Here is a 72,089-nt window from a genome sequence, read left to right on the forward strand (position 1 = left end):
TAAGGGTAGGCCATCTGTGCAAATCATGTTGAGGGGGATGATGATGAGGAGAAGGATGAAGAAGTTTGGGGTGAGATTTTGAGGGAGTGAGAAATGAAGATGGTGAAGTTGGGTTGGGATTACACATGACTATGGTATAAAGTGTTATGTGGATACAAAAGAAGAGTGTGTTTGTGTAAGAAAGGTAGGAAAATATGTGCTATGTGTGTTCCCCTGTTACCACTCTTGCTTCTTCTTCTGCCTTACAAGAGTGAGCGTGCGGTTTGTTTGATTCAGAGTAGCAAGGTTTGTATGTGGGGAGAATGAACCAAGGGGAGGCCCTTTTATGCATGAAAGATGGCAACTTTCCAAATTCAATCAAATCACTCAAATTTTAGAAAAAATATACAACGACTATCATCTTTTTATTTTCTGATGGTTTAATATGAATCATTGATTAATATACTATTATTTTTTTCTTTAAAAGAATCAATGATCTACAATTAATCACATCAGAGAGAAAATGATGAAACTAAAAAATAAGAGTCATAGTAAAATTTTAATATAAAATATAAATATGATGGCAAAAAAATGAGATATCTTAGTAAAAAATACTGTTATTTCAAATTTAATCAAATCACTAAAATTTTAGGACAAATGAATCTCGCTTTTTTATTCTTTATTTTTTGAAGTGATCTAGTGTGAGTCATTGATAAATGTATTTCTATTTTTTATCTGAAAAAAATTAATGATCCACACTAAACTACGTTAGAAAATAAAAGATAAATATTAAAAAATGAAAATCATAGTATAATTTTTCAAAATTTTAATATAAAATATAAATATGAGGACAAAAAGGTGAGAGATCTCAGTCAAAAATTACTCTTTAATCTACAATCAACTAAACTCAAGCTCAGTTTTTAAACCAAAAATTATTTTATTATAGCATTGAGTGTGGAGAGAAAATAAGTTCAAAGCTATCATCTTTAGGACGGTGAAAATGAAGAGAAAACAAAAAAGAGAACAAAATGCCTTTATTCGCTTTGATGATTTTTTTTTCAGCCGTCTAAAAACGACAACTATGGTTCGATAATGATGCACTCAATAGTGGTTTTAAGTAATGTTATTGGAAATGGATAACCTTTTCAATTAAAAAGGAAAAAAAAAAAAAACACCATGTTTGGGGTTCTCGTGAAGGAAAATAAAGATTTTTATACTGAAATTTGGTAAAGTGGGGGGGGTGTTTATGAGAAGTCAATTCTTGCATGTGAAATTAAACCATTATGGTAGAAATATTTCATTCTTTATTAAGTCCAACTAATTTTTTTAATAGTATTTCATCTCTTGATTAAAGAAAAGGCTTAATTTTTTAGTAGTTGCTAACTTATTTGTTATCATATCCATGCTTTTCAAACGAGATGATAAGTTAATTAATTAAATATACTATTTTATCTGTGAGTCTATTACATATTATTACTCTATTATGAGTTTAAAAAATTTATGTTGTAAACTAGTTAAATATCATAGTTATAAATTTAACGTAGTTATTATAAAAATAACAAACTTAATTTATATATATAATTGAATAATTGTATAAAAATTTTGCAATATCTATATTATAATTATTTGTGTTCTTGGCTTCTATTTTATTTTTATTTATTTATTTGAGGACTTCACTTGAAGTTGTTTATTTCATCTTATCTTTTAGTTTTCCTACACATCTAAACCAATTAAAATAAGATTCTGCCACTTATGGTTTTTTTCAATAGGTTTCCAACATTTTTATGCATTGTTTTTAATCATCTTGTTTAAAATAACACAACACTCATAGTTTTTAAATTGAGGTTATTTGTCGTTGCCTTTTTACCGTCCAAATTATGCATACTTTTATACAACATCTCAATATGATTGTGTTGTAAAATATTTTTTAAATAATTTTAGTACTATTTTGTCACATATAAGATTCTATACACATCCATTCTATACCAATCTTGTGGTTAATATCTTTCTCCTTTTTCTTCCTTTTTTTTTATAATAGTGCTATCAAGATATCTAGTCCATGCTTAGCATGTGATAATAAGCCATGGTCTTCAAAATTTTCTTCTAAGCATTTTGAATGTGAACTAAACTTACATTTTATAAATTCTCTCATTTCTACTTATATAAAAGTTATAAGTTATATGTTTGTCTTCAAAACTTGTCATTTATTTGCTCTCAACTTCAATAAGTAAAACTATGATATTCATAAAAGGCATGCATAGTATTGGATGTGTTATAAACAAATTCAATTAATATTAAGGTTTAATATCTCTTTTGAACCTAATATTTAATTATTATTATTTTTTATTTAATTTGATCCTACTATTTATTAATATTGTTAGTGAGTGATAACTTGATAAAGTGATACATTTATATTTCTACAAAAAGAAAAATATTCATATAATTAAACAATTATTACAAATACTATAAATAAAAAAGTATTAAACCTTAATACTAATTGTGGTAAAAATAAAACTTCGAAAAATATTTATTAAAAATGAGAACTTACCTCTTTTCCTTTAATTTTGCTCCAAACTTTCACTCCCCTTACTATACTATTAGTGTAGATTTATAGTCATAAGAAAACCTGAGGACTAGATTTATTGTTGTCAACTTCTCACACATATCATTGCCCAATTATGAATGAAAGCAAAAGGCTCTTTTTTTTATATATATTAAATGTAGGGTTTTCTGCAAAACCTCTCTCGACACTTATTTGTATGCCTTTTTTCAATCATATGTAAACAAATTTTATTGTATGCCTTTATAGCCTTAGATAACATCTTAATCAGAAACATTTCTATCGTTTTTAAGTTGTGAAATTATTTATTAAAGTTTATCATCAAGTAATTTTAAGATTTCATCTTTACCAAAAACATAGTGCTAACCCACTTAATCTTTGTTGTAACATCATTAATTTAAGAAAAAATATAAACAATTTTAATTTTCGAAAGTTTCATTCAACAATGCAAAAATCAATTTGATTTAATTTAATATCTTTATGGAAACGTTGAATTTTGTTTTTTATTAACATTCTTCAACCCTTTCAATTTAAAATAAATTAATTAAAAGCATTTAAATACCAAAATATTCATTTAATCTTATATTTATTTTCTACTATGTATATGTATATTCATCTAATTACTTATCATGCTTGTTTGCTTCAATATATTAGTGAATGTACTAATATTTCAATGAATGGATAAAAAGAGCCTTAAACTGGTTATTGCATTCACAACCTTAAATAGAACACTTTATCATCACAACTAATGTACCTATTATTAGCCTAAAACAAATTGATTATCACTGACACGTACATGCATGAAAATGACTAGAAGTTACGTAGGGACCCACATGAAATTTATAAGAAAAAATAAATAACTCTAAAAATAGTGTCAAAGAGCAATGATATAATTAGCATTGTTCTTGTCCTATATTAAAATTTCTCATGTATACTGCAAATGCAACATGGTTTGTTTTGTTTTGAACAATAGCTTCTGATTTGGAAGGCAAAATGTTTTGCTTTTGCATGTTCTTTGAGGCATCCAAGTGTTGCATGTTCCATTCTTTCCCAACCAATGTCATAAAACCCCATTCCTAACACAACTCCTGCTGTCTAGTGTGGATAGAAATAGAACCATATCTGAAACCCCAAAACACCAAAACATTCCATTCCATTGATCACTACTTTCCCAAATTCTAAAGATAGCAACTTTTCACTACATATCTAAGTTTTGGCCCCACACTTTCTACTCTTCTCCCTCTATTTCCCTTCATATTATTGCTCTTCATATTATTGCCCTTTGAATGTTCAATCACAAGCAGGCAAATTGATTGAGGGCAATGAATGAGTGCACTATAGTGACATATGCAGATACCAAGTTAGGTAACATCGGTAATGTGAGTAGTTTGTGTTAACCAATAGAGGAGAAATGAAATGTCTGAATTAAGATTGCTATTAACAGATGGTCTTTTAGAAGACAGTAGTACCAATGACAAGTTGCTAATTGCTTTTGTGGCTTAGAGGGTTTTATAGTGCACCCTTCTTCCTAGTTTCCATTTTGTAAAGGTTTTCTTCATCTGTATGATTATATATGTATGTTTATAGCAGTAAGTGAAAATATGGAATGGATTGGGCCACTAGTGGCCATACGGAGGAGAGACAGATGGGAAATTGGAAACATTAGAGAGAGAATTTGAGTGCTCCAATCACAACATCCATTTAATCTGAATCACAAAGGTCACAAGTCATGTGTATAGGATAGCATTACCATTGTCCTCAGTGATCAACCTAATTGGATATAGTTCAACAGAGTATTATTTCTTTCAATTAGTAACTTAAGCACTTAGAAATCCAAGATTGAGTTTGAAGTACCACATTGAGTAGTAGAAATGAAAAAGTTGAATAGTATTTAAGAAAAAAAAGACTCACAAACATTAAATCCTCTAGCTGGGAATACAGCGAATACAAGTGAGTCTAAATATCACATTGAGTAAAAATGAGAAAGATGAACAAATAAGGAAGAAGACCTATAAATCTATTATCTTAAGGATTTGGGTTGAAGGTGATGTAATTCTCTTATGTGTGGATTGAACTCATGTCTTATTATTGTTGTGTCTTTTTTGTGATCCTCTCTCAAAATATCCATTAGCAATATCAAAACCGATGTACATCGAAAATCTTCTTGAGAGGATCAGCCAAATGTGTCCTGTTAGGATGAAAGGTACTACAAGTAAAAGGGTACTTATGGTTAAGGTTTTATGTTGAAAGTGATGTCAGATGTCTTGTATAGACAACTCATACTTCAAAGGTGGTCAATATCACCCGTCTTTCCTAATAAACAATTTCATAATTAATTTCTATTTAGACAATAAAAAGGTTTAAACATGGTTGGTAAACACAATACATCAAAAATGTACATGATTGAATCAATTTTGTTTAGAATGATTACTTAGGTTGACAGAGAAATATCACAACAAATATTTAGTTTTTGTGGTATATATTTGAGTATGAAAAAGAAAATCTTTCTGAGGAAGTAATATCTGGCATAGTTTTTGAGTTAGACCAACCTGTCATAAAGTTAGAAGTCAAGAATTTTAATCCATTGAATGAATTAATCTCTTTCAAGACATTTTTTTTCCATTATAAAGCTTTTGATATCATGTTTAAAAGGTAAGATTTTTTACCAACCATGTTGGTAGGAAATAGTTATCTGTAATACTACAGAATTTGTACAAGCAAATTAGACATTTTTGGAGAAAGTGGCTACTTAATAGTTATCTTGCTTGGTAAACTTAAAAGACAACAAAAGTGAATGATTAGCATAGAAAGAACACAAGGAGGTTCAACTTCTTCTTGTAGGGTGTCATGACGAGCAAGTACTGAAGTACTAGCTAGTGATAGTAGGTTACTCTACATTTGGTGCTTAGTTTCTGAGAAATGGTAACATTGCTGATTAGCACATGCTAGCCCCTATTTGGGAAATAGTGTGGACCTGTTTTTCACAACAGATAGCAGTGTCCCCATTTAGATTCTAGGCAACGCAATACATAGTAAAAGGGTTTGGCATTGCTGGTAGGGGACGTGACACTCACCACCAAGCAGATTATTCATCTTGTTTTGAATAACTAAAAATCAATTATCTCCAACATGCACATTCTTAATATTTCTGCTTCTATTATGTAGCCTAATTAGGTGCTTCCTTAGGTCAACCTCACCATAATTAATGCTTCATCTCTCACAGGTCAAGTACTATGCACATGCACCAAGTTGGTGTTAGTTTCACATGCTTCCACCATTACTTAAATATGAGTTAGATGAACAAACAATTAGGCATTCTCCCAAACTGCATTACCTTTCCCTCCTTTGCAATTATTTTTAATTGGCAAAGTATCGGAGGACATGGGATGCCCCAACCCTTATACAAAAAGATATCTACATTGTTTCCTACTTTAGATTTCTATAAACATGATTAAAACCCATACATTTGAGGTCAAAACATCCATATCCTATATCCATCTAGTCTAGTCTTGATACATACACGAAAACAGAGATGAAAATACAAAATATTGAATTGCATCTTTGATGTGTATCATCAGCCTTCAAGGTGTTGCTATCAGTGTTGGCAAACACCTTCAGATTGTGCATATTAACATATTAAAAACTGGCTAGCTTCATAAAAGAGTGTGACGGCTTTAGACTATGTGAATCCCATTACACTCCAACAACCTATTGTTATTTGCAAAATCTTTAGCAGGAGGAACTTGGAAATAATATATAGTAGTAGTTAATGGTTGGAAAAACTGTTTTTTTCTTTGCTAAACTTTCCTTTTATATATGCTTTCAAATTGATAAGCATTAAATTTGTATGTAAAATGGCATAGGTTGAAATTATGATTCCTGTATTTGAAGTAAAGTAAATGTTTCCACAAATATTCTTTTGGGGGAATCTTTTGCTAAGAAAATTTATGGTTGAAATAAAGTGATATCTTATTTTAGCTGGTTTTTAGTTGGAGTCACAGGCATAGCATCCAAAGAATCAGTACTGAAGATGGGAAGATAGAAAAACGTTGTCATCCAAAGAGTGAACATGAGTTGGAAATTTGGAATCCAAATTCGAATTTGGCATTTTAATTGGGCAACTAATTCTCCTTCCCACCTGAGAGGGGTTTAATTGATAGATACCCAATACTAGGATCACGTGGTTGTGGCAAACAAAAGTTCTCTCATCAATTTAAAACACATCTTAGTACAAGTTCAATAGATAGATTAGACAGTTTTTTTTCTTTTGGGAAATTCTCTTGCAGTTATCTGCATAATTAAAATATATCAGAGAGAGAGAGAGAGAGATACAAAATAAATTTTAGTAATATAATAGACAGACATAAAAAATGGCTTATAGAAAGTAAAGCAGATGAGAATAATATACCTCAAGCTGATTAGAAAAGTAGATGAGTTGAGGAATATAGCTCAAATTTTATGGATATGACAGTGAAAACTACAACGCTAGCTGAGGCAAAAAGAGTGACAAGACAAATGAAATATTAATTTTGACAATGTTATGCTTCTCTAGAAGATGGAACAGATTCCACACTTGTATTGTATCAATCTAGCGAAACCTTTTTCCCATGAATGTATTATCAAGGGGTCAAATATTCTACCATACAACCACCAAATTCATCCACAAATCAAATTACATCCTTTTGTTTTGGTTTATCTTTAGTAATCATTTACTACTTGGACATACTTTGTCCATTTTCTTGACCAGATGTAATAAGCATAAGCATCTTTTTGTCTATCAGGATGAATGAACATTAAGTTTTGATGGGCCAAACTGTGAAAAGGTGAAAATCTCCCTTTTCACAATAATAAACCTTATCAAAACCAATTTATGCAGTTATTTGCTCATGGTTCATCAATCCATTGAAGAGATTTGATGGCCAATCAAAATGTGTGGTGTGTGTGAGAAAAAGATATTATGCGAAAGATGATTGAAAGCAAATCAGGGTGAAGTATATCAAACACGAATCTATTCCATCATACAAAAGCAGCAAAACGATTGGAGGAATTTGTCCCTAAGCATTCATTATGAATTGAAAAGAAAATATCTAGAAAAAAATTTGGCAGCCTTCAAGGAGAGAGTAAGAAAATCAACAAATATAATTTTTTTCATAAAAAATAATCTAATAATAACATTAAATATTCCGTTCAATATTTAATTAAAATATTTCAATTTAATTCATTAACCATTACCCATTGATAGAAAAATCGTGAATGAAAAGTAAAAACATTAAATTTAATTAAAATAAGTACTTTATTCTTTTAGTGATTATGATAAATTAAGAGAAGGACACGTACTCCTTAAAGCATGTCTTTAAGGCACCACACAAGCAAGACCTACAAACCAAATATAAGAGCATTAAACGAACACGATAAATGAGACCAGTTGTTGAAGAATTTTATTCTTTTTGAAAGAAAAATACTTATACCAAAATAAGGAGAGCATTATAGGGATGTCTCCATCAAGGTTTTCCATCAGAAAAATTCACATACTCAGTGTTGGCCACTAAACACGTTCATCCCACTAATACAAACAAGTCACACAAATGTAGAAGATTCCAACACTTCAATATAGAAGCACTAATACACAACCAGAATTGCCTAAAAATAAAAGAATTTTTCATCTCGAATAATTCCAAATCAGCAGCAACTCGTGTTGGTGGGAAAGAATGTTGCCCGAGATGAACTTTAGAACCCATGGAAGATGCCGTAACTACTTTGCAATTAGCCACGAAAGGAACATCTAGCACGGGAATAACTAATTTACAATGAGGAAGGTCTCCACTGATTGCACAATGTGTCAACCAGAATTTGGTGACAGCTTATATGATATCATATTTACATGAGATTCCAAGATGATGGGAAAGGTAATGATATATAAATTTTGTGTTTTACATCGTTCCTTTGACATCAAGAGTATTCACCCTTTTCTACAGCTTGTCATGTCTCATGATTTACATAGCCAACCAACCTCACTGTTTTAAACAGACAACTGGCTCATCAGGATCACACACAAAATTTGTTCCCAAAGCTTTCTTTGCTTCAGAAAATAATAACACTCAGAAAACAGGTCATTTGGCTTCAAATAATGACCAATAATATTAAAGTACAATACAACAAAAGTACATTTATTTTATTAGAAGACAATTGGGAGTAAAATCTTTGCTCAGGAAAAAAGATACAATAAAAAATAACTATATACAAATTCTTGCTACCTGTTCATTTTCACCATCCTCCTTCGAAAGAAATAAATGCTTTAACATGAACATGATACCTCACGCATGACTTCGAGCCTTTTGAGCACCAGATCGAGGAATAGCCAATATAGCCATGAGTCCACTGATAATGGTTGAAACAGCTCCCACAGCAAAGGCTGGGGAGTTTCCTCCACCAAATAGCTGATCCCATGGTCCACTTCCCAGGGACACTATTATCTATTAAAATCAAAAGATTATTATGTAATCTGGCACCAAAAACACTTCATAACTATTGTTCTTTTATAAAGTTTCCAATTAGAGAACACAAAACATGATTTGCTAAGAACTACATACTAGTATGCTTGGTTGGATTAAATTTGACTTTAGCTTTAATTTATTAGAAATGAAAAATTGCCCACATTACATTTGTGATTTTATTTTACCTATATTCTAAATAAGGGTAGTAAACAAATTTGTTAAAACAAAATAAATTCAATTTATCTTAGAGGTGCTCCTACAAACAAGAGAATGATTTGCAAATTAATTCAAATTCTATTTCTTGAGGGAATCATAATTTTAGTCCTGTAGAAATGTGTCAATTTAGTCTTTGAAATTATTAAAATGTCTAAATACTCTAAAATAGAAGATTGTCAACTTTATTCCATCTGTTACCCCCACTCAACAATGGCAACAAACGTGCTAATGTGGCGTGTTAAGTGGCCTACCTATGCCAACATTGACCCACAAGTAGCAACCTAGTCATAAGACATCAGCATTTTAGTCCCTAAAACAGTAGGTTGCTGCCAACTTAGTCCTTGAAATTATGGTGCAGAGTCAACTTAATCCAAAAAATGATTAAGATCTCATGATAGTTCCAAAATGGAATTTCTTTTTTACTATGAACATGGTTCATACAGTATCAAAAAATGAATATCATCACTCAAGTTAATACAACTGTTTTCCCCAGTAAACTAAATGTCAGACATGCCAATGCGGCACATTATGGATCAGTTTTACTGTTTTTATTTCTTATTCTCATTTCTCTATACTTTTTAATTACAAAAGTAACACCTTGATGTCAATTTTTTTCATATTATCAAAGACTTGTGTAGAAAACGTTGAAAACAACTTTTCTTTGTTGTGTATGTTTCCTGAACAACCGTTTAAAAATTGAAAACAGAAATCAAAATTGGAAATAAAAGCACAAGTAAACGGACTATAATTGCCATGCTAGCTCCCATGTGGCAGTCCATTCACAGGGACCATTCTAACAATTTTGGCTTTCGGCTTCTTCCTCCAGTTCAGAACCGTCCCAAGAACTATAGAAATAAAAGCCTCAAAAGGAACAACACATTGGAGATGAATGTAGGACCATTTGTACAGCTTAGACAACAAAAGAAAGGCATGAAAGGAAGTTGGAGTGCATTTGCAAACTCATGGGTCAATGGTTGGGAAAACAACAATTTTGATTTTTTGCTATGGTTTACAACCCGTATCAAAAACCAACTTGTGCTAGGTACAAAGCTCTCTTGACTGTGCATATGATCATTAGTCATCATCGTTTCTTCTGTGTTGCTCCTCTAAAAGCTCTGATTCTTCATATTCTAGATACATAAGGTCTTTGGGGACACGAGTATTGAAATGGGACAAGTGTATCTATTGCCAAAATAGAGGCCCACACTATTTTCTAAATAGGAGATAGCACGCGCTAATCAACAATTTTACTATTTAAGGAACAAAACGCCAAAAGTAAATAGTAACCTGCTATAACAAGTATTTTCAGTAGTTGCCCATGTGAGCAAACGCTTTGCTTCAGTGTTAAAATGCACGGTGACACAAAAGAAATCAGTGTAAGGGTAAATGATGCACTCCCTCTTAAAGTTCTGGTTCTTCATATTCTTGGGTGATTTCAAATGATTTTTTTTAATAGAAGAAAGAGGCAGAAGGTGAATGTTACAGAAAATAATCCTTGCGACTGGTTTGCCACATATGGATGGACATAGGGGAGCCATATCAGCATCTCTGACATTGTTTGTTAACTTAGGGGGGTGATTGAACTAACTTGAATAGTCTTCAAATGCCTGAACTATTTTGGAATTTTAATAATTTCTGAGACTAGGTTAACAGTCTTCTACAATTTTAGGGGCTGAAATGGCCTCTATTTTTTTTTTTTTGTGCAAGTTCCAAATTAGTGAATTGGAAGCCAAATCTAGTTACCTTCAGTGTAAAGGACATCCTATCAAATCAATTTCGTATTTCTATGATTTCAAACACAACAGTTAATATGTGCAGTCTTAATGCAAGTGGTTTCTTTCAAATTCAAACACGTTGGTTAAAATATCCGACAGTTTCTTCATGGATCATAGGACCAATGGTTCACTCCACTGACGGTAAGTAAGATATGTAAGACTAATTGCTTAGTGCAAGTTCAATGGATTCATTTTCTATTTCCCAAAGGGCTCCCTACCTACTATCCTTGCCTATCTAAACCACTTATGTTTGTGGAAAAAGAGGCAGCAGGAAATGTCTTATGATATGCAAGTGACTTCCCAATTTATGTATACCATATTGAGATCTGCCAATTTCTTGAAATATTATATTCAGGAGGAAACAGAAATGCACTTTATGTTCATTATAACAATGTAGTAGAACAAAAAAATGTCATGCTGGTTAAATTTACTCTTATTCCAACAATAGCTGTTCTAGGGACTTAAGACCCGTTGTTTTATAGAGTGAATGAAACTGCAGATAATTTGACTCGTGACTGTCTAATACCTTGAAGCTGGATAAAAACTAAGGCTGTGTTTCTTTGTGAAGATGAATTTGGAAGAGACTCTGAAGATGGATTTGTGTGAATTTAAGGAGATAGAAATGTGTTTTTTTAATAGATTTAGAGAATAATGTGAGTGAATTTAGAGATGAATTTTGTAAAAGTTAGTGAGTATTTGATTGATGTAATAGATTAAAACAATTGTGAAAATAAATAAAATTTGAAGTTTACCAAAATACCCTTGATGGAAAAAATAGAATGATTTTGTAATTTAATGTGATAAAAAAATTAAAATTAAATAATACGAATTTAAAAAATTTATAAAAAATTAAATACATTTTTAAAATAAATACTCGTGTTGGGATATTAAGAAATACGAATTTCTAATACCTACAAAGCAGACACGAGTATTTTTTTATTTTAAAAATTAAAAATTGAATGGGAACACAAAAACTTTTTAAATCCGACCTTTCTAATCTGCAGGAACAGTAAAAACTACACAATTGAACATAGGCTAATTGTTGGGCTCAGAAAATGAACACACAAAAATCTAAAAAAGGATAAAAATCTAGTTTTTGGGCAAGGTTTAAGCACAAAGAAGAAAATATCCCCTTAACATGGAGCTTCCTCCTCCAACACAGGAAATAACAATCTGACACCTTAATTTCCTTTTACTAACGGGACTTTCCAAGGCTCTTACAAAGAAACTCTTATTGGAAGCTATATAGCTGTCGCAACAATACTACAAATATATTCCAAGAGATTCCATGTGCTGGCTGACAACAAAAATTACTGCAATTATATTCAAAATCAAATTCTCACTTTAGGATATTCTCCCCCACAGAAGTGGTAGGCAAATGTGTTTTTGTACAGAACTTGAGAAGCTTGTGTGAATCAGGACCACTATTTACATTCAATTCAGTATTCAAGATTACATATTGAATTAAATAAGTACACCTGGTTCAAATGAAAATCTACTAAGAATATATTTTATACTAGGTTTGTATTATTAGAATTTGGAATTGGACTTAACTTATTCTAACAAGACTGACTTATATGATGAGATTATTCTCCATTTATATATTATATTTTTATCTTACCTCTAGACAATGTGATATCTCAAACAAGTACATACTTCAAAATAAAGGCAGTTTGACTTCAATCATATATCTATTCAAAGAAGAAATACCTGTGGGACCACTATTGCCAGATTTAGGACACCCATTGATAACCCTGCAAATACCAGCAATCCATATAAATAGTTCTACACACACGTACTAAAGAAATAATAAACACTGTAATGAAAAGAAGTCAACCTTGCCCAAGTCCCAAAGACTCGATATGTGTGGAAATTAAGGCATACGGAACACTGTAAGTGATCTGCAATAAATAAATAGTCAAACAATATTTAGTACCGTTTAGAAATTTCAATTTCTAAGAACAAGTTATACTAAAATAAAATGTATGACAAGGGTTCCCCCCCAAAAAAATAAGAGATTGTACAAGATAGGACAGTGTGAGACAAAGGACATTGCACAGCAAAAACAAGCCAAATAATATAATTCATATGTATTAGCCACATATTCAATGTTGATAGGAAAGGAACAAAATGCTTTGTGCAGTAGAATAGGGCAACTTACTGCCAGGGGAAATCCAAGAATGGTAAAGATAATCAATGCGGCTATCACAATGCCAGGTGGAGGTAGATCTTTGCCTGCATAGCCCATGCTACTTGCCACATAGGTTAATACAAGCATTGCAAGAAAGCAAAATGTCATCACGATATTTGAGATTCCCCACACAAAACCAGCCCCCCTCTTCCTGCATAACCTTTCCATGAGCAATGATGTCAATGCAAGAACAACTGAATTAAGCAACAAACCAAGTGCTCCCATTCTAACTCCAGTATCATAAATAAGGCCTTGATTTGGATCACCACCATAAATCTCTCGACCCATCCAATCCGTATCAAATAGAGTAAATGGAAACCACCCAGTCCATGTGAGAGCAGTAACAGACAAAATTATCCACACAGGGGTCGAAAAATATTTGAATGTCCCAAATAATTCCCACATGAAAGCTTCTTCGGCACTACCTGACTCCTCGGCCACTGCTTCAGCGTGGGCCACCACATTAGAATTTAGAGGCACTTCATGAGCTGCCATGATGCTGATATATGTTGTGACCGCAATGAAAGCAATGTCAAGAAAGAAAGCAGACTTGAGATTTGCACAACTAATTGTGCAAGCAGGGGAAAGTGTAAAAGGGAAAATCTTGTACCAACCACTGTATGATCCAGTTGCATAGCCAAGAATATTACCAATGGCCATAAACAGTGAGTAGTAAGCATTTGCAACACGTGTCCTTCGAGAATCCTTGCCTAACATTCCAAAGAAGATGAACATTAATGTCTTGCTGATCATTTTCGTATAAATGATGACAGACGCAATGAAAACGTGGTTTTTTATTTGTTCATGAGGGGAGGGAGAGAATTCGCACAAAACAAACATGATTCTCTCTCTCTCTGAAATGAGCATTTATACGTCCAAGTATCAGATATAGTTACTGAGGTATATAAAGATGCATAATGTCTCGTGAAATTTATTCAGACAATTTAACTTATATGTTATAAAATCAATAGATAATTACTATATCCATTTAATTTAATTGAGAACTGAATTCAATAATATGGCAGAAGATTGTATAGGAAGTGGACCTACAGTTTCGGTCAATACAGGAAATTTATTTTCAAATAAGTTGCTATACACAGCAGTTAGTACAATAGCAGTTATGAATAGTTAGAGTATAGATTCTGCTAGTTGGATTAGTTGGTAGCAGCTTACTCTGTTCTGTCACAACAGTTTACATTCTGTATAACATGTACTTGTTAACAGGAGTGAAGAACATTTTTCTTCTCATTCAAATTTCTTAGACACCTCTAAATGTGACGACATTTATTAAGCTTTTTGAAATAGAAGTTTCATTATCTCAGCCTTTTATGCAATTATAACATCCAGAAGATATCCCATAATGAGAAGGTAGAGATCCCACATCAATTACAGATATGGCCAAAGTAGAACATATAAAGGCTTGAGCTATCGTTATCTCATGAGCAAGCATTTTGAGAAGTTGAGCCAGGCTCATACCAAATTCAAAATGATAGCAGAGCCCATCGCAAATCAAATATTAGTCACTCTTAACTATTTAAAAATTTAAATAGGTCTGCAGCTTTCCCAAATGCGAAAAAAAATAAAAATAAATAAATAGTCTTACAAAGTCTACGCTCGAGTTCAATGCAATAGATTAAGCTTATAAAACTTAGACAATCCTCACCTTACAAACTCACTTTTGGGGTTCACTCAGGCTCAACTCAAATATTCAATGTTGCATTAGAGCCTATTTTAAATCTAATGTTAGATCACCACAATTCAAGTTCTAGAGGCAATAAAAAGCCTATGTGAATCTAAAATTTGTGTTACCCTCAACTATCTAAAACTCTACCTGGTCAGTCCAATCTCCAGATGTCACAAATCCTATGCATGAGGATCCTCAAAGCAACAGACATGGACAGACTAAAGCTTATAAAAGTTTGGAGGGTCCTCACCTCATGAGCTCACCATTAGGATTATTAGGCTCACAGCAAATTCTAGACAAACCAAGGGTAACTAGTCATGAGGATGAGGGATGAAGAGAAAACAAGCCAAAATATTACTTACTTTAACTTCTAGGCTACACCTCCCCATAGAATCAAAACCTTTCTTTTATGAAAAATCTAAATTCACAGTTTATCTAGTTTTTTCTAAACACAAGATCGTCAAACGAAGTAACACAAGGATTGTAATCCAAGGGGGTGCCCACTAAACCAGCTAACAGTCACCGGAGAGAACCTGACATTCAGCCAGCAAAAACCATAAAACTTGGTTCTTCCCTTAGGTAGAAGTTTCAAATTTTTCACTGCTGTGAATATGCGAGAAAAGGTTGCTAATTCAAAAGTTATAGAAATATCAACTCAGACGAAAGACATGACCTAAGAAAATAAATTCTGACAAATAGATGTCCTTAACTATATAAAAAAAGGCTCAATCCAAACATAAACCATAGTCACATCCTTAAAAACACATCAAGTTCAAGAGTTAATCAACATTGAATAAAAAAACGGATATCAGAAACAGATACTAGCTGTAGCCGCATTAATAAACAAACCATGGTTTCAATTATCAAATACTTGTTAGTAAGCACTAACCTCTATGTAATCTTATGTATACCTTTTTTTTCTTCTATACATGATGTTGTTTTTCCATATTTTGATTTGTACACGTAAGATTATTCAGAGACTATGTTTCGTTTTCAACAGACATGTGTTTCTTCATCAATCAAAGAAAAACAGTTACAATTCAACAGGCAAGGATGTAACTAAAGTACAAGTAAAAATCTAGCAAACCCATGAGTTTAAAGCAAGACAAGAAGTACTAAACAAATCTAGCAACAGAAGAAGCATGTAATGAAAAAGATAACACCCTTGACCCCACCAACACAACTAGAATGCAGAGAAAGTGTACAATGACCGTGAAGACTTAAATTTTGTTTCCCCAGAGTTTCTTAGTCGCCATTTTGACCCAAACTATGAACTAGGAGCCACTACCAGCCCTATCCCAACAAAATAACCCTTAACAAAAGACATAATTGAATCTTCGCGTTTTTCACTTTACATTTTTGCATTCTGCTTTCTCCATAACAAAAAAAAAAAGTTGGCAATCAATACAATAGCTCAAATCTAAACAACTTTCCAAACCAAACGCCAAATTTAACATTAATTACAAATTTCACAGTAGAAGATTTGGTCAAATCTGGTCAACGGTAACAACGCACGCTGATCATAACAGTCAAAGTTCAGTAAATGAGCCAAGTCAAATGTAATAAACATAAGCGAAATCACGCAATCTACGAAACAGAGTAAGATCCATGAAGAGACAGGGAAGTCAACTAGGTAGCTCGATCTTCGTCGAATTGAACACCTCAGTTGCATTCGAAAAATCAACTAACGAAAAAATCAATTAGCCGAGGACAGTGTTAACTCGAATTAGGAATTGTGAATTTTGAATTCAATATCTAAGATAGAAGGAGAGGAGTCAAAGCATACTGGTGAGATCACTGAGCAAGGCTCGACAGGGACCTTGCGTGACGTTGTTGGCGACGTCGAGGATCCAAAAGCCGATTATGAAGACAGTTATGGCAGCCGGTCGGTAGGTGGCGGTGTCGCCAAGGATCCAGCCGATGTCAGCGGCGTAGGCGATGATGACGACGGCGATCACGATGGCGACAGCGCCGACGAAGATGAAGGGGCGGCGGCGGCCGAAGCGGCTGGTGCAGCGGTCGCTCATGTGGCCGACGAGAGGCTGGACGAAGAGGCCGGAGACCGGGCCGCAGAGCCAGATGATGCTGGCCCATTGGTGAGGGATGCCAAGCTGCTGGACGTAGGGAGTGAGGAGGGAGAGCTGCAAGGCCCAACCGAACTGAATACCGCTCGCCACTGACGCCACGCGCAGCAGCTGGCGCAGCGAGGCCCGGGCCCTGACCGGCTGCCGCGGCGCCGCTGACGTAGACGGACGGGCCCGGGAGCGGGAGTTTTGGCTGCGGTTAGCCTCGGGATTCGGCATCGCAGGTGGCGGCACTTTTCCCGGTGCCCCCTCTCTCTGATGAAAACCGTTTCGTCAGATATGACACAGAAAGAGAGAAACTGTGTTGTGTGGTCTGTGTCTGTGGCGGTTCGTCTGTGGTGTGAAGCAGAAGCAAAGGTGGTGCGGTGTGGTTCAGTTCAGTGCGATTCCGTTGTAACTTGCGAGGTGGGACTTGTCATCACCATATTTGACCTCTTAGCCACACTTATTTACGAAACTACCCTCGCCGTTTATCATTAATTCTTAACTCTACACTCAAATTTAATTAAGGAAAATTACAAGTGATTAACTTTTAGTTATTAAGTTAACTTAAATTCAATTCAATCGAAAAGAAAAAAAGTAAATTAAAATTTGACAGAAATTAATCTTAATTAAAATTAAACAACAATAAAAAGCATGAAAGAAATTAAAAGTTAATTTAGTATTCTACCATAGGGAATGAAGTTTTGATATTAATACAGGTCTTAAAAGTATGATTAGCAGTTTAATTTGGAAATCCTTGTGCGCACATAATATGATTTGAGAGAAGATAGAGTTAGGGATATTTTAGTCAACTAAAATATAATGAGAATAATATTTGTCTTGTAATTATGAAGAGAAGTTCAAGTGGCAATGAAACGACAAGGGAATTGGATAGGAACGGGTTCGTTTAAAATGTGTTTTAAATATTATTAGTTAATAATAGCGTTAGGTTAATAGGGTAGTGTGTGACATAAGGTTAGGGAAGGGATAAAGAAAAAGTGGTGGTAATGGGTTGGCAAGGCTAATTAAGTAATAATAATTATTGGTTAGAAAAAAATGGTTCACTGATTAGAAGATATTTTGCCTTTGGCTTTTGGCTTTCGGCTTTCGGGAGAAGAACGTAAAGTACATCATAAATAGTTATGTATATACGTCGTATGGCATGGACCAAATCTTTATTTTTGTGGGGTAGAATATCCTAAAGTGACCCTCGTTCACCTTTATTTATCTCATTTTGTTCTTAGTACTTGTCTTATTTCTATGAAGGGCAAAAAAATAAAACAAAGCCTTTCAAGATACTTTCTGTTTTTTCTAAACAAATATACGATTTGTATTTGTATTTGTATTCGTATTCGTATACATAGTCATGTTTTTAAAATATCGTTGCGCTGCGATTCGTTTAGAATTGAAGAAAAAAAATATGGTGTATAGAAAACGATTTGTGAAAATATTTTTTTCTGAAAATCTCATCAAGAAAAGACAAAGAATATAGAAAATATTAAAAAGATGATAATTGTAGAAAAGTAGGGGCCACAGAGCACACACTTCAATCATTTTGGTTAATTGCATGACAGAAGAACTTGAGACATTTACAATGCATCGTAGTTGTGAGCATGGTTAACTTACTCTCTGGAATTTCGTTATTCCTAGGTTTTGTTTCGACTTAGGAACACAATAAATAAAACAATTTTTTTCTAAAAAAATTTAAGAAAATTGTCATGGTCGTGAAAGACGCAAGATTCATTCATCTATTTGATTCGTACTGAAGTAAAGTCACGCGCCAGATATTTTTATGGGGGTGACGTCAACATCATGTTCGTTCTACCTCGAAACTAATTTAATTTGGACCTAGTTGCAAAAAAGTGATTCTACAGTTTGCATTTAAGGGGAAAAGGTAGATTTTGATTTACAAACATGTACCTACAAAACGTATAAAAATTGAGAAAATGAAGCATTGTTTATCAACACTCTATGATAAAAAAAAAAAATTGTTTATGTTTAATGAGAGGAAGAGTTTTTTTTATGGGTGAAAGTGGACGAGACATGCAATGCAATGGACCTCATATTCTATTTGATGTTTAATCCAAATAAAATAATATTTGGTATATGGAAATATGTGTTTATCTATTTACTCTATGGATAACATATATGGGTTGATGAATTGTACTACTAAAATGGGGAAGAAGAAGAATAATTAGTAAGACACAAATATGTTCAGGGATGATAATGGGCCAGGTTTATAGGACACTATTAATTTGACCCACACAAAAAAAAAATATTTGTTACCTCTTTATTTACTCATTGAATATTTGTTTAAAAATTATTCGCAAATTTTTAAAACTTACGGATAACTATGGATATCCATAAATATTTAAAACGATATATATTTTATAATTTTTCTAAATAAAATTATATAAAATATAAATTAAATTAAATATAAATCAAATTTTAATTTTAATTAAATTTAATCTAATAAAATATAAATTAAATTTTAATTTTAATTAAATTTAACTTAATAAAATATAAATTAAATTTTTGTTTTTGTTTTTTTACAACTAACATATATATCATATATACTCGGGTATAGATAATATGATATCTACACCCGACCCGTTTATAAATCGGTATTAAAATATTCTTTACTCACGATTAATAAATATCCACAAACACTAACTATTTACTGCAAAATTTATCTAAAAATATCCGTAAACACGGATATTTTTGTCATCCGCACTCATAAGCTACACATGTTACAAAAACTCTAATCGCATAATATTATAGAATCTATTATTGATCTTTTGAAAAGGAAGACTGATGTTTTTTTTGTGATGATAGTAAAAATTGTCACTATAACAAAAACATAAATGAGAGGAATGGAAATGAGTAAAGATTGACATTAATTTAGAACTTGTTTAGCGGATACTAATTTAAATTATTTAATTGTGTTGGTTTAGGTAACTAGCTAAGTAATATAGTATTATATTTATCTAGGATCGAACTTTTATTAATAATTTGTATAGAAGGGTACATTTAATTTTATCTTTCTATTATAATTTTAACAAAGATAAAAGGTTGATATGTTTAGGTATTGAATTTGAAATTTTGTATAAGATATCCTATTTTTATTAATATTTAACTCACGTAAATAAAATTAGGTAAGAGAGTTGAAAGAGATTATTGTAACTTAGTTTGAAGTGTGAAAAAGAATCGTGTCTAGAGTTTAAAGATTCATCATGTTAGGTAAATGGATGTGTTCTTATTATGTAGTTTTGTTGGAGTGATAACTAAGTAAAGATGGTGTGAGAGGTGTAAATATTTGAGTCTAATTCAATGCACACGTCTTTTAAAAGTTGTGTCAAGTGTCTATGATGTTAATGTCAATTAACCACATGATATAACTAATGGGTTGAAAGTTAAACATTTACTTTTGATTACACATCTCAACTTGACCTATGAATTGTGTCGACTTATCTCAAACTTTATCTTAAGTTGTCCCATCTCAACCTTTGACTCGAGCCAACTCGTCTTGATCTTTGTCTCGAGTCGACATGTCTCAACCTTCAGTTAGGGCCAACTCGTCTTGAACTTTGACCTAAGTTGACTCGCTCAACTATCAGTCAAGGCTTACTCGACTCAAATATGGGCATAGGTTGAGTCGATTTGACCTTTAACTTAAGCAACTAATCTTGACCTTCAGCTCAGGATGACCTATCTCGACCTTTTGCCTAGATCGACCCCTCTCGACCTTTGACCCCAGGCCGATGCATCACTACCTTCGCTCGATCTGGCCCATCTCGACCTTCACACGAGCTGACCAATCTTGACCTTTCGCTTAAACCGACCCGTCTAAATCTTTGGCCCATGCCAACCCATCTTGACCTTTTACGCGACTTAATTTATCTCGACCTTTTGACTAAGTCGATTCATGTTGACCTTTTGTCCTAATTGACCCATCTCAGTCTTTGACCTAGGTCAACCCGCGTCAACCTCCATCTTGGGTCAACTCATCTCGATCTTTAGCTTAGGTTGACCCATCTTGGCCTTCAGCCCTAGATAGTCCAACCTTCGACCTAGGTTGGCTCATCTCAACCCTTTGCTCAAGCTAACCCATCTCGACCTTTTGCACAAGTCAACCTGTCTCAACTTGTTGCCTAATCGGCTCGCCTCGACCTTTTGATCAGGTTGACCCATCTTGACCTTTTTTATTAGGCCAATCTGTGTCGACCTTTAGCCTGGGCGAGTCGTCTCAACTTTTGGACCAAACTGACTTGTCTTGTCATTCGACCCGCTTTTACCTTTAGTCGATCTCGATATTTACCCTAGGTTGACTTGGCACGACTTTTGCCTAATCTGGCTTATCTCAATCTTTAGCACGGACTGATCTATCTTGACCTTCAGCCTAGACCAAGCCATCTAGACCTTTGGCTCAGGTCTGCCCATTTCGTCCTACGACTTGTCTCGATCATTTGCCTAGGTTGACCCATCTCGACATTTTCCCTAGGTTGGATCTTCTTAACCTCATAACCGACCCAACTCGTGTTTTTTCCCTGAATAATTTCAAGATGCGTGATATGGATGGTTGTAGGGTTTCTTATTGTTGAACTCATTTCTTTTGTGCCTCAATGATCCTCCTTGCCTCCACCGAGTTTGTCTTTCCTTAGTATCATCTTGATAAAACTTGCAACGACTTACAAGAGTAGGGCAATGATGAAATATCTAAATAACTAATTATTTGTTTAATATACTACTATCAATATTTTCCAAATACAAAACTCCAAAAACAAATTACCAATATGCTTACTAAATCTATAAGGATACAATAACTCTCATTCAACTATACTACAAACGACTTGGTGCACTTGTCAATAGGTCACACAACTAAATAACTCTTTTAAAACTTGATATTGTGTGATGTTGTGGATTTTGGGGCTCAGTCCCTATGGATATAAAGTCTCAACCCAAGTTTTCTCCATCAAAATTGTGACTTTCCAAACAAAGATACTCTTATATTAGTTTGATCTTAACTCATGAAATCAAACCTAAGACTCTTAGTCAACTAATATATTCTTGAACATTTTAAAGGATCACAAAATGTGATGATTATCAATATGTGTCATTTATCCTTGGCTAATAATTTATACACACCATCTAGATAAATACAATACAAAGATTATAAAATAACAATAGAATATATAAATAAATTTCTTTTATTCAAGTTCATAAAAAATATTTATTTTTACTTTATTTATTTATATATATATATATATATATATATTCGAATTATAAAGGAATAAAGTAATACAAAATAAAATATGAATAAAAAAGGAATTTTAAATAATAATTAGATATGAATTAAAATGTCCTGAACAAATATAATAACAAAAATATAAATTAATATAAAGTTCATCGCATAATAAAAGATAAATAAAATGAAATGAATAGAATAAGAGTGCAACTAAAAATAAATTAAATGAAATAAATAAACTAAATCAATAAATAAATAAAATAAAATAAATACATATAATTAGAAAGTAAATAAAAATAAAATAAATAATCAGTACGTAAAAATTAGAGATAAATTAAATAATTAAATAAATAAGATTAATGTATCTATAGTTAAAAATCAATTAAATAAAACAAATAAATATGACCAGCAAAATTAAAAATAAAATTAAATAATATAAATATAAATAAATAAAATAAGAATCGAAATAAGTTAAATGAAAATAATTAATATATAATTAAAAATAAACAAAAGTTTTATGAAAATACATATAAGTTTTCTAAGATTTATACCAAAAAAAAGTCTAACCTCATTACCCAATTTGTTGATGTAAGTGACATACTAGAAATTATTTTAAAAGGTCAAAATTTTTTCTAATATGCTATTCCGAATTTTCTCTCTCTTTAACTACTTTTTCTTTCCTACATTTTTTTAATATATATATATATATATATATATATTAATAATTCAAGTATAAATTTTCTTGTTTTGTGTCATTGCTTTTGCTTCCTATCCTTTCATTTTTTTTTTCCTTTTCAAAGCTTGTATCAATCGTGACTTTAAATTTAATAAATTTTTAATTTTGTAGCATTTTAAAATTAATTTTCACCTGCCCTTTCTTTCTTTTTCACCCATTTATTGATAAGCAAAGTTTTAATTTGTTTTCAATTTAATTTTTCTTTTATGTCATGATTACTTCATTTAATGAAGGATAAACATTTTCTATTCTTCTTATCCTTTTTTTAAACTTCCGTTATATAATAATTTTTAATATATACAAATATTCTAATAATTAACATTTTATTTATTTATTTAGTATTTTTTATTTTTTTCATTTTATAATATTTTATAAAAACTACTTAACTTATTTTTCAATGTTAAGATTTTATCTAGATAAAATATGAAACATTTTTTATATGAATTTAATCATAGGAGTAAAAACGCAAAATTTTATATGCCTTTTACAAATATATTTTTCACTAAAAAACTAAATATTTCAAGATTGAAAGACTAGATGTAGGATGAATGGTGATTTAAACAACTATGAATTTTTTTTCTTGTGTTATTGCTTTTGCTTTATATCCTTTTATTGATTTTCTTTTCGATACTTATATTAATATTGATTGTCAATTTAATTACATTCTAGTGTTTTAGTATTTTAAAAATAATTTTCACCTATCCTTTCTTTCCTTACCTTTACCTTGTTTTAATTCATTTATTTATGCAAATTTTAATTTGTTTTTAATTTAATTTTCTTTTAAGTCATGATTACTTCGTTTAATCAAGGAATAAGCCTTATCTCTTCTTCTTATCCATTTTTTTCTTTTTGTTTTCTTTCTTCTTTTTTTTTAGAAACTTCATTAATGTAATATATATATATATATATATATATATATAATTTATATTTTTTTAATTAATTAATATTTTTCATTTTATTCTTATTATTTATTTATTTTACTTAATCAAAATAATTTATAAAAACTACTTGATTTGTTTTTCATTGAACGTCGAAATTTTATCTAGATAAAATATGAAACATTTTTTATATAATTTAATCACAGGAGTACAAACGCAAGAATTTTTAACTCATATTTTTAAACTAAGGATAAAATAAAAATATACTTATTTAAAAAATATGGATGTTACATAGGTTGCATTGGACAAACTTATTTTTGATAACTAAACCAATTTTTCTAAGGTTTAGAAAGTTTAGATATAGAAATATAGTGGTGATTTAAACGGATATAAATTATTTTCTCTCGTTGCTTTTACTTTATATCTTTTCATTTTTCACTGTTTTTCGTTTCAATGCATGTATAAATCCTGACTCTTAATTTAATTTCATCATAGTTTTCTACCATTTAAAAAAAAAAAAATCTAAGAGGGGAATGTTTTTAGAAAAAATTTTTAAAATCAACTCATACTTTTAGTTTAACAAAATCATCAATTCTTTTCTTACATCTTCTTAAGTTAAAAACTTAGTTGACATACTTCAAGAGCATAATTCAAACTAGTATAAATTCTCTTGTGTTGTATTATTGATTTTGCTTTCTATCATTTCATTTTTTTTTTCTTTTCAATGTTTCTATCAATCTTGACTTTTAATTTAATTGCATTCTAGTTTTGTAGCATTTTAAAAGCAATTTTGACCAACCCTTTTCTTTTTTTTCCTACTTTTACCTTCTTTTTTACCCATTTATTTATTTCCAAAGTTCTAATTTATTTTTAATTTAATTTTTCTTTTTCTCTTCTTCTCATCATCCTTTTTTTTTTCTTTTTTTTTCTCTTCTTCTTATCTTCTTCTTATCTTCCTTTTTTTTTTCTTTTTATTTCTTAAAAACTTCTTTTATGTAATAAATGTTAATATATATATATATTAATAATTAATATTTTATCTAATTAATTAGTATTTTTATTCATTTAATTCTTATTGTTTATTTTTATTATTTATTCTATTTTACTTCATCACAATATCTCCTAAACACTACTTGACTTATTTTTCAATGTTAAGACTTTACCTAGAGAAAATATGAAATATTTTTTATATGGAGTAAAAACGTAAAGTTTTATATGCATTGTACAAACATATTTTTGACAACAAAATCAAAATTTTCAAGGTTGAAATAATAGATGTAGGATCAGTCAGTGATTTAAATATATAAAAATTATATTGTGTTTTTCTTTTTGCTTTATATCCTTTCATTGTGTTTCTTTTCAATGCTTCTATCAATTTTATTGTCAATTTAATTACATTCTAGTTTTCTAGCATTTTAAAATTAATTTTCACCTATCCTTTCTTTTTCATATTTACCTTGTTTTTAGCCCATCTATTTATGCAAAGTTTTAATTTGTTTTTAATTTAATTTTCTTTTAAGTCGGGAACACTTCATTTAATGAAGAATAAGCATGATATATATATATATATATATATATATATATATATATATATATATATATATATATATATATATTTTGTAAGTTCTCTTTTTTGTCTTAAAAACATAGTCTACCAAGTTCTCTAGAACCCCCTCTTGTTTGGGAGGAGATGTAGGACTCTCTTGTATTAGTACCAAAATGGTGAATTAGTGTTGGTTGGGCCAGAGTTGTTGAAACAGATCACAGAAAAGGTGTAGTTGGTGAAAAATAGATTGCAGGCATCTCAGAGTAGGCAGAAAGCTTATGTGGATCAAAGGAGGAGGCCCTTGGAGTTCGAGGTTAGGGATCATGTGTTCTTGAGGGTGACCCGAACCACTGGTGTGGGAAGGGCTATCCGCTCAAGGAAGTTTTCTCCTAAGTTTCTTGGTTTGTATTAGATCCTGAGGAGGATCGGGCCTATAGCTTATGAGGTTATTTTACCTCCTCAGTTGACTAACCTCCATCTGGTTTTCCACATCTCCTAGTTGAGGAAGTATGTGTCTGACCTATCTCACATATTGGAGGATGAGGATGTACAAGTTAGGAAGGATCTAACAGTGGATGTACAACCAGTTGGTTTAGAAGATCGCCAAGTAAAGGAGCTCAAGGGAAAAACCATCAATCTTGTCAAAGTCATATGAGACCGAAGGACAAGTGACTCTACATGGGAGCTAGAGGAGCATATGAGGAAGTCATATCCACATCTGTTTTAAAGTAAGCCTTAATTTTCGAGGTCAAAATATTTTGTTATTTAGGAGATTGTAAGCCCCCTTTTCCGTCTTAAAAATGTTTTGGGCTTGGCCTTCTTAGATAGGCCAAAGGGTAGCCCACCAAGTTCTCCAGAACCCCCCTTTTCAGCTTCTCACTCTCATTCTGCCTCATTTTCTAGAAATTGTTCCCCTCCCCCCTCAGAGTGCTGAAATAGAGAGCTCTGTTATGGCCTAAGCTCCTTCCCCCTTCGAGCAAGTTGAGCTCATTTTCCTCCAAGTAAGTTATGCTTAACCTTTCCTTTCTTCCTTATCTCGCTCAGTTGTCTTGGTTCAGTCTTGGGTTTGCCCTTAGAGACTCATTCTCACCCTTACATTCGTACTTTACAACTGCTTAGTTCATCTTTGGAGTTGTGGTGCTCTTCTTTGGGTGTCGGTGTTGATTGGCTAGCATCTGTCCAAGTAAGCGAAGCTAGGGTTTGCATGTTTTTTTTTTATATATATATTCTACTTGTTTCAGTTTGGTTTCGTGTTTGTGATGCTTGGATGATGTCTGTATTGGTCTAAAAATATGTTGTATGAGTTTCTGGGTGGATTTCTTATTGCTACATGCAGTAGCAGGAGAGATCCTGCTATTCTCGCCCAGGCGAGAACCCTCTAGCCTAAGCGAGAATATCAGAGAACTTCCCTTGGTCCCTACGCAAGTTGTGGCTTAAGCAATGCATTTTGCTCAAGCGAGATGGTCTAGCTTAAGCGAGAACTCGTGATGATGTCCTGTGTTTTCTGTACGGGTTCTCTCCCAGGCGAGAAGTGTCTAGCTTAAGCGAGGGGACCTTGTCGCTTGGGCAAGACCTCTTAGCTTGAGCGAGAATGAGGCAGATTGGTTTCATACTCTATGACTTCACTTGTGGATTGATTTAATTACTCTTAAAAGCATGAATATGTGATTATGTATGTTTCAAGTGATATTGACATTCTTGGTATGAAATGAAATACGAATGGGTTGGTTGGTTGGACATTGACATGCGATTTTAATGCTTGAGATGGCATGAGAAATGTTGTTGGTAAAAGAGTTTCATGGGAAACTCTTGGTGATGGTGTGGTTAGTGTATACCTTGATATATGAGATGTCTAGATAAAGGAAGGTATCTTGAACTCTAATAATCGTTCACATTCACATAAAGTAGAATGATTTATATGGTGAGAGTGGCAGGAGGTCCTAGTCTGGGTCAAAATAATGGCCTTAGATAATCATGGGATTAACTCTGTGGTGTGGTTGGGTGATAACCCCTTGTGTCTAAACTCTGCAGAGTTTAGAAACCAACTAAGGTGCATACTTCCTTTAGAATTCTATATCAAGAATATAATTCGGATAATTGGGTCAAAAAGTCTTGCATTTGTTTGCTATCGAATGGTTTGAGTGCCTATTTCTTTGTATGTTCATAACCTGATTTAATATTTACTTGCTTAATAACATGAACAAAAATATTTTACTCTAGCTTACCTTTTCTGTGTGGTGTTTGTTTCTCTGTTTGGTTTTCCTTTTTGCATTGATCACTAAATTTATTGGTGTGAGCAGATGTGGAAACCCCTAGTGGTCATCAAGATTATGGGAACATTGCAGTGTAGCATGCATGGTTTGGATCTTGTTCTATGGAGCATCTTTTGGAGTACTGTTGCCTTGTAATTTCTTGCTCTATGAGTATTCTTTTGTAAAACAATTGTACTTTTATGTTCTATTCATGGCATCGTGGTGTGCCTTAACTTTCTTTCCTGGTATATTTATGAATGACTATATTAGTTGATCCTTTATATTCCTTGTCTTATGCTCTATTTATTTATAACTATGTGATACTTCATTTATTAGAAATTTATTCTAAGAAAATTGGGATGTCACATTTTTATGGTATTAGTTCTTTAGGGTCTGTGGGCTTGTGCTTGCTTAGCTTTCGATGTGTCTTTCTAGTGTTGTGTTAGTTAAGTTTCTAGTTTAATCGAGTTTGACTGATGGTTTCTCCCATGTGTCCATTGACATGGCACCTCCTCGTGTAACTCCTCCACCCCTTCAGAGTGATGCGCCAGATATCGCAAGGGCGGTTGAGGCTATGGCAGCACCCTAACTCAACAAAGCAACACCATGATGCAGCGTCATGAGGTGTCTCTTAAGCAGTAGCATATGGTGATGCAACAAATGGAGGCTGGGAGGTTGGCTTCTAAGGCTGTTCAAAGGCAACACATGGAAGCCCTCCGATAGTTGGAGGTGAACATGGCTGGTGCACCTGTCTACGGTCCCCAAGCTCCACCCCCACCCCTGAGTGGAGCCTAGAGGATTTCTTGAAGCGTCAGCCTGCCAAGTTTGATGGCAAAACTAGTCCCGACCTTGAAGACCAGTAGATGAAAGACATGGAGCACATCTTCGATGCCGTGAGATGTCCTTATGAGAACAAGCTGGCTTACACAATGTATATGTTGACTGGAGAGGTCGAGCATTGGTGGGCCATCATGAGGTTGGTCATGGAAGAGAAGCGAGTGCAGCTCACTTGGGAAGCCTTCAAGAGGAAGTTCTTGTTTGAATACTTCCCAGATAGTGTGAGGTATGCTAAGGTGGTAGATTTTCTCCAGTTGACCTAGGGAGATAAGTCTGTAACCGAGTATACTGAGAGGTTCAAGCATTTAGGACGTTTTTACACCATGCCACTAGATGAGGAATGACGATGCAGGAAGTTCGAGAATGGTCTCAGAGGAGACATTCGTTTGATGGTGGCATCACTCTCCATTAAGGACTTTGCAACTTTGGTGGTGAGAGCTTGAGTTATGGAGCGGATGAAGGTTGAGGTGGAGGCTTAGCAAAGTCAGCAGCAGAAGGTCAATGGATCATCTGGGTCCAGACCTAAAGTTGTGGAGAGGAAGAAACCTTATGCTAGGCCGCAACTTCATATGGCTAAGGGGTTCACATCTCAGCAGTCGTCAATGTCTTGGTGTTTTTAGTGTAATGGACCATATCTGAGGAGTGCATGTCTGCAGTTGGCTAATACGCAGAAGTGTCATGGTTGTGGGAAGCTGGGGCATTTCATAAGGAATTATCCCTCCTTTAGAGGGGCTATGGAAAGGCCCCCGATTCAGACTCAACAAGGAAGATGGGGCAGCAGGCCTCAAGCGGGGGGCAACATGTATGCGATGATCGGGGTAGAGGCAAAAGGCTCAAGTAACCTTGTTATTGGGTGTTGTATGATTGTTGGTAAACGTCTTTGTGTGTTATTTGATTATGGAGCGAAACATTCCTTTGTGTCAGAGTCTTGTGTGCGAGTTGGGTTTGTCAGTGTGTGAGCTGCAGTTTGATCTTGTGGTATCTACTCCGGCATCTGGGTTGGTTAGGACATCGTCCTTGTGTGCTAGGTGTCTTGTGGAGGTAAAGGGGATGGATTGACTCTCTACCTACCTCTACAAGGTTTGGATGTGATCTTGGGGATGGGTTGACTCTCTGCCAATCATGTTCTCTTAGATTGTCGAGAGAAGAGGTTGTTGTTCTCCAACTCAGAGGAGCTTGAGTTGTTGTCTTTCCATAGTGTTATAAAGGAAATGAAGGGAGGCGCTCAGTGCTTCATGGTCTTTGCTCACTCAGAGATTGAGAAAGATGAAAGGATAATAGTGATACTAGGGGTGCGTGAGTTTGAGGATGTGTTTCCAGAGGAAGTACTAGGGTTACCCCCGAGGAGGGAAGTCAAGTTCTCCATTGATCTGATAGCACAAGCATGTTCAACATCGATAACTCCTTATTGTATGGCTTCGACGAAGTTGGTAGAGTTAAAGAAGCAAATAAAGGAGTTGTTGGAGAAGTAGTTTATCCAGCCTAGTGCGTCGCCATGGGGAGCGTCGGTGTTGTTGGTAAAGAAGAAGGATGATAGCTCATGTTTGTGTGTGGATTATAGAAAATTGAACAAGCTAACTATTAAGAACAAATATCTCTTGTCAAGGATAGATGATTTGATGGATCAATTGCATGAGATGTTAGTGTTTTTCAAGATTGATCTGCGATCAGGATATCACCAGATCTTGGTGAAGGTAGAGGATGTCCAGAAGACAACTTTTAGATCCAGATATGGACACTACGAGTATGTGGTTATGTCTTTTGGTGTGACCAATGCTCCAGCTTTGTTTATGGATTACATGAACATGATCTTTAGGTTGTTTTTGGATAAATTTGTCGTGGTCTTTATAAACGACATTCTCATCTATTCTAGGACTCATGAGGAGCACACTGAGCATCTGAGGATAGTGCTTGGGATTCTGAGGGAGAAACAATTGTACGCCACGTTATCTAAGTGTGATTTTTGGATGAAAGAAGTGCAGTTCTTGGGACATGTGATATCGACTCAGGGCATAACTGTGGATCCAACTGAGGTAAGGTGGAAGCGGTGATAAAGTGAGAATGTCCCAAGTCAGTGACGAAGATCAAGAGCTTTGTGGGGCTAGCTGGCTACTATAGAAGGTTCATAGACGGACTCTCCAAGATAGTGGCGCCTCTGACATAGTTTACTAGGAAGGACAAACTGTTTGCTTAGACTGATAGGTGTGAGGAAAGCTTTCGAGAGCTTAAGCAAAGGTTGACGAGTGCTCTAGTGTTGGTTATCCCTGATATTGGTAAACCCTTTGAGGTTTATTGTGATGCCTCTCATCGGGGCCTTGGTTGTGTGTTTGTGCAAGATAAGAAGGTGGTGGCTTATGCTTCAAGACAACTTAAAGTTCATGAGAAGAATTACCCCACTCATGATCTGGAGTTGGCAGCAATGATGTTTGCCTTGAAGATCTGAAGGCACTATCTTTATGGTGCGCAGTTCCGCGTGTTTAGTAATCACAAGAGCCTCAAGTATCTGTTTGGTCAGAAGGAACTGAACATGAGACAGAGAAGGTGGATAGAGTTCTTGAAGGACTATGATAGAAGGAAATGCTTACGAGCACTTGACAACCCTCCAGCAGATCGAAGACGTTGAGCAATATATTAGGGACTTCAAGTTTTTGACCGCCCAAATCCCAAAAATTCTAGAGCCCCAATATTTCACATGTGTTTCTTCGTGGATTGAGAGAAGGCATCAAGGGACAAGTCAAGAGTTTTTACGCCCTAGGTTCGATGTCACATTCATGGATGATGAATGTGATGCGTGCGGTTGAGATTGAATTTAGAGGTAAGGGCAAAATGGTTTTAGGCAAATTTGTCAACAAGGGTGAGGGAGAGTAAACAATAGAAACATGAAGTGAGATACATTGGATATCACGAGATACATTATATATAAGTGATAAACAAAGAAAACAACATTTAGAACAAAATAAAGAATTTCAGTAATCACACCCATTTGCCAACGAGGGTGAGGGAGAGTGAATGAGAGAGACACATTTTATATAAGCGGTAAACAAAGAAAACAACATTTACAACAGATCAAAAAGTTTCAGTAATCATACCTATTTGTCAATGAGGATGAGAGAGAATGAACAATAGAGACAATAAGTGAGATACATTGGATACTGAGAGCTACATTATATATCAACAATAAACACAAGAAAAATAACATTTAAAACAAATCAAAGAATTTCGATAATCACACTCATTTATTAACAAGGGTGATAGAGAATAAACAAGAGAAACAAAAAATAATACATTGAAAAATTTAGTAATGGACAACCAAGATTTAGTAATAGAAAACAAAAATTACAAAACCTTGCAAGAATTTCAGTTTGATGTTTTGTATTATTAAAAAAGTATTACTTATTGCTAATTTATACGTTTTTCAAAATTATGCAAGAATTTCAGTTTAATGTTTTGTATTATTAAAAATGTATTACTTATTGTTTATTTATACGTTTTTCAAAATTATTTTACATAGTAAACTTAATTTCATAAAAAAAATAAAATACAAAGAATGGTGCCCATAATATTTTTTACAATATTACATTATATTTGGTAAATATAGCCTGCTGAAAAAATTATGTAACCACTACTTTTATGAAGAAAAGTCATTTAGTTATTTTGAAATTAAAAAAATTATTCAATTACTTATTAAATAAATAAATATATTACTTTTTATTTATTGAAAATTGATAAAAAAATATAGTAATGATATCTCTCTATATAATAGTGATATAGATAATATATAATGTCAATGATTTTTATTGTTTTTTAATTTATTATTAGTGAGAAAAATAAATTTGTATAATTCCACGTGTCCTTGCGTAATCAACTATGTCAGCAAAAAGGTTAAAACAGAGAAAATAATGAAACTACAAACAAATTACTATGGAAAAGAGTATATATAATATTCATGTTGTTTCTATTATTTTATTTTAATAAACATAAAAAAATAGGCATTCTTGGTTGCCCAACTATTAGAAGAATTTATTTAAAAAAAATATGAAGTCTTTTATATTATATTTTATTTTATGATCCTATCCTTTGGGAATTGAACAGGGATATAATAAGCGTGGCATTTTATCTTACACAAAGATACCCAAATCTCTCAGAGTGAAGTGAAGCTTTAACAATGGCGGCAGCAGTGTTGGAAGCGCCATTGGCAACTCCATTGTTTTCTTCAAAGCCTCACAACACCAATTTCCCTCCCAAGTTTCACACTTTTCCCTCTAAACCCACTCTTCTCACCCTTCGCAATACGCACCCTCATTCTTGTGTGGCAAATGCTTCTCCTCCTCAGGACCCGGACCCAGGTTCCGATCCTCAACCCGACCCGAACCGTGACCGCCGGAGAATTGTTCGGGTCGCCTGGGAGAAAATCCTCCGTTGGTCCCGGTCTTGGCGCTCCAAGGCCAAAACTGACATCCTCCAACGCACCAATAAGGTCGCAATTTATTTCAAATTATGATTGGATCAAATAGAAGAAACTGTCCCACAATTTTGGTTTATCGCTTCATTGCGTTCAAATACTGTTTAAGATTTTGTGAACCACTAAATGTCATGTTATATCTGATCGAATACTTCAGACAATTTACTAGCTCCTTTGAAGCATAGTTGATTATAGTTGTAAGTGCATTGAAATTGATTAAATTAATAATAAAGACAACGCTGAGTTAAGCTTTTACTATCTTGGTTATATTTTCCATTCACTAATCAATTTTTATTTATTTTTTATTTTCATGTAACTAACTATTTCGATTGATTTTACTAAGCAAGACATGACATAGTCATTATTTTCATCTTCTTGTGTCTAATTCGTTGAATCAACTCACTAATTCCCTCTCCAATCTTCTTTAATTTGTTGGTAATATGAGAGTTTAACTGCATCAGTGAGAGAAAAATGAATTGGTCAGTGAATTTGAGACAGCTAAGACCAAAGTAAAAGTTATGTCATTTTTCTTCTTGACGGCATAATCAAACAACACGGTAATTAAATATAATTAAATTTATACTGTGTTTAAAACTTAATTAAGCTTAAAAGAAAATATAACAAACATTTTACTCTCTTCCTGTGATTCTATGTCTGAATGTTGGTAGCGTGATATGGTGTTTGCGAGTTTCATTGTGGTGTGTTGTGTGGTAGTGTTGCTGAGAAATTTGTTTTTTGGGTGAGAAAAGGTGGTTGTGCTTGGAGGGGGGTCATTTGGGACGGCAATGGCTGCACATGTGGCAAACAGAAAGGCTGAGTTAGAGGTGAATATGCTGGTTCGGGACCCTCAAGTTTGCTTGTCTATCAATGAGAACCATTTTAATTGGTAACCTTTTTTTGTCTGTGCTCATAATCTGCACAAGTACATGATAACTTGTGAGTTGTGGTAATCTAATTTTGTTATCTGTAGGTGACTGTTTTTGTATTCTTTTGTTGGGCAGTAAGTACTTTCCAGATCATAGGCTGCCAGAAAATGTAGTTGCCACGACCGATGCCAAATCTGCTTTGCTTGGTGCTGATTACTGCCTCCATGCTGTACCTGTTCAGGTCGTTTAAATTTGTTGATTATTTTTTACTTTGTCAATCATTGCATATTATTATAGAAAATTAGTAGGTGTTTTGGGTAACCTTCTCTCCATGAAAGAAAATAAAAAGCAAAATGAATCAAGCATTTATTCATTAGTTAAAATCAATGACATAACGGTTTGAATAGAATTCTTCATAATACACTTGAAGACGAAAATGGAAAAAATAATCAAACTTTGATTGTTTTTTCTTAAGCTAAAATCAGTGTATGTTTGTAATTTTTTTAAAAGCTAGAGGAAGAGATTTTATTAAAAGACGAAATGCATAAATTGATTTTAACATAAGAGAAAAGTTTAATTTAATTTTTTTTGTTTTCTTCTCTTAAGGGCACTTATGGGTAAGTGTATTCATACTAATCGTTAATAGTGGTATGATGCTTCATTAAGTTTGAATCTTTGCTGTCAAATGCAATACGTTTGATGACTCTTATAGCTTTTGAAATTTGTAAAAGACATGACTGTCTAATTCTTTGGTTCTGCTATTGCAGTTCAGTGCATCTTTTCTCGAGAGTGTTGCAGAGTATGTTGATCCAGGCTTGCCATTCATTTCTCTGAGTAAAGGCCTAGAGCTGAATACACTGAGGATGATGGCTCAAATTATTCCTCAAGCACTACGAAATCCTCGCCAACCTTTTGTTGCACTATCAGGGCCTTCTTTTGCTCTGGAATTGATGGATAAGCTACCCACAGGTGACAATGATGTTGCTACATGTGTGTGCACATTTTGTTTCTTTGATTGCATCTATTAGATGAAAGTCAGTCAAATTTGCCTTTTGGTTTCATTTTCTAATAACAGCAATGGTGGTGGCGTCAAAAGACAAAAAATTGGCAAATACAGTTCAGCAACTACTAGCTTCAAGTCATTTAAGAATCAGCACATCAAGGTAGATGACCTTCACTAGATTCATACATGACATTGATTATGTAAATGATTTGCTTTCATTTCTGTTCTCCCTTCTGAACTAGTTTGTCTTCCTCTTTAGTGTACGCTTTCTCCCATACTTTTATTATGTCCTACCTTCTGTTTGTTTTATGTATGGTATATTGGTGCAAATGTTCAGCTTGTAATCTCTGATAACTCCAGTGATGTTACAGGAGTTGAAATAGCTGGTGCACTCAAGAATGTGCTTGCAATAGCAGCTGGGATAGTAGAAGGTATGAATCTTGGTAACAACTCAATGGCTGCTCTTGTCTCGCAAGGCTGTTCGGAGATACGGTGGCTTGCAACAAAGGTAGTTGACCTCTATTAAGTCAGTTCTCAGAATTCTTTGCACATGGTAGAAACTGTCCTTCCCTTCCCTTTTTCTGTTCGGAGTAATCATTCCATAGAGGACTAAATTGCTTTCCTCTTAAATGGCTGTCTACTATCAACACTCCGATAACTGTAAGAGCAATACTTTATGCAATGTCTAATTTTCTGAAGGCAGAGAGTCAATGATGCATATAATGGCTAACACAGTACGGAGAATAGAGCTCTGATGGTTTATAGCCATTTCAATGGAGATCTTGGTTTTGATGTTACTTTATATGTGTGTGTGTGTGTATATATATGTATGTATTTTACTTAAATACAATAGTAGACACCTATATTGGTGTACATATGCACATTTTCTTCCTGTAAGTGGGCTTAACTTGACGTATAATGAAAGATTTCCGACCATCCCTTTGTGTCAAGGATTGAATATTTTGAACATGTGACTGGATATTTCTTGGTGTCCAATAGAAGGTGACATTGACATATAAGCCAAACAAACTTTGTTAGGATAGATTTTGATATCATCTTAAGATGTATATTTTAAACTTGACTCAATTTTACAAAACCAGTTTATAATATAAGGTTTATACTCACTTATACATAATCTAGTCATATCTCTAATTGATGTAGAATTTCTAACATTCCAACGAACCTGACGTGTGTTCTGCCTATCTTGTTTCTGTTCCCTCAAATTATCTCTTGAAGATGGGTGCGAAACCTACCACAATAACTGGTCTGTCAGGAACTGGAGACATAATGCTTACATGTTTCGTGAATCTTTCAAGAAACAGAACAGTTGGTGTGCGACTTGGATCAGGTGAGAAGCTTGAGAACATACTCAGCTCCATGAATCAGGTATCTAAGAAGCTTCCAAGTGCATCTGATCATTCCAAAATTTCTAGCATGTGGCAAGTTTCCAAAATGTTTATCCTTATTCTGCAGGTAGCAGAAGGTGTCTCCACAGCCGGAGCTGTGATTGCTTTGGCGCAGAAATATAATGTAAAGATGCCAGTCTTGACAGCAGTTGCTCGTATTATTGACAATGAACTTACTCCTAAGAAAGCTGTTTTTGAGTTAATGAGCCTCCCTCAGGTTATTCTGACCCTCATTTAAGAGCAACTATATTTGTTCAATATTGAGATTACACATTCGGTTGATGACTAATTTTCATTATAGGTTGAAGAAGTATGAAACCTTTCAGCACACCCCTTATCTATCAGCTGCTTTTTAACTGCTGCTTATAAGAAATTCAAGTACTCAATTCTTTTCACCATTGTGCTTCTAGTCTGAAGGCTTGGTGAGCAAAATTTTGAACATTCCGGGTTTTGCCCCATACAGTCATTACATTCTGGATCATGCAAATCTCACCTCAATGCATATACTTCTTTAAAATGACGATACTTGGAGCCACAAATTTGCATCACTCTGATGAATGTCATTTGTTTGTGCAACTCTCTTTGATATGAACGTTTTTACTAGCATCTTTGCCCCAGTTGATGATTTTTGTCTTATATCTACTCTATGGATTCTCTAATCACATGTAAAAGTAGGGTTGGGCAAAATAAATTGATTTAAAACTATAAAAGGCTTTATTGAACTAGAAATGTGCTTTGTTAGAATCAAACTGAATGTTATGAATAAAACCATGCTGCTTTTGGAATTTGCAACTGTTTGAAACTGCTTAAAACTGAATTACTTTATAAACTACATTTACTTGTCTAAATTATTATACCTCCATCGGTACTATATATATATATATATATATATATATATATATATATATATATATATATATATATATATATCTTTAGGCATTCAATTTTTCGAGCAGTGTTTAGGATATGCTATTCATGAGTTGAGGATTCTAATTCTCTTTTATGGTAAATTTGATAAACAATGGGTTTGATAGTAATTTTTTCTATTGTTATTGTGAAAAACAAACTATTTAAATAAACTACTTTAAGAAATTTGTTTCCGTCTGGATATAAATCATTACTTTTTTGAAATTATGCATATCAAATTTTTATTGTAATGATTTAATTAGTGTAGTTTGTATGATCGTAAAAGATTTTATTCTTCAACTACATGGTAATCAACAGGTGTTTTCTTATTACCTTTTTATACTTACAAGTATTGTGTTTCGATTATGCAATTTAATTCATTCAACAAGTTTAGGAGAATGTAGACCGCATTAAGCCATCAAAACTAACAATTTATTGAAACGAACAATTTAGTTTTTTTTTTTTTTAAACTGAACTATCGCGTAGTTTTAAGTTTTCTATAAAACTGATCAATTTTATGGGGATTAATTTAGGACTTTTATTTCCTGCACCCCATAATTTTTAATTGCACTCCATAATTTTCTTGAAAAAAAAACCATTGTACCTCTTCAAAAGTGATTTCCGAAGTTACCTGTTTTGAAATATTTTAAAACTAGCTTTCCAGTATTTCTATTTTGGAATATACCCAAAATAGAATTTTCATAACAAATATTTTTGAATACATGAAATATATTTTGAAATAAACTTTTTCAAATACTAAAAATAAATTAAATTAAATTAAACAAATAAATATGATCATGCAAAACTGAAAATAAATTAAATAATATAAATATAAATAAATACGATAAGAATTTGAAATAAGTTAAATGAAAATAATTAATATATAATTAAAAAGAATTTCTTTTTTATAAAAATACATATAAATTTATTAAAATTCATATAAAAAAGAGTTTAATCTCATTACCTAATTTGTTGATTTAAGTGACATACTAGAAACAATTTTAAAATGTCAAAATTTCTTCTAATATATGTTATTCCAAATCTCTCTCTTTTAACCTACTCTATTTTTTTTCCTACATTTGTTATATATATATATATATATATATATATATATATATATATATATATATATATATATATATATATATATATATATATATATATATATATATATATATATATCCTGGATAGGATTGTATTAGGATAAGTAAAGAGTTAGAAAAGGTAATCATGAAAATTTGAGTTTCAAATGTAGTGTAACAAGGTATGAGAAGAAATGGAGCACATTTAACCAAGTCCATACTAAAAGAAAAAATAGATTGGAACAACAAAGATTAAATGTTGTTGTTTATGTAATGTACAATCTTCAATTTGAGTTGAGACAAAAGAGTAAAGAAGAGAAAGAAGGGAAAAATTTATGATCCTATATGTTTGTTGTATATTGAAACAGATGATGAATGGATCAATAGAAAAGAAAATCCTTATTTACCTATTGATTCCTCGTGGATGAATGAACATGAGTGTTTAGTTGTTGAAGAGGAAGCTCTAGGCAAAGAAAAAGGAAAAAAAAAAAAGAAAGGGAAGATAGGTACTTACTTCTATTCATAATTTTTAGAAGTTAGAACTTGAGTGTTCAACAAACTAGAACTAAACTTTATTTGTTTTTCTTTATGCTAATATAGGTCTTAGAAACTTAAATGCCAAGACTGATAAAAATGGAAAATCCATAGTAAGAGATGAAGAAGGAGTTAAAGCATTAACGAAGGAGAAGAACTTTCAATAAAAGATAAAGATGACTTGAGTAGATCTTAGAGGGAAAGAGAATGAATTATGAATTATTAGAATGGAAAGTTTTTTTAAGATTGTTTAGTATACAAGCAAGCAATTGTAGTCTATATATAGTAAGTATGCAACTAGCAACAACAACACCTACTTTTTGGATGACTATAATGAATAATTTGTTTAGTAGGATATAGCGATAGTTAAAGAAATCTTATGAATCAACCATACTGCTTTTTTGCATTTTGAAGGTTGTGTTGCTGAAATTATGAAGTTGTTTGGTAAATACACATGGATACAACTACTCTATTTGATGATGATTTGTTTTGTTATTAATCATTTCTTTGCATATTTAGATATCTTAAAATTTTAAGTATGTGTTGCATTTATTAATGTTTATGAATCTTAAGATGCACCATACAGTATGATTTACAATTCAAAATTTAAGTTCTTAAATAAACAATATAATTTGTGATTCAATAACCATGATGAAAATAAATAAATAAAAGAGAAATATCAAACAAATGATGAAAATACTCCGAAATTTACTTCTGTAAAGACTTGAATAAACACAACTTTATTTTGGTTAATGTGATAACAGAAATAAATTTTGTCCAGAATTTAGGAAAAATAGGCAAAAAATTTACTTATATTATCAATGCAACAAATATAAATTTACATATATTATTTTGACCTAAAACAGACATAAGAAAAACCTAAAGTATCATACGTAAAGTGTTCCTTGTTTACTCTCATTTCTAACAAAAGAATGCCCTCTTTCTCCTAACAATTTAGAGTTAAAAATAACAGTGGTTGCATCAGACATTAATAAAAGAATGTCATACCCATACCCACATGTGTAGATTATGCAACAACAATTTTAGTTCACATAAGAAATTGACCCATATAATAAGGAGAACTCAACACAATGGTCCGAATTTAATCCAAAATATTAATAGTTTTTCCTCTTGCATTATATAACCTTATTTTACTGTATTTTCAATCTTGAATTAAAATAAACTTGAGAAATTACCTGTTGGATGTATTGAAATTTTATCTCTAGTTGTAGCATATGAGGTGACCCACACTGCATTATTCATTGTAGACCTACACTTTTGCAATTAGGGGTTTTGGTGGTAAAATGAGACAAATCATTCGAATTATGTCTTTTATTTAAAATTTATCTTTTAAGTGTTTTTTTTATGTAAAATCATCTTAATTAGTTTTATTTAACTTTCAAACTGTTTATAAAATTCCAATTCAATAGTTTATTTCATTAGAAATTTCATCTTATTATCCACCAAAAGGCACAGCTACCTAATTAATAGTTTTGCAATTTAATTCAAACAAAAATTCAAATTCTGTCAAAATATATGTACAAAACTTTTTAAAACCCATGAATTGAAAAATACCTAAAAATAAATCTCGACAAAAGAATTACACTTTTAATCCTTATACGAATTCAATAAATAGAATAAAAACAACAACACAAATACAAAGAAAAAACATACTAATCAAAGATGAAGATAAAAAGATTAATACACAAACAACCATTGTCAAAACACTAAAAAAAAAAACTCTAGAATAAATGAAAATAAGAAAAGACAAGGAATGAAATCACTAGATAAAAAGTTATATAAATATAAAAGAACAAAATATACATCAAATTTGATTATAAGATATAAATAAAAAGAAATAATTATTCCTTTTTTCTTAAATAAAATTATAATTTATTGAAAACATGTCTTAACTCATTTAATATAACTTTTAATGCCAATAAATGTTAATTGACACTCATAGTAATTTATTTAAATTTTATTTTCAAACATAAAGTTAGAAATATATTAAAATAAAAAAATTAATTTTTTTTCTTAAATATAATTTTATAATTAATTTAATTAAAAAATGCTTACCTTCTGGCCGATCTGAATTATATAATACATTATACTAAATAAAAAATAGTTGAATTGAATAGAGAAATAGCATGGTTGTAAAAAAAGAAAAGAATACAAAGAATAGGTCACATTGTTTCAAAAGATTAGAAATCAATCTCTCACTCACTGACTCACACAAGACTTCCAGAAATTTCAGCCAAAAACACTTCCAAAAGTTTGACTCAAAAACTCAAAAAACGATAGGCAAGCACAGAGAACTAAAACTAAAAAACATAAAACACAAAAATCGAAAAGTGATATTCAGATATTCATACAAATTCCTTAACTGTAAAAAATTAACAAATATCAAAATAACGTAATCAATTATTACAATTAACATAAAATAACATTTTAATGGTTTAGTGTAGTCAAATAGATATGATAAAATACAAAACATGATATAATAAACATATTAGATAGTAAACTAAATAATGATAGGATATAATATGATTGAATGACTTTTGTAATTACATATAATTGTCTAAAAAGTTATAATTTAATTTATAACTTTTAAAAATTAAGAAAATTATAAAAGTTATAGTTTTAACTAAATTATAATTTATTTATTTATCAATAATTATTTAATTTTAATAAAAAATATAATTTAAATTTATGTGTCAATAAAATTATCAATATAAATTCATATAGTATAATATGTTATTATATATATAAAGAGAAGTTTTTAGTGATTAAATTAGACGAGCGACAATATTTCAAACATCAGAGAGTTATTGAAGATTTACAGGCATGAATGAATCTATATAAAAGAATTAATATAAGATTAATTTGAATCCAAAATGAGGTATTTTTATCCTTTATTTTGATGTTAAATAATGAGACTTTTAATTTACACTTTATTTCTTAACAATTCATACATAATTTCACTTGCAAAGGTGCCAAAAGAGTAGAGAGTGACTGAATGCATGGAAACATTAAGTCAAAATTTCTCCTCTACATGGCTGAAAATGTCAAAACACGTTATTTAAGTTACTATCATAACAATAATACATGAAAAAAATTCCATGAATAATAGTGTGAACACTTTCTCATTCCCTCATTCTGCAATCTGTTAGCAGATCCATGTGTTATAGCTTATTCAATATAAAAACACACAAAAATGTTAGATGTTAATTTAATAAAAAAAATGTTTGCATGTTAATTCAATATTAAAAGATTCAACAAAATGACCTAGTGTTTAAAAGATGTGATTCAACAATTTTGGTTCTTATCTATATCCAATGTTTTGTTTTCTATTTCTCCATCACATCACCTATTACCTTTCCTACAAGAAACTGGAGTTGGGTACATCGATCATGCCAACTCCATTGGTCACACTCAAGAAAACGTTTCACTTTCATGAAAAAAAAAACAAGTTTTTCACTCGTCAATCTTTTTTTGTTTTGTGGAAGATATGAATAGCAGGAAAGTAGAGTTTGGATTTAGGTAGAGATGGAAATAGAGGAAACAAATAGAAGGGAATAAATATCAGAAGAAAAAGATAAAAAAAAATAGTCTAAAGAGAGAAGTTATGTGGCAATAAGGAATTTGGATTCTGAGTATTGTTGTGCTATTACTTTAACGTGTCTTTATAATATATCAATTATCATTAATTTTGACGTTTTAACATTTTAAAATATATTTAAAATATTAATATAGTGTATTTTTAATATTTAGTTGATATAACAGAAGAAAAAAGTTAAAAAATCTGGACTCGACAAAAAGTTTCATAATATTATCAATAGCTTTTTAAAATTATTTAAAAAGTAAATATAATTAGTATAGCACTTTTAGATGACCTTAAAATAATAAAATAAAAACTAATTTTTGATATTATTATTTTAGTTGTACTTGCTTTGCTGACATAGATGTTATTAGCAAGGTGATTAATGAGTATAATATCATTGGTAAGAAATATTAATTATTATTCCTTTTGTTTCCTAAAATTTAAAGTTGATGTTTTTAGTCTCTTAAATTTAACATTGTATCCACTCTCCGAAATTTAAAAGTGTTTCTCTCCTTTTATATTCCAATTTGGAAATAATTTTATTTTGGTTTTTGATGATTGTCTTTTTAACCTTTACTTTTAGTCACAACTATCTTCCTTAGTTTTAAAGGTATATGCAAATGTTTGTAAATAAATAGTTGTGTAGAAGACCATTTAAAGAACTATGATATTTTTTTAATTTTTGTAAATGAAAAGTTTAATTTCATGTGAAAAGTCATTTTGTGTTCCAACGAAATGATGATGTTTTGTAGAGTGAGGTGGCCGCTAAAGGTACATCTTGCAGAATGAAACTTCTATTTCAAAGGGAAAACAAAGTTTGATTTCTTCTATAATATCATATTAAAGTAATAAAAAAATCATAAAGGTTTATTGTTATTAGTGAAAACTAACATGACAAGTGTGTCGATCGCACATAACAAGTAATAAGTATTTTATCATTTTTTCCTAAGAAATTTATACAACGCATGGCTATTTTTACAATTCACGACTCAATTAGACACAAAGTTCACAAAAACATTAAGAAATTCTTTTTGTATTTTATCAAAAGTTGATGTGCAATAAGAAATTAACATAATATATTTACAATTTATCAAGATTAGACTTCAATCACTTCATTTTCATGCATTCTAAATTATCTCAATTCCACATACACATGTTAAAATCAACTCACAAGAATACTCAAATTCTATTCATATAACCTTTGAGCCTATAATCATTCATCAAGTTCCAATCTCTTGAATCATCAACAAGTGAAATCATGCATTAGTTTTAAGAGTCTAAGATTACTAATGAACCAAGTTCTATTCCTAAATGTTAGAAAGTAATTAAACAAATAATACTATTAATAATAAAATTATTATAATAATAATTATTAGAACAATAATAATACTAACATGTATGTGAATCAAGGATATTAATCAAAGACCCAATAATTCTTATAACAACAATAAATAATAGATAGAAGATAAATGAGGTAAGGAGTAGAAATAGTCTGGATTGAGGCACGCATAACGCTATCCTTAGAGAGAAAACGTCCCTACTGCACAGGGTAAAACAAAATCATATGCGCTTCTCTCCCAATATACAACAACCCGTCAGATCGATCAAGTGCAGCTAAGGATCTTCGAACCTTATGAACACCACTGTTTTAAGAGATATAGAGAAGAAAAGAAGAACACTTTTGAGAAAACTCTAGTGTTTGTTGTCTTTTTTGTTGTATTTTCCCTCATGCACTTGGTGGTATTTAGAGGTAGACAAGGAGATACAAGAGTAAATAGGAATAAAAAATATAGTCGTTAATCATAAATAACATTAACCCATAAAATTAGAAGGTCCATAAAAATATGAGTAACAATAGAATTTTTATTTTTATTATTTATTTTTAAATTATATTAAAATATTTCCAACAGTCCCCCACATAATATAAAAAAATGAAATAAAACAAAATATATTATCTTTTAAAACAAAATATTGTAATTCAGTGTAAGGAACCTTCCAGATTTGAGCCTTACACCTAGTGCTTATAAACTTCCACCCGAGAAAATGTGGAGTCTTGATTGTCTTGAGCTATATCTCCTGTGATCGGGTTTTAGTTAATAACACATACAATATTGATGTTCATTATATAGGTTCTAATCAGTGGGTGCATGTTACAACCTTCCGCATGTATCTTGTTTCATGAATGTCACTTAGAGACTTGTCCATGTCTCACAATGGCGGTCCCACCATCACACTCACTAGGTAAACTCTCAAAGGGTGGTTTGTGACTCACACCCCTACAATAATTGATTATCATTTGGTTTATTAAGAGGTATTTTATAAAAACATATGTAAGCATAATAATGCATATATCTCAATCTAATTATTGCCACAATTTATAATACACTTCACCATAGGAATGAGATATAAAATTTAATCAAATTATTTTGTGTACTTTAATCAACAACAACTTCGTTGTTGCCCATTGAACTTCATTCCATGAGATCGCCATTCATATGGAGATGTGTGTCCATTGTTGTAACTAATTTATGGACTATAGTCTCATTCCCCTCGACAACTTAAATTCTTGTTGTTGATGCATCAACTTTTTGATAAGCAAATCTGCAATTTCTTTCCGACCTGACAAAGTCAAGGGAGATAATACCATGAGTAATTGAGTTTCTAATATATTTGTTTCTCATTCTCATATGTCAATTTCATTGCCATTTTTACTTGGAACTTTAAGTATAACAATTTGATGCATTGAAAATATAAAAATATATTAAATCATAAATTAATATAATAGAAAAAACATTAGCTTTAGACATCACAAAAAAATTATTCAGTAAACCAGAATTTTATTTATTCATAATTTCATTTATTGTTACCAATAAAAATAGAAACAATTATAAACATAAATTTTTAGACTTAGTTGAAGCTGATTTAATTATAACCATATCAAACACATTAGTTCATAAAAAGTGTTTTGAGTTCTCTGTTCTATATCATTTTTAATTGTAAAAATAAATACAAATGAGTAATCAAAATAGAAATAACAAGAATTTTCTCTCTAAGAATGTTAGAATATAATTAAACAAATAATACTATTAATAAATAAAATATAAAAAAAATAATTAATATTATTATTTTTTTATTTTACTCTCTTTTTTTTGGTTAATTGATGTTTCGCTGGTATACGAAGGATTTTTAACATCATTTATTTCCATTTTTCTACACTGATTCCAGAGAGAGATATAACATATTAGAAATTTCCATTTTATTTAGAATTTATTAAATAGTGTTGTACAATTTATTAGATAAATCTTATAATTTATAAACATGTTTATTGAAAAAATCAAATAAATATATTATATTTACTTTTATTATCCCTCATACAATAACTATGAGTCCATCTGTTTGTGCTCAGAAGGTATATTTTAAGGTACAATTTAATTTTAAGAAAAAGAACAATTATATTTTTTTACAAAAACGTATTATCTAAAATTATATTTTATGATTTTTTTAGTTTATAATCAATAAAACATTTTGATACTTTAACGATATTATGAGTAAAAAAATAAATAAAAAAAAGTCTTATTATTGAAGACAAAAAAAAAAACGTGGAAAGAAAGAAGGAAGGAAGAAAAAAATAAAACAAAGACCAAAGACCAAAAGAAGACGGAGACTATAGGCTCTACATTAATTTCTCTTTCCACCCAACTTCACACTTCTTAAAACGGAAAATTTTACATACTTATGAAACACTTAATAAAAAAAAAAAAATTTCTATTTTGTAGATGATTCTTTGTAAATTATTTTATATTTTAAATTGAATGAATAATTTAAGAACTAAAAAATAATTTAAGAATAGTAAATGGTTTTAATGATAAAACTCGATTATTTTATTTATAATTGAACTATAAATATATTTGACATTAACTAAAGTTTCATTTCGTAATAAAAACTTTTAAAATTTTTTTTTTTGCTTTCTCTCTTTTCTGGTATGTTTGACTATCAGAGTGGATTCAGGACGAAGAGGTGTACAATCTTTTCTCATAAAAATATTAAACAAAATATATTTATTTTTTATTATTCTTTTTGGTCTTTTAAGAAATATACTGTGTGTGAAGTGTTTTGGTTTTGCATGTGACATTTAAGAATTCAAGATGAATTTTGTTAGGGATGGTTGTGCAGAGCAACCTGTGTGATGTATAGTCTGTGTGAAGCAATTTAGTTAAGAGCTTAGTGTCACCTTGTTTTCACTTAATATCTGATTTGTAATAATTCAGCCAGCCTTAATACGTGAAATTAAAATATTACAAATAATGTTCAGTAGAACGTATAGAAGATGGAGTATTATTGGAGGAACAAATTGATCAACTATATTATTATATGTATTCTTCTCCAATGACAATTATTATGATGCTATTAAGAAAAATGTTTACATATACAACAATCTCCATCCCAACAACAAAGCACTGGAAACCAAGAACAATATTACTAAAAGAACAGATCTTCATCGAAGTGAAAGTGAGAGTCCAAAAGAACAGATGCCACCCCACCAAAATCCATGTCCAGATTTTGAATGTCTGCACATGAATACGCATTTTCTGCACTGTTATCAGATGCCTTCGTTAAGGGCATTATGGTAGAGTTGAATGGTTCAGATTCCTTCCAATATTCTAACCACATGCTAGACTCTAATAACCTGTGATCATGAAGATCACTTGATGTGTGAGTTTCTCTGGGAAACTCTGGTTTCATAGCTAAGTTTGGTGAGCTAATGAGATGATCCATTTCATTGGAGCCACGATCAGAATGCAGAAGAGACGATTCCCCAGTGGAAGAATCTACGGTTTTGTGTGTAACCTTAGGAATATCATTGCATGTGTGAAGATCGATGTACGTAATTCGATACATACGTGGGTTTTCTTGTTCCAGCTGCACCTGTTTGGTCGCGTTACAACCTTGATCATGTTTGTAACTGCACCTGAAGTAACTCCTATATACAGAATTATACAAAATTATTTGTTTATATTCAACTTGAAAGACACCAAAGAAAGGTATATAAAGATGATCGTGTTTTGGAATAAAATATAAAAATAAGATCATAAAGAAAAAACGATATACAATATACCTAGGATATTTATAATTCTGGATTCCCTTTTGTCCATACTTCCTCCATGCATACTTATCATCAGTGGTGCAAGACAGTGTAGTCTTTGTCGGTGCACCCTTGCTACACAACAACAACAACAAACCAGAACACAACATGTGTTAATATAAAGAATATAAAACATGTTTTAGATATATGTATAAAGAAAAGAGAACATAACATAGAATCTGTAAAATGCATGTTTGAAAAATAGCAAGGAGTTATATATATTAACCCTCTTGGATCTGACCCTCAACTAACAGAAATCATCATGTAAAATATATATATATATATATATATATATATATATATATAACAAAATCATCAAATCCAACATATATATGTATAAGTTATAACCTAGGAAAATCCAACTTCTATTCTTAAAACTTTAATGAACGTTAAACATGACACACTCTCTATGTGTTTCGTACACTTCCCAAATCCTCAAACCTTAACCAAATTTGTGAGACCAAAGAAGGGTTTGTTGTTTGAACTACAAAACATATGTGTCGGTGTGATTAAGAAAAGCAGCGTATGGTGATCGAGAAAGAGAAAATGTGAAGAAGTTAACCGTCTAATGTAGCGACCTCTCCCACCCTTTTGGGATCTCTTCTCACTGCAATGTCCAGACGTTGGATCATTGCCGGAACCGGTCTCCGGCGAGATATATCCGGTGGGATTCAGAAGATTCCGATGAGGCACCCCATCTGCTGAACTGGGTTCTGAAGAAGAAGAAGAGTAAATAATAGAAAGAGATTGTGTGAAAGATGAGAGGACACTGGCCACGAGTTGGTGATAAGAGAGCAAAGGTTCACTCTCAGAGGGTTTCTGAAGCAGAATCTTCAGCTCAATAGCAGCTTTTTCACCCTTAATAATTTCTTCCATTATCTCTCTCTTCTTCTTTTCTGAGACACTCTGGGATTCAGAATAAAACATGTTATTCATTTTCAGTATCTATCTCTTGGTTTTTCTTTGAATTTCTCTGTTGCTTTAATTGTTTCTTTTGGTCTAGATTTGGAAGAGGCTATGGAGGAAGGAGAAGAAAAGGAAATAGTTGTGAGAAACAAAATGAATCAACTTTCTGAAACTGAGAATAGTGTTCTTAACCTTTTATACATACAAAGAAGTTTTAAATTATATTTGACTTTCAACGAGATACTTAAATTTCAATTAAGCCTTACCAATAATATAAATATACTATTTTTAAAATAATTTTATTAGAAAAAAATTCACTCTTCCATTTAGATAATTTTTTTTGGAATGAAAAGTAATGTGTTTGAGAATATATTTTAAAAGATATTATAAGATATGAATTTAAAAAGAGTGAATGAACGGTGAGGATTTAATTGCAGTCTCCAATTATTTATTTCTTATCGATTATCTGTTTCTATTACATATCCATCATCGATTTGGAACCCTTGGAGACGACAATTATTTTGTCTTTTAATTGGATGGCGTCTTTGAACATTTATAAGAATTAATTTTTAACTTTCATTTTAAAATATAAATGTTTATTTTATAAAATAATAAATAATATAATTTGATTTTTTATACGTTTATATTTTTATTAAATTTTTTTATTTTTATTTAAAATTATTTAATAATAAATACAGACTAAATGAAAAGTTGTATCAAAATTATTGAATTGATTATCCGTAGTGATTATTCTCAGAAAATTGATTTTTGTGTAAATAAAAAATAAACAAATGTTTACAATAACTCACACGTACTGAATTAACATAATTCTATGAAAAGCATTATCTAATTCAAATACAGTCCTGATAATATTATTAGCAAGATTTTTTAAAATTTGATTTTGTTGTTGTCTTTAAAAAAAATTATGGCGGTTCATAATTAATCTTCGTATAGTGTAATTTTGTTAACTTTCATTTTAAAGATAGAAAGTTTAAGCACGTGTTATGTAAAATTAATTGGGATTATAAGCATAACTTCATTAACAGTTCTCAGTTCGGAACCTGATACCAGATAATCTTATCTGAAATAAACAACTTTATATTCTATGGATAAAAGCGACATCTCTATAGTTTATTATTTAAGTCATATAAGAAATTAGCAGGTAAATACTAAGGTCGATTATGTTTTTAAATAATATTATACTTTAATTATTTTAATTTATAAAACACGATATTTGATGATCTGAGTTAATCTAATCAATATAATCGCTAAATTTTAGTGTAAAAATGTAATTCGTTCTTGTTTAAATATTTGATATAACTTGATTTTTAACTTTAAAAATAAATGAATAATAATTAAATTATGTTATATTTTTTTATCATGTACACAATTTGACATATTCTAATTTAAATATTAGTCTTAAAAATAATTTAACTCATAAAAAAAGATTTAACAAGATGAAATTAAAAAATTATATCCATTATTTTTAAAATAATATTTTAAAATTTTAAATAATAATTTTACATTAACTAAAATTATATTTAACCTTAATTAATATTGTATATTTGTATTTTTATAAATCAGTTTAGTGTCCTCGTTCTTTTACGCGTTTCCCATTTCGATGGTGTTATCATTGTGATTAAAACAATCATTTTACCTCCATAATATTATTTACATAAAAAATATAGAGTTGCATTTTATGTTAGTAAAAATTAACTAAACAAAACTCCCATTAATAATACACAAACTAAATTCAATATAACTTGTCTTTTTTTATTAGTGTAATATAGTATATTTATAATTATTAATTAATAAAATAACTTTTGGTAATAGTTTGGTAACTTTTTTTATATGTATACATTTTACTATTAATTTTATTTTATTATTATAAATTACTTTTTATAAATTTAGTAAAATTTTTTTTTATTTTAATAATAATTTTAATAAAAATAAAAATACTTAAAAATGGATATAGACATACGTCTAAACTTATGTGTTTTTATTTGTATATAAAAATAAAAATACTTAAACAGATAAATATATTCAAAACTTTTTGAGATTTCATTATTATAAATAAATTAGATTTAAATATTGTATTTCACGTAATATATTTTTATTATTTTTCGTATGAGAAGATATATTATAATTTGATGCATGATCAAGATGAAACGAGGTATTGAAGATATTACAGATGTTGACTGGACTGCAATCTTCAGTAAGCAATGACGTTTGACAGTGAGATAGGATGACGTCACTGCGGTGTCCTTTTTTTCTCTAAACAAAACCCAATAATTGTACAAACCAATAGATGGTAGTGAGAAATTAATAATATTTAGCTTTTATTGCATTGGATAAGGATGAGTATTTAAGAAACAATGTTTTTACCTTTTTAATTGTTATTTTATATCCAATTTTTTTCATTATCTTATGTTAGTCCTTAAAATCACTGCCAAAATTAAAAAAGAGTAATTGTTAAAAATTTTGCATTAGACGTTAGAGTGTATATTTTTCTTATTAAATCCAATAAAATTTATCTTATATGTTTAAGATTTTTTGAATATGAGAGACGATTATACAAATACATATAAATGAAATTTCTGTAGGTTAGATAAGGAAGAATAAACTACTTGTACTTCTCTGGCAATGAATTAATTGCCATATGTAAATTATTTATTTATTTTCTTAAAAAAATAAACAAACATCTAAAAAAAGAGTAAGTATTCTTGTGCTAAGTAAACAAACTCATCGTAAATTTTACGCAGACAGTTATTATTTTAAGTTAATTAATACAGAAAGATTTGATTTTCTAGTTTAGATGAAAAGTGATATAATATAGATTTTATTTTCATTGCGTAAACTTGTTTATAAAATCTGTTTGAAAGTAAATAAAGTTAATTCATAAAATTTACAATTGAAGTAAATGGCATTACCATGGTCACTTATATTTTTGAAAAAAAAAAGTTTAAACAGGATAAATTAATAAAAATTAATGTCTTAAGTATTAACAAAGGTAACTTGAATACTTACAAAAGTATATTAATCATTTATTTTAGTTGCTTTCACAACATTCTGAAAATTTCACGTAGAATATTTAAATCATTGGCATAAGCTACAAAATTAACTCACCTAAAGAATAATTATGGATATTGTTACAATTATATACAAAGTCATTAATCGCCATCAAGATAAAAAATCAATTTTTTTAGCAGAGAATAACATAAACATAACATCACACTCAATATTATAATTGTTACTAACCTAATAAATTTTCATAAATAAAAATGAATATATATATATATATATATATTTGATTATTATTTCAAATTAAACAAAGTGCTAAAGAAAAAAAAAACAGCTGGAACTACGAGTGGCACAGAAAGACCCAAGGCCAGGTCTATCTTCATGGCTCTTTCCAACCAACTTCACAATTGTTCTTAAATATATCTTTTCGAATTTTAAAAATATTTTTTATATATAATTTTCATTTGTGTTTTACATCGAATAATAATGTTGACTTGTACTCCGTCGCGAAAATTAAAGAACATGCTTTATAATTTTCAATACTAGAAAAATATAACTAGTCAAACTCATGGACTTTAATTCATACACAACTAATAAAAATTCTTCATAAAACGTGTATTAGTTTAGAAAGTAATAAATCTAAAATTAAGAAATAGTCATATACAATAATAATAATAATAATTCCATGACAGTTAATTTTTTTTTTTAAACAACAGTCATTTTTGTGACGTAAAGACAGGGTTAAGTTAGTAACAGTTAAAGATATGGTTATGTCTAGTTTTCTATACGCGTGTTTGTTCCTTCATGTGACAAAAGATTGTCCCTTATAATTTTCTGTGTCATGTTCTTATTTTTGTCGCTGCTTGTAACCTTAATTTCATTGAACTAAAGAGACAAGGTCAATGGTGGTGTAATGAAAAGGATCTGAAAGTTGAAATTCCAAAAACTGACCAAGTCTATCTTCTACTCTTAATATTCATGTTCTCACAGAATTCTATGGCTCACACTCATTCCATCTCAATAATTGAAAGCAAGAAACAAAAGTGAAATGCCAAACACCACTAACTGCGTGCCCTAAAACAAACGGCATTGAATCAATTTCAAATAGAAAGAATTTCCCAAAGGGTCTTTCTTAAGAATTCAACGATGTTTCAGGCTGAATTTTACAACCCTATTTCTACTTATATTATGCAGTGCTAAATATTTTTTTTACCCGAAAATTATACCAGAAGAAAAATAAATGGTACTATAAAAAAAAAAATTGTTGACACAGAAACATCAAAGTAAATAACCTTTATTATTGTAAAAAAGTGAGATTTTAGGAAACCAACACTAGGGTTTGAATACTTTTTTTTTAGAAATAGAAAGCTATAAAAAAAAATAACTAACAATTTCTTCACAAACCTAAATTACCATATATATAATTTTTTTTTGAAACGAAGGATGGGATTGATTTACATAAAATTTTGATTTAGAAATAAATTTATTTGATTCTTCTTCTTTTGTTTTAAAGTATTTATATGAAGAAACTTATTAATACAGTTGGTCAAAGTGAAACCAAAATGAAGAGATGCCTGCATTGTTGTCTGAGTTCTTCCCTAGGGCACATTTGGCAGCGGTTGTTTTTAATATTCTGCACCGGTTCGGGAACCGAAGCATATTGGGGCGAGGCCAAAAGGTCATAGCTTTTGGCCTCGGTTAAGAACCGAAGCCATAGAGGGAGCTTCTGCCTCGGTTTTCACTGCACCCGAGGCCATATGGGCCTTTTTTCTTTTTTTTTTAAAATTTGAGAACCCTTTTGGCCTCGGTTTTTGCTGCAACCGAGGCCATAGGGGCTGTTTTTGGCCTCGGTTTTTGTTCCACCCGAGGCCATATGTGTTTTTTTTTTTTTTAATTCGATACTCTTTTGGCCTCGGTTTTGGCTTCACCCGAGGCCAAAAGCACCCTTTTTGCTTCGGTTCTGGTATGAACCGAGGCCTAATACTCTGTTTTTTTTTTCAATGCAGTTTCTGTTTTGGTGTTATTCCCACATTTAAACCTGCAAATTTTGTTCAGCACCCAGCACAGACCAGAATAGACCAGAACAAAATAGTTTAAAACACATCCACAATTCAAATTCATTTAAAAGACAATTACAAATCATTTACAATCAAGATACATGTTCTAATCAATAGTATTGTACATTTCAATTATATATTTGGCACATGCTATCCTACCAAACTTGATGGACTTTGCGGGAATTGCTGCAGGACTCTTGAATGTCTACAAAATAATAGATTAAGTTAAGTTAGTATATAAAAAGGAAATATTGCAAAGTATTCATTTTAATTCAAATATATATTACCGTTTCCCAATTTGTTGTAATACGAGCACGCACAGTGGTTGTCATCCATTGCATTATATAGTAACCACACTCATATGAGCCGGTTTGTCTATTACACTACATTATATTAACAACGTTACAATTAATTAATGAAGAAAATCAAGCAAACAATCATGAAGATATGGATAGAAATATCAAACCTGGAGAGAACACCATACAAGACCTTTTGCCTTAGCCGTTGATCTCCCTAACAACATGTTATGTGCAGCAATTGAACTATGATATAGGGAATAAGTTAGGATATTTTTATATAACATGTCATATTCATAAGATTGATATTGAGGTTCTTACCAATCTATCACTTGTCTAAGATGGTTGGGGGGAGGGCGATGCAAAGAGCAAAACCACACAACAAGGTTCTCCCTTAGGGAAACCACAAGTAACTGCCAATGACGCCTGATAAGAAAATAAATTCATTGTTATGAATTAAAATGACTTATTATATTCATAAGTTAACAAAAATTACTTACCCAGCAAGATAAGGGACAAAATAAATTTCTTTTCCACGTTGAAAGCATTTGGTCACATATGCTTGAATGTCATCAAACTTGTTGCCTTCATGGGTGAGTTGGGGGTCTATAAACCCATATACATCATTCAGCCCCATAGTTTCAGTGACACCAGACAGATACCTAAACCAAAAATTGATTTGATATAAGTAAATACATAAATATATCAAATAACTATATATAATGACTAAAAGACTTACATCATCCATAATTGAATAATGGTAATATTGAGTTCTTCTTGTCCTCGTGCAAGCTCCAAGACATCTTGGGAATGCAAGTAAAGTGGGATGTCAAGATCTCTCCCAAAAATGTTAGCATCCCAAGGAACCTGCATCGGCTTATCTGCTATGATTTCTGCAAGTTGGAGCAATGCACCAAGAGGATCATCCAAAGAGAGAAGAATCTTCTTTGATTGAGGTTTTTCCTATATTGATGCAATTTCAGTTAAAATGGAATATAATTTAAGTTTGAATATAATAAACATGTAAACTTAAAAATGTAGTATATTTGTGGGTTTAAGAGTCTGTACCGGGGGGTCAGTATCAACCAAATCTCTAGGCCAGGCAAGGAAACACTGGAATGCCTGTGCCACAGTATACACCTCATCTGTTGGCACAGGAACTAAAGCATGCGGCATGAGAACCTCCTCTACCGTGACCTTCACCTCATCCTCTGATAACTCCATGCCATGAAGAACTGTGGCTGCCTCAAATACTTTTCCACGAGCCACTAGTGTCTTCTCTGTACCATCCCAAATATATAGCTGACATGGATGAGTGTCATCCATGTCATCCCCGGGTGGAGCTGAACAACTCCCCTTTCCGCTTCTACCTGTTAGAGCCAACGATTTATTAATGTTATTCAATTACTTTATTAAATATCATTTATTCAATTCATAACTTATAGAAAACAAATTTACCCGTGGGAGGCACAAATGGGTCTAGTTCTGGCGGATGATCCACTGGCGAACGAATGCCATAATGCTCAAATTGGCGCATTAGTTCTTCTCTCACTTGCGCCGTGATCATTTCCTTTAGTCTTTGTTCATAATCAGCACCATGACTGCATGAAGACTGACGAGAGGAGGAACCAAAAAATTGGCGTATGCCGACTCCTGATCCAACACCACGCACACGTCCAGGGTGCTCAGGTCGTCCAATTACAGCAGCAAGTATGTCATGACGACCTTCTGGAATGAATCCTCCTTGGGAGGTCTGCTCAACCAACGAATCCTACAAGGTAACAAAAACATTTATAAATCAAAATACAATATAAAACATGAACGAGCAATTTAGATAAAAATTGTATCTTACAATTTTCTCAGAGATTTCTCGTGCAGAGTCAGAAGTGTAGTTGCCTGATGAGCGTAAACGGGCTAACTTCCACTTCTGATGACGTGATGGTGGTGAAGGAGGCTCAGTATCTTCACCCTCAGAAGGTGGGGGCCTAGATTTTTTCTTTTCTGTCATTATCTTCTCTTCAAGTTTTCTATACCCACCACGAGATAATATGTGCGGGTTTGTATTTTGAGCACTTATGCTTTGAGCCTTTTTCCTCTTGACATGTAACATATAAAACCCATTTTATGAATTAGTTAAAATTTTGCATAATTATCAATTGTGCTATTCATGATTTCAAATAAACATACCTGCCATCCCTCAGATGTCCGAAGCTCAAGAAACTGACGCCATGTGTCTTCATCAATCCAAGTGTAATTCAACAATGGATTTTCATTCTTTTTGTGTCCAAAGACATACCTTGACGTCAACTTGGTCTTAAAACCACGAAATTTCTCAGCCACCGATGACAAACATTTTTGTCTTAAAGTCGGCACATTTGGAATATCAAATGTTAGCTGCAATATAGAAAATGTCATCAACAATATTTATCATATTATCAACAAAGTCAAAGTATAACTTTAATAACATTAATATTAGTTACCAATAAATCTTGCCATATCATTTCCCGATCAACTTCAGTGACATGATCAAAAGATGGCGTAAGGATTGATATTCTCTCTCGTGCCAACATTCCTAAATAGCTTTTGAAGACGTCCCCAGAACGACCACTAGGTTCACCAGTGTCGACGTTAATATCAACATGTGTTTTCTGACCTTTAGCTCTTCTAATTAAGACCTCTCTCAACCTAGTGGCTCCTCTAGTGGGTCTCTTAGTAGGTGCTTCATCCTCTGATGAAGTATGTTCAGCCATGTATCTGTGAAATGAAAACATAAAAAAACATTAATAAGCAACTGACAAATTAATATATAAAACATTATTTAACAAAACACCTAAATGTTAACAAGAATATGAAATTCATACATAAAGTTATTGATTGGTCATATGTATATTCCTTCATTGTGATCTTCTCGAATTGCATGTACATCATCAACTAGATGGATTTCATCAATATTTGTCGTTCTTCTAAATGGATGGGTGACAGCAATATTAAGATCACTCATATTCTCTTCATTAGGATCAATTTGTTTTTTTCCATGAAGAGCGACAAACCAATGTTCAGACGCAGGATCTTTAACATAGAAAACCTGAGATGCTTGTTGTGCCATGATAAATGGCTCGTCTCGATAACCCACCTTTCGAAAATCCACTAGAGTCATTCCTGATTCATCTATTTTGACACCACTCTTATTGTCAATCCACTTACATTTGAACAGTGGAATAGTAAACATGGTATAATCAACCTCCCATATCTCTTGTATTACACCATAGTATGTCATTGATCCTACTACGGGATTTTGATCTTTAGATGTAGAAAATTGTAGCGACTCGGCTTCAAGACTGACTCCACTATTTTGTACTGTGCTTTTATCATCAAGACACTTTGTATAGAATGTGCAATTATTGATTTCATAACCTGTACAACAGATGACATCAAATTTCAACCCATTTGCTAACCACATCAAAGTCTCAGAGCATTGCGCATCTTTCAAAACCTCAGATTTAAACCAAGGCATGAATGTTCTATTATGTTCCATCAAATGCCATTTCTCTGATTGTCTTGGATTGTTCTCTTTCACAATGACTTTGTGTGCAGATAAGTAAGGCATTACCTCATTTGTGTTGTTCAAAATGTATATGTGTGCTTGCATCAACTCTTCGCGATTTTTGGTAACCACACTCACACCTCGTATGCTGTTACTTATAGAACACCTGTTCAACCATGATCTGTGAGGAACTCCTATCGGTTTTGCTTTTGCCATGTAATCTGAACAGAACTCGACACTTTCTTCAGCAATATATCTTTCGATCATTGAAGCTTCTGGACGATATTGATTTTTCACATACCCTTTCAAAATCTTCATGTAACGTTCAATGGGATACATCCATCTTAAGTATACTAGTCCACAAAACTTGATTTCTCTCACCACATGAACAAGTAAATGTACCATGATGTCAAAAAATGATGGAGGGAAAAACATCTCTAGCTGACACAAGATGATAACAATTTCGGCTTGAAGTTCATCTAACTTTAAAGGATCAATGACTTTGCTACAAATTGAAGAGAAGAATGCACACAAACGCGTTATAGTTTGTCTAACATTTTTGGGTAAAATTCCACGAATAGCTACAGGTAACAATTGTTGCATTAAGATGTGGCAATCGTGAGACTTGAGGCCAACAAGCTTCAAGTCTTGCATGGACACTAAACTCTGAATATTTGAAGAGTATCCTTGAGGTACCTTGACACTCTTTAAACATAAGCAAAAACTTATCTTCTCTTGTCTGGACATAGTGTAACATGCAGGGGGCAAATAAGTGTGCCTACCAACCTCCCTTGGTGCCAAGTCTTCTCGGATCTTCATTTCAACCAAATCCAAACGAGCATTTACTCCATCTTTTGTCTTTCCCTGAATGTTGAGTAGTGTACCAATCAAGCTATCACACACATTCTTCTCTACATGCATGACATCTATGCAATGCCTAACTTCTAACTTCGACCAATATGGAAGGTCAAAGAATATTGATTTTTTCTTCCAAGGGCTCGATGCAGATGACTTCTTGGACGTTTTACCAAATACATGGTGTACTTTATTAACTTTTTCATGAATTTCAATGCCAGTTAATGGAGTTGGTGCTTTGTCATTCTCTTGATGTCCATTGAATGCTTTCTTTAACCTTCGATAAGGATGATTAGCTTGTAAAAACCTTCGATGGCGCAGATACACGGTCTTCCTTCCATTTTTCAATTGATGAGATGCAGTGTTTTCTTCACATATAGGACATGCTTTATGACCCTTGACACTGTACCCTGACAAATTACCATAAGCTGGAAAGTCATTAATGGTGCAAAATAACATTGCATGCATCATGAAAGTTTCAGAAGCAACAGCATCAAATACTTCAACACCATCAACCCACAACACCTTCAAGTCTTCAACTAGAGGATTGAGATATACATCTATGTCATTTCCAGGCTGCTTTGGACCAGATATCATCATAGACAACATCATGTATTTTCTCTTCATGCAGAGTCCAGGAGATAAGTTGTAAATGAATAATATAACAGGCCAACAACTGTGATTTGTACTTAAATTACCAAATGGATTCATTCCATCGGTAGCTAAGCCAAAACGAATATTTCTACATTCTTCACCGAACTTGGGAAATTCCTGATCAATATTTTTCCATTGCATTGAATCAGCTGGATGACGAAGGAGTCCGTCACATCTTCTCTCAGTTGCATGCCATCTAAGGTTTTTAGCGTCTTTAGGATTTGCAAACAAACGCTTAAGTCTAGGCACGATTGGAAGGTACCAGACTACTTTCAAAGCAGATCCTTCCTTCTCTATTTGACCATTATCTTCACTGTTTCTTTTCTGCTTGTACCGTGATGACCCACACTTTGGACATTTTTTCAAATCTTCAAATTCTTTTCTGTATAATATGCAATCATTAGGACATGCGTGTATCCTTTTATACTCCATACCCATCGGACAAAGAATTTTCTTGGCATCATAGTTTCGAGTGGGTAGAGTATTTCCTTTGGGAAGAATTTCATTCAAGAGCACGAGCAATTCTGTGAAGCTTTTATCTGTCCAACCATTGGTCGCTTTCAAATTCATAAGTCTTAAAACCGCTGATAATCGCGTGAACTTAGTTGAACCAACATACAGCGGAGTTTCCGCATCAACAGACATCGTCTCATACACATGCGCTTGTGCAAAAGCTTCTGCGCCAACATCCCGTATCATGTCCTCTATATTGTCTTCTTCTACTCGCTCTTCACATCGCTCTTCACATCGCTCTTCCCGTCGCTCTTCTCGTCGCTCTTTCATGGAGGAATTGGCAAGATATTCAGATCGAGAAACAGTTGGAATGTGTATTAATTCGCCGTGCCATGTCCATATTGTATAACTTTTAAGGAAACCATCACAAATAAGATGTTCCCTAACTTGAGTTGCATTCAATTTTCTTCCATTCAAACAGTTGACACACGGACATCTGAACTTCACCTCATCATCACTTCTCCCCTCATAACGTTGCGCAAATTTTATAAATTCTTCTACTCCATTCTCATACTCAGCGCTAATACGTGGTAAACTAATCCAATCTCGATCCATACTGAAATTGCGTGAACAATTTCAGTAATCTTTGAATCAATGCTCACGTCGTAATCAAGGTGTGACCCTATCCCATTTAAGAAGATTCACTTTCCTTATTTTATTGGTACATATTACTTTTAAAATACATATCTTAAATTTCACGAAATTTTGCCAGCATTTCGCATTGGCCTTCAGGATACACGAAATGAAAGTGATTATAAACCACAATCAAATATGCACCCGAAGATCAATACAAAACACAATTGACAAATATTCATGAATTTTAAGATATGTATTTTAAATATATATGCACTAATAAATTACTAGAAAGTGATTAATCTTCTTAAACTGTCCAATCGGACAATTCAAGATTCAATACATTTAAATTATTAGTATTGTATCCCCTTATATCTAATTTTAAAAAAATGTAATTTTTTCAAAATGAAAACTCGGGGACAATACATAATTTACGTATTGAATCTCAAACGGGAAACTAAGGCTAACTCACATATAAGAAAAACAAACAACATGTTTTAACAAATAATTAATAAAATATATAAAGCAAACAACAGATTGGCATCGTAGGAAAATATTAGAATTAGGAACCTGGGAGCGCGTAAAAAGAGCAGATGACACTGGAAGATGATGCAATTCAACGCGTTCGAAAGCTACAAGAGATAACAAAAAACACAAGAGAAAGTCATAAGTAACAAATAAAAGCAAAAACAACAATTTCCTTAACATCATATATTACCTATTTAATTATAGTGTTTTTACGATTCTCTTAAATTAAATTCAGACTTAATGCTCTACGTCTGAACACACAGTGCTCTTAAATTGAGACTCAATCCTTTCACAAAATTAATCAAAACACTCCAAACAATTTCTATCTCAATCCAAATTAACACTCACAATAACTAAAATTTAAAATTAACATACACAAAAACAGAAAATCAAACAAAAACGCGTTCGAAATTTACCTTAAAGAAAACCGCAGCGCGACAATTGCGGCAAAACAACGAAAGTGTTCGCGTGGTGGTAGAGGGACGCCGGAACACTTGCAAAGAGACAGAGAGAGGGACGAGACAGCGGCACGACGAGACTGCGGTGGCTGGTGGAGGCTCGCGTGGAGGTTCGCGTGGTGGTGGCTGGAGGCGCGACGAGACTGCGGTGGCTGGTGGAGGCTCGCGTGGTGGTGGCTGGAGGCGCGACGAGACTGCGGTGGCTGGTGGAGGCTCGCGTGGAGGCTCGCGTGGTGGTGGCAGGAGGCTCGCGTGGTGGCAGGAGGCTCGCGTGGTGGTCGCCGGAATTTGCAGAGGAGAGAAATGGCAGCTGCGCGCGCGAGGAAGAAGGGGTTCTGTTTTTGAGCCCTAATTAAACGATATGGCCTCGGTTCCACGCAGAACCGAGGCATATAACCACTCTTTGGCCTCGGTTTCCTAACACCCGAGGCCTATCACCCCTCTTTGGCACCGGCTTCTCCCAACCGAAGCCTATAGTTCAACCTTTTGGCTTCGGGTCTTCTTAACCGAGGCCTATCAGCCCTCTTTGGCACCGGTTTCTTAAGAACCGAGGCCTAAAGATGCATTTGGCACCGGTTTTTGACTGAACCGAGGCCTATAAGTTCCCTTTAATTTCAAAATTGCCACCGCCTCCTTATAGGCTTCGGTTCCGCCATAACCGAGGCCTATAAGGCGAGGTAAAATCCCAAATCTGCACTAGTGTATAAAAAAAAAAATTGTTGACACATAAACATCAAAGTAAATAACCTTTATTATTGTAAAAAAGTGAGATTTTAGGAAACCAACACTAGGGTTTGAATACTTTTTTTTTAGAAATAGAAAGCTATAAAAAAAATAACTAACAATTTCTTCACAAACCTAAATTACCATATATATAATTTTTTTTTGAAACGAAGGATGGGATTGATTTACATAAAATTTTGATTTAGAAATAAATTTATTTGATTCTTCTTCTTTTGTTTTAAAGTATTTATATGAAGAAACTTATTAATACAGTTGGTCAAAGTGAAACCAAAATGAAGAGATGCCTGCATTGTTGTCTGAGTTCTTCCCTAGGGCACAATGGTGGCCATGAATGGTTCAAAATCCTTCAAAATCTGACACCAGGCTTGGCTCCAATGTCTTACTTTCTTTGGGAAAATCTTGTTTTACATTTTTGGTGAGCAAACTAGGGTTTCATGCACATGATCAGAGTCATGATCAGAATTCAGAAGATAAGATTCCCAATAAGTGGAAGAATCTGTGGTTGAGTTTGTTACAACCTCAGAGATTTCATTGCATGTGTGAGAGCCAATGTAAGTAGTTTGATACATCTGAGGATACTGTTCATCCCTCTGCACTTGTTTCGTTGCTTTGCAACCTTTATCATACCTATGACTGCACCTGAAGTAACTCCTACAACATGTTATATTATAACAACAATGTGAGTTTGATTTACCAAAAGGATCTGTGTAACTTACAAGGTATAAAGTAATGTAATATCCAGAAAAAAAAAAAACATAACAGAATATTGGTCTAGATGTGTTAGGGTTTCTGTTGGAACCAATGATCGATGTGAAGTTTTACATAGAATTTAGTTTTTTCAACTACAGCAATTTTCCGATTGCTGAGTATGTTAGTAAGTTTTATGGGTGAGAACATAAGGAATTAAGGAATTAAGGACTCGTATTAGGTTCTTATAGTCGCATTAGAATAATAACTTTCTATATATGTAAGTTAGTTTTTTGTACTAGGTCTTCCACTCAGACACATGTTACTGTAGTTTCTACTTTTGAAATGAATAAGTCACTCCGGAATGAACAATTTACAGAGATTAGCTTAGTAAAGTAAATTTCTACAATGTAAGTTTTGTATAAAAATCTATCAGCACTTTTCTGAGATGTAAGGGAACAAATGAATTAATACATCTACTAAGTAAACAAAATGGCATTTACAAATGATGCAACTTAATTACTACGTGTAAATAATAATGTTTACAGATATATATATTTCCCAAAATTATATATCTCCATTGGGAATAAAAATTGAAAGGTTATAATATAAGTTAAAGAGAGATATATAGATAAGTGTAGTGGTGTGTATAGCAATATAGTAAATATAGGTTATAGAAGATACACTTTGGAGATGGTATAGTTAATGTAAAAGAGTTTTAAACAAGGTAGTGATTGACTTGATGTATGCCATCATACATATATATAAAAAAGGGATGGGGCAAGAGGCATCACTTAGCATTGATAAAGAATTCTATTCTATGCTCTTAGAGATTATACTACACACAATACACCTTTTGATTACTTTTCTAGATTGTTATCACAAGTAGAAATTGTTAGTTTTAATACTTTTGAGGAATTTTATTTTCTTGAACTTTCTAAAAATTTGCATCATAATTTAACTTTGCTCTTTTAAGCAAATTTAAAAACTTCAACATATATCATAATTGTTTGAACTTGACTCTAGGTAGTGTCTTCCAACTTGAGTTGAATTTACTTAACTTTAGTAAGTATTTCATTGTAATCAATCCTTAATCGTTGCATCTATCCTTTATTCTTGTGTATTGTGCTATTTGTATTAGTTTTGTTGTGTAAACCATTTAAGTTCAATGATGCCTTTTTGTTGCAAACAATGTACAAGTTCTCAAGTGTAGAGTATATAATATGACTAGACAAATTTAATAGACTGTGGTTAAGTATTTTATTATTGAAAAGCTTGAGATATATATTGAAAACTAACTAATCGAATTTGATTTTATAAAAGTTAATATCTCTATAAGTATACTCCTCTTCTCTTTCTTTGTATTCTCTCTAGATTTCTGCATTAATTTATTTATATGTTTGAAGATCAGAGTGAACCATATGAGTCTTGGTGTAGAAAACAAACATCTTATCCAAATAAAGTTTGAATTAGGGTAAGTTCATCCACTACCTTTTTCTTGAGTCAACTTAGTGATATGCTTGTGTTTGTTTGAAAACTTGCTTGCATGTGATTCTTATGGGTTCAAGATGAATCTCTACATGTCACTGATCAATATTATGTGTTCAGATAATTGATTTGAGATTTTCTTTGTATAGATAGAACATTGTGAGAGTGAGAGTTTGTGGATCTTGATAGAGAAAGAGCTCAAGTTTGAGTAAGGGAAGGTAACTATGTTATTTTTAATTGTGAGGTTGACTGATTTTTTGTTATGGGAATTGCATGTTTGTGATGAGAGTTGATTGTTTGTTGTTTGTGGTTGATTTGATGAATCCAATTATTCAATATGGTTGAAAGCTTTTTGTTAAAATCTTATTTATGGGATGTTTAATTTGTTGAGCGAGTTTGCACCTTTGAAATGTATCGTCCAAAACAAATGATTTTATTGAAGGCAAATTTTAAATAGAATGTATGTTATTTAGAATAAAAAATTAATATAAACACCTAAATAAACCAAAGGGATAAGTTGATATAGTTAAAGAGTTTATGCAATTGTGCAGAGAAAGTTATAGACAGTAGTCTAAACGATAGGATGAGTGACTTTAGAATTAGTTGGCCTAAGGTAACTTATTTTAGAACTAGACGATATTCATTGAAAGGTTAAAGAGAGATAAACCTAAGTAGATGTTAATAATACCAAATTGATAAACTTATTAGTTTTTTTTTCTAAATAAAGTCGACGATACTAGTCAAACAATGTACTTGTTGGACGAGCCACCAACTACTGAGCGGTAGTAGTAAGGATTAATTTCCGAAGAGAGCTTCAAATGATACACTCACTAGGTGAGTCAGACTCACTGCATAAGCCTAATGAATGTGGCTCCCAAGGGTTTGGGTTGCTGGGTAAGTAATATCATTGTTAAGCGAAGAATAATTTTTTAGAAATCTAGAGAGCTCAGGGTGGCATGCTCATTGAGTGAGGTATGAATTCATTGGATGATACACTCACCAAACAATACTTTCATTGGTGAGTATATATGCTCGTTGGGTAAGGAAGAGGAAAATCTTTATAAAATTTTGGAACTTTTATTATGAGATGTAATGAGTGAAAAATGTGTGGAGCTAAGTAGAGCTAGGGAAAGGCCACAATCTACTAAAAATATAGATGTATATATGGATATATGTGTGCGGGATTTGTGGGACTGAGTAGAGCAAGAGGTCGTACTGAGGTTGTTGATTAATTTGTGCATGACATATGAGTAATGTTTCCAAGGAGGAAATGACATGTTTGTATGATTATAGGGTGTATATTGAATAAGGACTAGGACAAATATTATCCTAACTCTACTAATTATTGAACTTATATAAAAGAAGATATTTAGGTAGTAAGAGGTGATGGAGGTTCCTATATTCTTAGGGGGCAGTACAAAAAATGACCATGTACTTTTGCAGATGGTATAGGAATTTACCATGACATATGATAATGACTTAGTTCCTAAAATGTAAGGTTCTGAAGAAACAATACTTTGACCATAATCTACTGAGAGGTCGTGTGATAGGTGTAGGATCCTAGTGTCTAATTCAACACATGAGTCTTTCGAAAGTAGAATATGTTGTCAGTATTTATTTATATATGATTTCTTAAATGATTTGGTGTGGTTGATGAATGAGGTGTGAAAACATATAAGGTCTTAACATGTGTTATTTTAGAAATGATACTTTATTTAAAATATGCTAGGTTGCCCTAATTTTTTATTATGGTTTCCATATGTTATGATCGTGTGTTACATAGAAGCATACGATAGTGCAAGTGAGGGTATTCGACAATGAGGAGGCTAAGAGTTATTTCTTTTTGTAGATACTTTTATATACGTATATCTTATTTATATGATCCTCTAGACAATATGACATTTATAAAATTTTTTTGAAAACTTTTATTCAAGAGAATTGTAAACATAAATATGCATATAGAAATTACTTATAAATGTTAAATGCTTAGTAAGATGAGTTATACAAAAATAGATTTTTATGACGACTTATTATGTTGGTTATGCACTCGACATAATAAGTGGCGTAATGGTAAAGTTGTAACTATGGTTAGATTTTTTAAGTCGGTCATCACTAGAATCGGCATAAAAAGTGGATGTAGTGACATATTCGTAATAAATTAGAAAACTTTATATACCGGTTGTACCTATACATGACATAGAAAGTTTGAGCGGTGAGATTTTTGTAATAAACTAGAAGACTTTCTATACTAGTTGTATCTAGACTCGACATAGAAAGTTTGAGTGGTGACATTTTTTTAATAAATTAGAAGACTTTCTATATTAGACCTAGAACTAATATAGAAAGTAGGAGGGTGGAAAATGCTATTCTCGACGCTGTGTTCTTCAAACTATTTTCTTCTTAATCTTCTCCAAACTCTCTCAAAAAGCTCTAGCACAAACAACCCAAACATTCAAACTCTCATTTCTAGCGGTGGTCTTGTTCAAGTCATGGAGATGTAATATCAGGCGAAATCTTGTTTGGTTTTTCCATTTGATGAAATTAAAGGATAATGAGACCGACGAGACTGGCAACGAAGAGTAGTGGGTGGTGGCTCGACATAGTTGAGAGGAAGAAGCAAAGAAGGGATTGAATAGAGTGAACCATAAGTGATGGTGAGTGTGTGATGACAACAACGACCAAGTACGAGTGCGAACGTGACGACAACAATGATGGTGTAACAGAGAAGAAGAAATCCTAAATGAGAGAAGTTATACCAATTTTGGAACAATCGATATAAAAAGTAAAAACTTTCTATATTGCCTGTATTTATGCCAGTTCTGGAACCACCATAGAAAAGGTTTTTTAACTAATGTAAAAGGGCTTATCTACATTAGTGATCATAATATGACTCCAATGAAAGGTGTTACATGAAGTTTATTCCTTTCCATCATTTTAATTCTTTCTTCATTGTCTTAGTCCTAACTTCCTGCTTTACTACTTCTTTGTATCATTCAAATTCAAAACATTGCATGTCAATATATATATATATATATATATATATATATATATATATATATATATATATATATATATATATATATATATATATATAGTATAAACTTGTCCTAAAGTAGGCTCTAGGGAAGAATCTAGTTCTTGTGTAGGTAAAAGAGGTGTATTTTCTTTTGTCATTTCTTGAACTTCTTCTTGAATATCCTAAAGATTTTTTATTCTTTTCTTTAATGAAATAAACTCATTATTCCAGACAAATCATCAATAGAAAAGATAATTCATATTATTTAATAATGATGCCTTCATCGGTCCATAGATGTGATGTGGATTAACTCAAATAGTTGTTTTGTTCTCCATGCTTATTGTTAGTTGAAAATGATAATTTATGTTTTTTTTGTAGGAGACTTCCTTCATAAGCTTCATTATTTTCTAATGCTTGGGTGGATTAACTTCAACAATTGTTTTGTTCTCCATGCTTTGTTAGTTAAAAATGATAATTTATTACTTTCCTAGGAGGAGTCTTTCACAATCTTCATTATTTTCTAATGTTTTTGTGAATTAACTTCAATTTGTTCTTCTTGATTTGTCAAGTGAAAATGGTAATCTATGTTGCTTTCCAATGAAACATCATTTAAAGGCTTCATTATTTTTCTTTAAAAAATGACAATTTTCCTCCTTTCACGTTCTATTGATTTAAAAGAATATCAGTTTGGACTTTCATGACAATACCAATAGTATATGTGAAGTGTGAAGTTTACAAGGAAACTTCAATTTCTTTTGTCCATTTTAAATTCATTAATATCTCGTCTTTTGTTGTCATAGATTCAACAAGTATCTTCTTTGAAGTGAAGAGTATATCTTTTCAGCATCATTTGGCCAATGCTCAAGATATTTCCTTTAAGATTAGAAATAGGTTAGAAATATTTTATGAATCTCACAACTATCTTTGTTTTCACCACATCAATATTGTTTTTCAATCGATTTTTCACTTTGACAAAGTCATCAGTATCCCTGAAGATGCTCTTGTCTTTGACCATGTAATTACTCTACCCACTATTCAAGTACCAATTTGCACTAATTTTATCACTAAATTCTCAAGTAGCATATAAAAAGACGATGTTCATGCTCTTTAATGAAATTTGTTTTATAGTTATTTTAGTTGCAATGTCTAAATTTCTTGTATTGTTAACATGGTAACTTTATGCAATATTAACTATCTTTTTTTGGTTGTCTTAACTTCTTGAAGATGTCACATGGACAATAATTATCTTGATTGAACTTAGAGAAACTGTTAGAGCTTTCTTTATTTCTAGAAATATCTCCATCGAGTTATTACTACATATTTTCAATTTTTCTCACATATACGTCAATAGAGCCTATTAGTTTTGTCATCCACAAAGAAGTCAAATATTTGATTTGTTGTATATAGTTGCAATTATATCATATTTATGAAGATTAGAATTTAGAATTATCTTGATAAATTTCTTGTATAGAATATTTTTCTCACATATACCTTTATTTGATTGACTTTTTTTTAAATTTTTTTTATAATAATAATAATCTTTAGTGATTTGAGATTCCTTCATATATAATAACTCCAACTCGTGTCTTAGGGTTTGAAATTTAATAGTGTGTATATTTACATTTCCTCAAAAGTCTTGTGGTGCTCGAGGCCTCTTTAGCACTTGTTACATCCCTTATTCTTAGAAAAGTTGTAGCATCCACCACTCCTTGCTGTAGAAGATATATATCACCCTCGGATCTTTCTACTTATTTTCCTTGCGGTTGTTGATGTAGAAATATCAAAAAAATGTATTCATTTTAATTAATATTTAAGTAATCACAGTTTTCTCCCTTAAAAACATGTTGAAGAATAGATGAAGAAGGATTGGTATTAGCCATTGGTTAAGAAAATTTTAGGATTGATATGATATATACTAGGAAACTATTTCAAAATAATGGGATATTATATCTACATCAACTATTAGAATTTAGAACTTTAAGAGAGATAGACAAGTTTACTCGGTATGTATAATAATATATATTAAATATATAGAAAACGGTAAATTATGTAGAAGAGTTTTGAATAAGATAATAATAATAATAATAATTGAGTTGATGGAAAAATAACTTTTATTAAATTTTGATGAAGATATACATACATCATTAAATTTTATTAAATTGTTTTTAAATTTCTAAAAAATTTCAACATAATTTAACACCAAAGAATGATTAAAAAATATATACCTAGGGAATTCAGAATTCAGAATTTTCTTTTGTCCATACTTCCTCCATGCATGATTGTCATCAGTATTGTAAGATAGCTCAGTCCATGTGAGTACACTCTTTCTGCACAGCTCCAATTCATTCATGAATTAGTTAATATCAAATACACACACATACATACATATATATATATATATATATATATATATATATATATATATATATATATATATATACATTTCTGCACATCATACTATCAACACTGTAAAGTTCATCCCTCAGAAATTACAAGAAACCCTTTTGGATCTGAACCTACCATGAACATATAGGAATATTAATTCTGCAGAAATTCTTGTATCTATATATATACAACTACATAACCTAAAATCCTCAACTTGTTTCATAAACCAAAAAGTTCAGACATGTCAACCATAACATACACTATGTCCGTACATTCGTACACCTCCCAATTCATCAAATCTACCAGTGATTATCCTAATAAGCAATCAGAGAAGGCTTCTTGTGCCAGTAACTGAACAATAAAACCTTTGACACTGTAAGAAAACATATACTTTATATATATATATATATAGAGAGAGAGAGAGAGAGAGAGAGATTGGTGAGAAAATATGACATGTTAACCTTCTGTTGTAGCGACCTCTCCCACCGTTTTTGGATCTCTTCTCACTGCAATCTCCAGATCTTGGACGGTTGCCGGAACGGGGCACAGACGGCCCATTTTGGCCGGAAACAGGTGCGAAAGGAGAAGAATTGATAATAGTAAGAGCTTGTGTGAAAGATCTGAGGACCTTGGCTATGAGGTGATGAGAAGAAGAGAGAGAGGGTTGAGTTCCAAAGGGGTTCTGAAGCAGAAGTCTTAGTTCAGTAGCAGCTTCATGACCCTTAACAAGATCTTCCATTAGCTCTCTCTTCTTCTGGGCTGAGACACTTTCACTTTCAGGGCAAAGATTCGTTTTCATTTTCTGAAAGCCTGAGGTTGTAGCTTCGGTTTTTCTTGATGTTTTTTTCTGGTCTTTGCTTTCTTCGTTTTGTTTTGCTTGAATTTGCATAGCAAGAAGTAGATAAGGGGTAGAGAGAGAGATAACATTAAATGAACTTTATGTAAAACACTGGAAACCACGATGTCAAATAATAAGAAATTCTTCAATGAAATTAAACAATTTTATTTTCTACTCAGAAAATTGACATCTCTTCATTATCGTTAAGTCAATGAAAAAAAGAAAGAAAAAGTAGAAACCATCATTTTCAATTGTTTTCTTGGAAAAAAAAATGTTATTAATGGAAAGAAAAATTTTATTTTAAAACATACGAATGTTTTGAAGGAAACAAAAATTCATTATGATGAATTCTTAGAAATGACAAATGAAAGATTATATGCACACGTCTCTCAATGGACTTTTTATGTTTAAAAAATATATAAAATAACTATTTTTTAGTCTTCTCATAATACAAATATTCTTTTTCTAATTTTTTTCTCTAACTCTTGAACGGATATATTTGTATTCAATAAACTCTGACTTTTCTCTCTTTATTGTCTTCTTTTAAATGAAATAATGTTTTCTTCGGCTCTTTTTCGCATTTCAGCCCAATCAGTGAAGTGTTGAAATGCGAACATACAAATGTTGATTATTAAAATTTTTAATATTATTAAAAAATAAATAAAATCATTGGCATTCGGATTTTAAAATAAAATGTATAATTATAATCGAAATAGAATAATTCATATTGTTTTTATACGTAAGAAGATTATTTTTTTTATATTAAATTTAAATGTTGCAGTTGAAGTAACGTGCTTTATTAATATTTTATTAAGTTGATACATTTAATTTGGACGCATTATGGAAGACCAATTAATGCTAGACTGCCGTAAATAACTAGGGATGACGTATGGTTGTGGCGTTTAGATGACGTAAGGTTTTCCTAAAATCAAAAGAAAAATAAATGAATAAATGAGAATTTTTATGTAATAAACCAGAAACAAAAATGCAACATAGCTTTCTTCCCGTGACGAAACTTATTCATCTAAAACCTCATAGAAAACCGTTAGGAATAGTCGGTTCTTACATTACACTTAATATCTTTTATTATTATTAACTTTTTTGTTTTAAAAATATAAAATTAACTTTTATTAAAATTATTTTATCTTTGTAAAAATTATTAAATAATCATTAAATTGTGTTAAATAATTTTTTCTTTAATATATGATAATAAAAAGGACCAATTCGGTTCATTTTGGTCTATGCTTCACCGGTCAAAATCGGATCAAATTGAAATGGTCTGCAATCGTAAATGACTTAGTTTAATTTCCCTTTTTAATGTAAATTTTATTAGTAATAATGATTGAAATAAAGTTTAATAAATTTAAAAAGAAAAGTATAAAAGATACATAATGTTTATAATTGATATATAAAAGTTATAATTTTAAACTAGAGTCACTTCATTTGTATATATATTGTACTTTTTTCATTTGTCAAATACAAATAATTAAAAACTATATATTATCGTTTTCTCATTTGTCGTATAGATACATAAATTGTCTTTCTTTCCATTAATAAGGAGAAAGAACGTTCTCCTATAAGGAACAAGTGAAATTTTATGTTTGATTATATTTTCCAAGATTAAAATTTTTAACGATTAAAAATTATTATAATTAAAATAATCGTTAAAAATAATATTTAACAACAAAAATTTAAATGTTGATATTATTACTTGAAAAGAAAAAAAAAGTTATTAACGGTTACAATCGTAAAAGTTACTTTTTTATATAACAATTTATTATATTTGACAATTAAAAATATCACATAAGTATATTATAGTTTATTATCACTCAGCTAAAAGTTTAAAATTTTCAAAAATTATTTAATATATTTTTTTAATTTTTAAAATTCAAAAAGATATTTATTAATTATTTTTCATGTACTTCGTAACTGATAATTTAATTGTTTATTTTATTCCATGAATAAATAATGCAGTTAAAAGTTAAAGTTCTAAACTGAAAAGTAAAGAAACAATTTTAAAAAAATCATATGTTTGTATTTTTTTTATTATAATGAAAATATGTG

General features: G+C 31.6%; 5 protein-coding genes across 8 annotated transcripts in view; 1 reads left to right on the forward strand and 4 right to left on the reverse strand.

Annotated features, from left to right (window-relative positions):
• The window catches only part of LOC114194014 (protein DETOXIFICATION 48-like), a 2,112-nt gene extending 1,835 nt beyond the window's left edge, over positions 1-277 (reverse strand). The window contains exon 1 of the mRNA XM_028084043.1: positions 1-277. This exon is cut by the window's left edge and continues 5 nt beyond it. Coding sequence (XP_027939844.1) covers positions 1-127 — 127 coding nt within the window. The 5' untranslated portion in view covers positions 128-277.
• A 7,689-nt stretch (positions 278-7,966) lies between these two features.
• On the reverse strand, positions 7,967-17,394 carry LOC114194682 (sucrose transport protein SUC4-like). 3 transcript variants are annotated; one of them, XM_028085045.1, is made up of 6 exons: positions 16,686-17,202; positions 13,186-13,925; positions 12,862-12,925; positions 12,735-12,778; positions 8,853-9,012; positions 7,967-8,553 (listed from the first exon to the last, which is right to left on the reverse strand). In XM_028085045.1, the coding sequence occupies exons 1-5, from the start codon at positions 17,200-17,202 to the stop codon at positions 8,854-8,856; spliced, it is 1,524 nt and encodes a 507-aa protein (XP_027940846.1). In that variant the 3' UTR covers positions 7,967-8,553; position 8,853. The 3 variants fall into 3 exon arrangements, 2 of the variants coding, with proteins under 2 accessions (XP_027940846.1, XP_027940845.1); XR_003606413.1 differs by having other exon boundaries at positions 8,078-8,553; positions 8,794-9,012; XM_028085044.1 differs by having other exon boundaries at positions 8,078-9,012; positions 16,686-17,394.
• Positions 17,395-32,565: 15,171 nt separating this feature from the next.
• Positions 32,566-36,901, forward strand: LOC114193699 (glycerol-3-phosphate dehydrogenase [NAD(+)] 2, chloroplastic). Of its 2 annotated transcripts, none has more exons than XM_028083589.1 (9): positions 32,566-32,936; positions 33,671-33,807; positions 33,923-34,028; positions 34,555-34,777; positions 34,863-34,950; positions 35,151-35,298; positions 36,027-36,176; positions 36,264-36,413; positions 36,498-36,901. In XM_028083589.1, exons 1-9 carry the CDS (start codon positions 32,625-32,627, stop codon positions 36,510-36,512), a joined length of 1,329 nt encoding a protein of 442 aa, XP_027939390.1. In that variant the 5' UTR covers positions 32,566-32,624; the 3' UTR covers positions 36,513-36,901. The 2 variants fall into 2 exon arrangements, with proteins under 2 accessions (XP_027939390.1, XP_027939391.1); XM_028083590.1 differs by having other exon boundaries at positions 32,567-32,936; positions 34,555-34,756.
• A 9,756-nt stretch (positions 36,902-46,657) lies between these two features.
• On the reverse strand, positions 46,658-48,521 carry LOC114194097 (WRKY DNA-binding transcription factor 70-like). Its single transcript, XM_028084153.1, has 3 exons — positions 48,025-48,521; positions 47,436-47,537; positions 46,658-47,300 (listed from the first exon to the last, which is right to left on the reverse strand). Exons 1-3 carry the CDS (start codon positions 48,396-48,398, stop codon positions 46,799-46,801), a joined length of 978 nt encoding a protein of 325 aa, XP_027939954.1. The 5' UTR covers positions 48,399-48,521; the 3' UTR covers positions 46,658-46,798.
• Positions 48,522-61,809: 13,288 nt separating this feature from the next.
• LOC114194045 (probable WRKY transcription factor 70) lies at positions 61,810-70,129 on the reverse strand. Its single transcript, XM_028084078.1, has 3 exons — positions 69,649-70,129; positions 69,028-69,129; positions 61,810-62,262 (listed from the first exon to the last, which is right to left on the reverse strand). The coding sequence occupies exons 1-3, from the start codon at positions 70,074-70,076 to the stop codon at positions 62,016-62,018; spliced, it is 777 nt and encodes a 258-aa protein (XP_027939879.1). The 5' UTR covers positions 70,077-70,129; the 3' UTR covers positions 61,810-62,015.
• Positions 70,130-72,089: the final 1,960 nt, after the last annotated feature.

The sequence above is a fragment of the Vigna unguiculata genome, chromosome 8, assembly GCF_004118075.2.
Source record: "Vigna unguiculata cultivar IT97K-499-35 chromosome 8, ASM411807v1, whole genome shotgun sequence".
In the NCBI taxonomy this organism is placed as follows: Eukaryota; Viridiplantae; Streptophyta; class Magnoliopsida; order Fabales; family Fabaceae; genus Vigna; species Vigna unguiculata.

Coding starts and splice junctions, on each gene's coding strand:
- LOC114194045 (XM_028084078.1), bottom strand. CDS start 70,076: ATGCAAATTCAAGCAAAACAAAACGAAGAAAGCAAAGACCAGAAAAAA. Junction 69,130..69,648: donor AGAGGTCGCTACAACAGAAG/GTTAACATGTCA, acceptor GGAGCTGTGCAG/AAAGAGTGTACTCACATGGA. Junction 62,263..69,027: donor CTGAATTCTGAATTCCCTAG/GTATATATTTTT, acceptor AACATGTTGTAG/GAGTTACTTCAGGTGCAGTC.
- LOC114193699 (XM_028083589.1), top strand. CDS start 32,625: ATGGCGGCAGCAGTGTTGGAAGCGCCATTGGCAACTCCATTGTTTTCT. Junction 32,937..33,670: donor TCCTCCAACGCACCAATAAG/GTCGCAATTTAT, acceptor GGGTGAGAAAAG/GTGGTTGTGCTTGGAGGGGG. Junction 35,299..36,026: donor TACGGTGGCTTGCAACAAAG/GTAGTTGACCTC, acceptor TATCTCTTGAAG/ATGGGTGCGAAACCTACCAC.
- LOC114194097 (XM_028084153.1), bottom strand. CDS start 48,398: ATGAATAACATGTTTTATTCTGAATCCCAGAGTGTCTCAGAAAAGAAG. Junction 47,538..48,024: donor AGAGGTCGCTACATTAGACG/GTTAACTTCTTC, acceptor GTTGTTGTGTAG/CAAGGGTGCACCGACAAAGA. Junction 47,301..47,435: donor CAGAATTATAAATATCCTAG/GTATATTGTATA, acceptor TTCTGTATATAG/GAGTTACTTCAGGTGCAGTT.
- LOC114194682 (XM_028085045.1), bottom strand. CDS start 17,202: ATGCCGAATCCCGAGGCTAACCGCAGCCAAAACTCCCGCTCCCGGGCC. Junction 13,926..16,685: donor CTTGCTCAGTGATCTCACCA/GTATGCTTTGAC, acceptor TTGGAATGTTAG/GCAAGGATTCTCGAAGGACA. Junction 9,013..12,734: donor TGGCAATAGTGGTCCCACAG/GTATTTCTTCTT, acceptor TGATTTTAATAG/ATAATAGTGTCCCTGGGAAG.